Below are 70,592 nucleotides of genomic sequence, written 5' to 3'. Positions count from 1 at the left end.
GGAGATTGGGGAACAGGGTGAATGATATCAGAGGCAAGGCAAGAGGCTGTGGTCCAAACTCCCTCCTGCACACATCAGGAGTATGAATGGAGGCAAATGTCTGAACAGGGCATTAGTCAAACACATAAACCTTCTGAATAGAAACATACAATGTGGGTGTAACTCATGACCTCCACAGGCAATGAATACGTTTAGTGTAGTGGCTAGATTGTCAGACTAGCACCTGGGAGATCAGGGTTCAAATCCCCACTCAGCCTTGAAGCTCATTAGGTCACCTTGGGTCAATCACTGTCTTCTCTCAGCCAAACCTACCTCCCAGGATTGTTGTGGGGATTAAATGAGGAGGAGGAAGAGAACCACGTATGTCATTTTTGAGCTATTTGGAGTAAACTGTGAGATATAAATGCAATAAATAAATAATCATAGATAGCATACTCTATCAAAATAATAATTTCAAAGGAAGACTCCAGCATGGAAACTACTGAATTGTAATCAATTTCAGCAACCCTGACATAGTGGATATTGGTCTCAATAGACACGGGGAATGCCCAGCCCACTAGAGAGTGGAATTGTCTTTCTTCAATTGCTCATCTGTTACATGGTTCATCTTGCCACTACATTTATTCATCATGCTTGGCCACTGGTCAGAAGTGAGTTGTGGACTCTGACCTACAAAAGTTTGTGCCACGATCTATTTATGAGGCTTTAAGGGTCTACAAGACCCAGGTTGTCAAATTCTGATAAGAAAGGGAGTGGAAATTGCCGATGTTCACTTATTCTGCACATGGGACTTGTAGTTCAGCAACATCTGGAGGAGCAAAGTTTCCCACTCCTGACAGGGATCATAGAAAATTAAGGCTTCAATGTCTTTGCATGTTCACCAGGCAATAAACCCCTATGAACTCAGCAGCAAAAAAAAGCCCCAGATCGGGCTGGACAAGTGGATCCCACATTGTAACAGGAGACTGACACTGGGTAGGAAAAGGCCATTGCATGAAACCCCACTGGCTGTTCTGTTTGGGAAGAGGTGAGGAAGCATGAGGGTTGGGGTGGGGAATCTGAACTCAGGCTCTTTGTGGTCCTGGGAGGGAGCAAAGCCCAGCTGCCTTTTGCTCCTGCAGCTTGAACAGCCTTGAGAGTTGTGTCTGGCTTGCGCACTGCGCAAGAGAGAGCTGCGATGGGGATGACGGCAGAGGAGCCTCGCACACAGAGCAGTGTTGGAGTTGCATTCTGGGCATGTCTTAGTGCATCTGTTTCATCCACTGTGGAAATGGATTTCTCTCCCCCAATTCCAGGTGCAGAGTCGGAGAGACGAGAGGTTTCTTCAGACCCCGCAGGGGGCAAAGTGTTTTTCATTGCTGTCACACGGTGGCCAGAGCTGTAAGGCTTGCGGCGGACACACCTGCCCCTGCAGTGCCTCTTCCCAGCTCCTGTTTGGTCACAGTCAGGTTGCATAGGAAGAAGTACACACACACACACAAATTCTAAAGGCAAAAGCAGCCTCTGCCTGTGCGCCTGCTGTAGAGAAAGAGAGGCCTTTCCTTTGCGACTCCACACACCTCGAGTTTCAGCTGGCCCACCACAGCACAGCCACCCACGCAAACGACAATGACACACAGCCCTCCCATGCAAACAAGGTTCACCCACGCAGCACAAACGCCACGTACCACCAGCACACACCCCCTCGGCTGAATGTACCCACTGCACTAATCAGTCACGTCTCCTTCCCTTCACAACTGCCTCTATAGCCCCTCAAGCCACGACTGTGGCGCCTGGAGAGAGGCGGAGGGAGAGAGAGAAAGGGGGAAAGAAAAGAGACCTTTGCTGGGCTTTAAAGAGATTTGGAGAGAGAAGGAGGGGGGGAAGCGGAGGAGGGGGTTGACTTGGCATAACGCGGGGCCTATTACAAGGCGATGCATCTTAATCACTTGCGCAGGCTGCTTGCACACTCGCCATCACTGCGAGCTATCGTCAGGAGGAGGAGGAGGGGAGGCCTGGGCTGCCAGCACTCTCGCTGCAGCTCCGATGTGGTGAAAAACCAGCTGCACGCATGCACAGTACACACCTCTGAAATGAGCAAGGGGCTCCACAGAGCCAGAGCGGGCATGGAGCAGTTCATCTGCTCGGACAAGTGGATAATATGCAAATATTTGCCCATGAAAGCATACTGCTCTGTACTTTCTCAAGCATAGGCTATGCTAGTGCCACACAGCTTGCCTGCCCTCATACAGCACAGCACATTACCCAGAACCAGGGCAGGCAGGCACAGATATGCGTTGTGTAGTTGGTGTGGCACATCGGGCATTGTAGTCCTATCTCTTCCCACTGAATCATTGGCACTGGAAGTTCCTCTTGCCGCAGTTGCCTACCAGTCTCTTTTCTGTGATAATGTTGACTTGGTACATCTACTAGAATTGCCAACATTTTTTCACTGAACAGTTCCTGTGCCTTAAATACCTGGAAATTCACTACAACCGTGTCTCCTCCCTTCCTCTCAGCATGTTCCACCTGAAACAGCTGCCCCACTCTATCTCATGGTAGGGCCAGCCCTGCACATGACCACTCTCAGCCTACGACAAAATGGACCATGTACTACTGTATTATTATTATTATTATTATTATTATTATTATTATTATTATTATTATTAAACTCTGATTGAGTTGGGTTTTCATTGGCATCTGCCAGTAGCAGCTGGTGGAGCAGGTTGGGGTGGTGTTGCTCACCTGGTTTCCCAACACAGAGGCTGCTGTCAGTAACTGAGAGGGGCGAGGAGGCCAGCATGGTGCAAGCACAGCAGCAGAGCCAACCCCAGCTCATTCCTCTCCATCTCCATAACTGGCAGCAACCTCCACGTTGGGAAGCCACTTAAGCAACACCACCCCACCTGCCGCTACTATCAAACTCCTTCAGAAAATACCTATGGGATGGAATGCAAGTGGATCAACTTGGAAAAATAATAGGTTCTGTGTCTTACCATGTATGCCTGCAGTGCATGCCTTGTGTGGGGGATAATTGTTTGTCCAGGTGCCCTGCTTAGCCAAGAACAGGTGTTTGCAGACTGAGGTCCTCCTGCACAGCACGTCCTGTGACTGCTGTTCTCAACCACAGATGCAGCTGTTCCCGGGGATAACAATTCATTTGCTCACGGAGTGCGAACATAGTTTTCCACACCATTATATCCATGATCCTGAAGCCAAACCAAATCAAATAACTTGGGTTATCGCTCTCCATCTCCCCATTAACCTCAGGGAGTTTGCATTGGGCCTCTTATCTAGATATCGAGATTGTTTGCACCATCGGAGATTCAGGTGTTATTTCAAAGATTCTTATCTCGGGGTCCATATCCCAGCAACAGATCTCGCCTACACAGGTAACAGGGTTGCAACATGGTTTTAGGTGTACATATCAGCCAGCTTGGATCGTGTTTCATTTCCACATGTTTGTTTACTTGTCATAGACTTGGCCGCTGTAGTCCATGCTTTGCTTAACTTCCAGATGGGATTGTTGCAACACACTCTGTGTGGGCCTGCCCTTGAAGACAACTCATAGTCTTCAACTATCGGTCTAAAATGCAGCAGCCAGGTTACTGGTTGCCAGTTCGTTTCCAGAGCCAATTCAAGGTGCTCACATTGGAGTTTAAAATCCTGAATGACTCAGGCCCCAAATATCTGAAACACCATCTCCTTCCCTGCAGACCCTCTCAGGGGCTGAGGTCAACAGAAGGGCCCTCCTAGTAGTTCCTCCACCCTCAGAGGCTAGGGGTGTCCTGGAGAGGGCCTTCTCTGTAGCGAGCCCTTAGCTGTGCAACCCCCTCACCACAGAGGTGTGTCAGGCGCCTTCATTATACAGCTTCCAGAGGATGCTGAATACACACACCACTTTACCCGGGCTTTTGACACTTGAGGTGTATATTTTGAAGACCCACGTTATTTTTATGATTGTAAGTTGTTTTTATTGTTTTTAATGTTGTGTATTAATGCTGTAACCTGCCCTTGGATGTAAGAGCGAAGGGTGGGAAATAAATAAGTAAGTAAAAATAATCTTGGCTCAGTCAATTGCAATTGCAATCCTCCATATGTGCGTGTGCATATTATTGTGTGAACACTTAGCAAAGGAGAAAGGGAGGTCCTTGATGTACTCAAATCTTGTTGACTTGCCATCAGTTCATTTCCATTTCTAATCTACACCACCAATGAGGTGGGCTTATTGTTTTGTTTTGTTTTGTTTTGTTCTCATTATGTATTCTGTGTTTTTATCTTGCATTTTTATGTTGTGAACCGACCTGAGCTCTACAGAGGAAGGGTGATATATAACAAATTTAATCAATAATAGTTGTTGTCGTTTAGTCGTGTCCGACTCTTCATGATTCCATGGACCAGAGCACGCCAGGCACTCCTGTCTTCCACTGCCTCCCGCAGTTTGGCCAAACTCATGCTGGTAGCTTCGAGAACACTGTCCAACCATCTCGTCCTCTGTCGTCCCCTTCTCCTTGTGCCCTCCATCTTTCCCAGCATCAGGGTCTTTTCCAGGGAGTCTTCTCTTCTCATGAGGTGGCCAAAGTATTGGAGCCTCAGCTTCACAATCTGTCCTTCCAATGAGCACTCAGGGCTGATTTCCTTAAGAATGGATAGGGTTGATCTTCTTGCAGTCCTTGGGACTCTCAAGAGTCTCCTCCAGCACCATAATTCAGAAGCATCAATTCTTCAGCGATCAGCCTTCTTTATGGTCCATACATCACTACTGGGAAAACCATAGCTTTAACTATATGGACCTTTGTTGGCAAGGTGATGTCTTTGCTGCTGCTGCTGCTGCTGCTGCTGCTGCTGCTTCTTCTTCTTCTTCTTCTTCTTCTTCTTCTTCTTCTTCTTCTTCTTTCTTTATTTTTTTTTTTTTTTTTTGCTTTTTAAGATGCTGTCTAGGTTTGTCAATCAATAATAATACTACAGAATAAAAGGAGGGCATACCCCAATTTACAGAAGCCAAAATGGAAGGCATAAAGATAAAATGAGACCTTTGAGTTCTATATTTTGTTGGGTGGGACAGGGGGAGTTTCAAACATAAGAATGAATGTAAGAAGAGCCCCGCTGGATCAGACTCATGACCAACCTGATCTCTGTGGGAAGCAGGACCTGAGTGGGGAGGTGGATGAGCCGTCACTTGTCCCGAGTAGTGGCAATGGTAGTAGTGGCTGTGCGGGAGCACTCCATTTTCTACCCATGGATGCCATGGCCAGCCTCCTCCCTTGGGCAGCTCAGAGCAGCTGCTGCAGAGGGGGAGAGGTGGGGGAGAGGCTGCCGCCACTGAGGCCCAGCCCTACATGATTCACTGGATCTAGGGGGCAGGCAGAGCACAGGGCCACCCTGGACAGGATGAAAGGGAGAGCGGAGCAGAGCTCAATAAGTCTTTTTTATGTTTTGTGTGTTCATGTCTAATCTTGCCCCTTTCTAAAATTTATTTATTGGAGTGTGCTTTTCTTTTCTGGAGGGCTCTTTTTTTGTAAATCTACCAAAGAATAAAATAGAATAAAATCAGGATTAAGGGGTTTTCTCAGGACGGTGGAGGGTGTGTGTACTGTGTTCCCTCCTTTTGGTAGGAATGCTCCATGGTGGGATGAGAAATGTCCCTATTTCCGTCTGAGGAATGTTGGAGGGTATGCCACTTGTGGGGGCAGATTTCATAGTTTGCCAATGCACTGTGTGATGAAGTGCCTGTCCTGACCCTTCCGACATTCAGCTTCTCTGGACGTCCCAATGAAGTCCCCCAACATGGGTGAATTCCCCACTTCAATATGGCTGCTGTAGTAGATCACACCTGCATCCCGCCAGTGGATCCCAGCATGCCACAGATCTTGATTACTGGGCTGTGTGCATGTTCAAGCCAACAATGCAGAAGTAGAAGTCAAGAGGGTTCCCCTTCCAGGACAAAAGCTGGGACCAAGTGTGGGGATTGCGTTGGTGAACTGCTATGGAGTCCATGTCCTGAGCTAACAGTGTAAGGCTATAGAATGAGGAAATTGATAGTCAATCCGTCCCCTGCACAACTCTCTCTCTCTCTCTCTCTCTCTCTCTCTCTCTCTCTCTCTCTCTCTCTCTCTCTCTGCAATTCCCCAGTTCTCCTGTAGGAGGAGCCATTCACTCACAGAGGTCCATAATCCAAACAACAACAAGCATTCCCCTTCAGCATTTATACAATTCAGACTAAAGCCCTCCCTTCCAAGCCCAGAACCCATATCAAATAATATTTGAGGGGGAAGGCTTAATTATCAGCAAAGATAATTAAGTTTTTAGATAGTAAAGAGCTCCTGGTTCATTCGGTATGTCTACGCTTACAGACTTAAAACCGGTTTAACAGTCATCCCCTCTCTTCAGGGAACTGTAGTTCTGTGAGGAGCTACAGATTATTAGCTGAGAATTCTCAGTGACCTCACCAAACTACAATTCCCACAATCCTTTGGGGAAAGTCAGGATAGTGGCGCTGATATAATTTTTCAAATGGAGATGCACATTTAATATATGGGATGTGCCCCATTCCACCAGACAGGAAGCCATAAAGAATGTGGTGAGAAAGAAGAGTCCTCCACCTGTCTTCTGTTCCACTGTCCAACAACTCTTACTCTTAGGTTTCGCTAGTGGAATACCTCAGACACCCAACCCAGAAAGGTGCATGGTCCCAGGGTCAAAATATGGGAATCCGAAATTTAAAACCTGGTGTACACACTGGGAATAATTGTACTTTGCATCAGACAATCCATCATGAGACTTCCAAACAGCTGAGCAGCAGAGTGGAGGAAAGTAGCCAGGCTCCAGTCTGGCAAGTGAGCAAGTCATCACAGTGAAAGCCTTGAAGGCAGATTCACAATGGCACCGTGTCAGGGTCACCCATTTAAGGAGCTGCTCCACAGAAGAAACGCTTCATCTCGGAGACGAAAATTAAGTCAGCCTGTCGTATAAAATGGTTAAAATAATGTTTCCTGACTGGGGTGGGAGGTGCCTGCCATCAGGAAGAATTATTTCCACCTCAGTCACTTTGAGAAATAAACAACTTGGCTTCATAGGCAAAGCTTGTTGGGGGGGGGGGGAGGACTTCCATATTGTGCCCCAAACATACACTTCAGAACAACACCAGTCAAGGGCCACATCCGCACTATAGATTTAAAGCACTATTATACCACTTTATAAGGTCACAACCTCTCCCAAAGAATCCTGAGACTTATCGTTTGTTAAGTGTGCTGAGAGTCGTTAAGAGGCCCCTATTCCCCTCACAGAACAACAATTCCCAGAGTTCCTTGGGAAAGGGGATTGACTGTTAAACCACTCAGGAAATGATAAAGGCAAGCCCAGCCAGTAATCTGACTGCTGCATTTTGAACCAGTTGTTTCTCGCGTGTCTTCCAGGGCAACCCCACATACAGCGCATCGCAATAATCCAATCTGGAAGCTAGCAGAGCATGGAGCATTGTGCCCAAGTCATCTCTGTCCCAAAGGGTTCATAGCTGGTAAACTAGCTAGGGCTGGGAATAGGCACTGAAACCACCAACACCACCTGGGCCTCAAGTGACAATTTTGGTTCCAGGAATACCTCCAAGCTATGAACCTACTCCTTCCTTGGTCCAGTATATCTGAAGGAGCGTCTCCACCCCCATCGTTCTACCCGGACACTGAGGTCCAGCACCGAGGGCCTTCTGGCGGTTCCCTCACTGCAAGAAGCCAAGTTACAGGGAACCAGGCAGAGGGCCTTCTTGGTAGTGGCACCCGCCCTGTGGAATGCCCTCCCACCAGATGTCAAAGAGAACAACAACTACCAGACTTTTAGAAGACATCTGAAGGCAGCCATGTTTAGGGAAGCTTTTAATGTTTAACAGACCACTGTATTTTAATATTTTGTTGGAAGCCGCCCAGAGTGGCTGGTGAAACCCAGCCAGATGGGCAGGGTATAAATAATATATTATTATTATTATTATTATTATTATTATTATTATTATTATTATTATTAAAGCCATCTGAGATGTTGTCCATAACTATGGAGCAGACAAGCTCACACAAACTGAGCAAAATAATTATTATTATTATTATTCCAGTGGAGTGTAATTCTACCCAGAACAAGCTGTCTTCCCACCTGTCAGGGACTGGCTGGATACTGAGGAGTGTGGCTGGATTCTGATGAGTGGGCACTGGGAGAAGAGGGGTTGGAGACTGACTGCAGGATTGGAAAGAGAGGAACAGTTGCAGGAGATGGGGGGAGATAGGTCAGGTTGGTGGAGAGTCAAGGGCTTCCACACTTCCTGTTCCTGTCTCCATCTTTCCTGCTCCACTGTCTCCCAGGAACAGGAGAGGATTGAAGCGGGAGGTGGAATCTTTGCCTGCTTGCACCCAGCTTGGATAGGGCAGATACATAAGTTGAGGTTGGAGTGGGGCCTCTCTGTTGCTGCAACTGCCTCATCAGGTGCACACCTAGGAGCAGCTGAGTGATGTAGAACTGATAGACCGGCTTTTTCCTAACTTGTATGTGTAGTTTTGAAAATAAAGAGTTAAATCCTCACTCTGGGCATTCCGTGCCTGACAGCGCTGCAACACCACCTCCTGGACTCAATACCTTGGAACATATAACACCTGCAGGGCCGTCTTTAGCATATGTGCCACTGGAATGCAAAGATCCACCCAGCACCCCCAAATTTAGTTTAGCCCCCAAATTAACTTTTTTTATGCTCATGTCACACACCACACTTACACCTTATCTCTTGTTTACGCAAGAAGGTGGGGAGAGAAACAAACTTTTTTATTTGTTCATTTATTTAAAATACACTTATATAAGTATACAACACCACCTCACTTAAACTTATAAGTATTGTTTAGGCACCTACTTAGGAGAAACATCAGTTGTGTCAAAGGTGCCGCTGACCCCGCTGCCGCATAGCAGCTCAATACAGTTCATAACTGAATGTTTTGATGTAAGAGTTATTTTCGCGTGCACGGTGCCGTTGAGAATGACAAGCGCTGTCGCTGAGTCTGACAAATGCCGCCGTTGTGAATGACAAGCGCCACCGCTGGTGCGGTGCGTCTTTGGTAAATGAGCGCACAAAGTCAAAAGTCCTTTAGTGAAACAGTAGGAATACATTCGGTAATACCTAGGTATAGATGTATTTTGTTTTTCTAGCTTGATCAAAATTATTTAATATGTCATATCAGGTAAGAGCTTAGGTGGCTTCAGCGGCGGGTGCTTGGTTCCCCCCAGAATTTGGCACCCGGGTGCCCCGCACCCCTTGCACCCCCGGGTAAAGACGGCCCTGAACACCTGTGTATTTTCAGGATTCAGTTTCAATTTATCCAACCATCACTACCTCAAAACACCCATCCAGCACCCCACTCCATAGCTTTACCAGTGGTGGCTAGAAGCAGCTAGGAGCTAGGTGGAGTCATAGAAGCAGCTAGCGTTGACGTTCCCTGTTAACAACTTTAGACAACAGATCTGCAGGAATCTCGTTTCCTGGCATGTAGGACACCTGAATGAGTCCTTTCTGGATACACTCCCTTGCACTATGTAACTTTATCTGCAAGTACTTGGTTCTTTGCTTGCAACTCTGAAGCTAGCAAAGCCAAATAGGGCCTGTTGTCTTGATAAACCTGTATAGGACATTTCACAGTAACCCTGACGTCCTAGGAGCAGCTAGGTGGAGTCATAGATCTTAAAAAAAGTGTACATTTGCACACGCTGACCAGCTTCCATTTTGACTTGAAATGCTCATTTGGGGCTTCTCAGAAGTACTAGAAGGCAAGAAGCGGCCAAGAGGAGCACTGGCCTGGCCCGCAATGGCTCTCACCTGAGAGGTGCTAGAACTGTTCTCAGGCTGAGAAAAGCACAGCATACACTTATCTTCAATTTTAAGAACCCTGTTTGGTTTAAGAAAAGATTTAAAGTGTTTAAAAATGCACCCATTCAACAAAAAGCATGAAATCTGCAATTGTTAAGTTGCCTTTTTTGTGTTCATGCCCCACAAGAAGTAAACACATTCTAGTCTCACAAAGGGCATTTACTTACAACTCCACCCGCCCCGCTTCCCCCCTTGATCTCTCTGCCCCGGTCTTCTTGCTCTGCAAACAAGGGGCCAGCACTGAAGCCGGGGTCAGTGACATCTCAAACTTTGAGAAGATATGCATGCTTTAAATCGGAATTCTGGCATCCAACCTCTCAAGCTTATCTTGTAAAGAATAATATTTTGCCTGTTTAACAAAAATTTACTGTGGTTATAAATTGTAAACCTTTTACTCTGGAAACCAACCCCTTGTAAAGCTTATCTTAAGCTGCAGAGTGAAATCTTGGGCATGTTTAACCAACTCTAAAGCCAGCAAAGTAATTATTTTGGATTATCATAACAGGTTTTACATACTTTCTCTCTGCTACTAGTGAATTCTAGAAAAACATATTTTCCAACCACTTGCTGGTTGGGTGGGGATGAAATTAAGCCGTTCTGAAAAATGGTGGGCAGGGAGAAAATTTCCTGAAATTTTCAAGAGATTGCTGCTTACCTTACTTAAACTTAGAAAGTGGTCACAGGGTTTTTATATATCTCCCCCCCCCACACACACACACACTTGTTTTTTTTCAAAAAAGGAATTCTTGCCCATGGATTTGTTGCATGCAGCACTACTTCTGTTCTGTTGCAGTTCCTCTTCCACCAAAAATGTTATTCATCTCACTGTCCAATGAAGTAGAATTACACAACTGACCTACTTAATTATGTATCTTATCTGTGAGTTCTGGAAGACCTGCTCCGTGCCCTGCAGGTCTTTTTCCCACCTGATTGGGGGGCAGGTGTAGGGACACAGCCTTGACTGACTCCAGCTACAAAAGCTAAGGCTGCTGAACAGACACTTGCACTTTGGTATTGTTTGGGGAGATTTGTTGCAGTTGTTTTTTGAATCTTTATTTTAGATCTGATTGTGATTTATGCAGAAATTGTCCAGTTGGTTGTGTATTTTTTTAGTGTTTTATTTCTTGTTAATGACTACTTTTTGGCGTGCTCTGGTCCATGGGGTCACGAAGAGTCGGACACGACTAAACGACTAAACAACAACAACAACACTTTTGTTATGTTGTAGTTATGTATTTTATTTCGTGTTTGTAAGCTGCCTTGAGCATGGTTTGAACTGTGGAAAGGCGGCATACAAATAAAATTATGTATATGTCTTTTTCTACCCCTATTCATTTCAATGCAAAGGAAACATAATGTAAATGTGGAAGGGGAAAACAATCAATTAAATATTGTTTTCAGACTGAAATAAACAGCAGCAGCAAATACCAATCGTATTCAAATCGTATTTCATGGAACAAATAAAAAAAACTTTAGCATTTTCTGTTCCCATGGCAGTTTTCCTCAGAATTCTTCAACATCCCTGCCCATGGTCGAGCCTTTTGTGGTAAAGACATGCTGTCAGAAATTAATAAATAATAATAATACTGTGTTGTTGCTTTTTTTTTTTTACTATGCTTTGTATTTTTGTGTTTTTATATTGTAAACCAACCGGTAATCCTTGGATGAAGGGCAGTATAGAAATTTAATAAATAGAACATAGAAGAAGAAGAAGAAGAAGAAGAAGAAGAAGAAGAAGAAGAAGAAGAAGAAGAAGAAGAAGAAGAAGAAGAAGAAGAAGATATCTAGGAACTGGACAGTGGTTTCTGAGATTGGTCTCTTAGCCAGGGGTAAGTTTTCTCTCCATCTATGTTTTGTTTTAGCGGAGTGTTATCCAACTTCTTTTTAAAAAGCATCTTTCTGTGCTTACTTTTATCTTCCTCTCTCTGCTTTGCTTTCTTTGATTACTGTTTGACATGCCTAATACTGAATTATCAAAAACTTCATAATGGATTGAACAGGCCTCCACAGATTATCGGCGGATGACTGTTCCATCCATTATGAAATGTTCTGCAGTGCCTTTCTCATTATGCATAAAGTTCCCTGGGATTTTTGTCTATTCCGAGAGGAAGAATCTTCCCTCGTATTGTATTTTCCTTCTTTAATTTAGAGTACATCCAGATGCTGGGGAAAGGGATACATTGAGCTTCCTGCCCCCCCTTTTTTTTTATTACTGTGAATCAGAACTGGCCTCTGGTTCTCTGGATTTAATGCATAGCCCATACATATGGTAGTTTCATGGCTAGCTTACCACATTTTCCCTACCTTGAGCAATCATAGTTGAGCAATCAACTATGTCCCTGCAAGAACCATGCACGAGTGTTAGACTATGTCAGGGGAATTTACTATTTTCTTTGTTTAGCCTGTGCCATTTCATTTATTTTTGTGCTTTCAGAAATGAGTTGGAAAATTTGATTAGCGATCTGCCATTCAACTCGGTGGTGATAACACCCTGTTAAGATATGGTGCTCCCATTTAAGATCTAGACATGATCTGAGACACGTCTTTACAATTATCACAAAAGCCTTTGAGGATACAAACAGCATCCACTGAGGGGATCTAAGTGGGAAATTTCCTCCAAATGAAAAGAGCACTTTCAGAGGAAGGATTTCCTTCAGAAGTGCAGCAGCAGCAGAAAAGTTAAATTCCTCCTCACCAAACCTGCTTTTGGTCTCAGTAATTGTTGTCATCACCCATAGCAGCTGTTTTTTGTACAATTAAAAAACAACAACCATGCACATTCAATGTAAATATGCATCCAATGTCACAGGTTGTTGTTTGCATCCATCTGTCTCCAGAGACAATAGGGTGCACCTCAAGGGGTGAAGTCAAACCGCTGCATTTGCGCACCAAAGTGACACCCCCTCCCCGGGTGCAAGCACTAGATTCTTGAAATGTAATCTTATCATTCTGCTTGCTTATACCTTTATGTGGCTACTAAAGCCTGCAGCCCTGCTTGCCAACCCCCTGCCATCCCCCCACATTAAACCCCTAGAGCTTCCACTTCCTACGCTCAATTTTCACCTTCCCAACCTCATTTCTGAAGCCGCTCTCTCTTCTGCAGTCCCACTTTGCACCCATTTTCACCCGCATATCCATGCCTCCTCCTTACTCTGTGTGCCTCCCTTCTCACTCCCATACCCTAGCCTCTGCTCTTGTGCAATCTGCCTTCTCTTTGGCTCCCCTCCCCTGCAAATCCAGGATTCTGCTCCTCCAATGGGAACTGCGTGACAACAGCATTCCCTTTTTATGTATATAGCAAGATTCCATTGATTTTTCACACACACACCCAAGTTTAGAGGCTCAGCACATATGAGTAATGTCATAAGCAAACTGGGTGCCCACTTCTGAAACCAAAAGCTAGTGCTCTGCCAAAATCGATCCTCCAGTTTCTCATCGGTCTTCTTCCCTGTGTGAAAGAAGCTTCCATTTTTTCTGCATCCCTCTCAGGGCACTAAATAATTTCTTTAGAACTTCAGCACAGGGTTTTGTGTGTATTTCATTTTCCCAGTAAACATTTCTCAAGCCTCTCTGCAGGCTCCCCAGCTACCTGTGCTTCCTGATCTGAAAAAGCCCTATGGTAGGAGTTACCTAACAATGTCTTCCCCTGGGCTTTGGTTGAAACATGGGCACCTTGGGAGGCTGCAGAGTACAGACCGCTGGGGAAATGCTTTGTAGGGTGAAAGGAAGGACACTCACAAACACCCCTTGGTCACTTTGAAAGTAAGGAAAGGGCAGCAGCAGCAACAACAAACCCCATACCTCCCATGGGGTTATTTCTGAATGCAATTTCTCCCTCATCAATTGACGGAGAATGGTTTGGGGAGGGGATGCAGGAGACATTGTTTTAACAGCACTGCCAAGAGGTGCAGCTCTGCTAGACAAGAATATGATTCAAGGGTCAGTTTTACCCTAACCTTGAAAGCCTAATTGCAGAAGGCGGAATATGGCTGTATGCATTTAGCAGGAATTTTCTTGGAAATGGCATAGTGTGTGAGAGAGGGAGGGAGGTGCAGAGACAGAGAGAGAAAGCCAGGGACAAGCAGAAGAAATGGGGAACACAATAAGAGGAATGATACCGCCAGCCCTCCTCCTCTAGACACATTGAAGAATTCCTTAAGGAGCAATCAAAGCATCACAAGAGATGGAATGACCCAGCGAAGGACACAGGAAGACCAGAAGCAGAGCTGGGATGACTACTTGGGAATAGTTTGTTCACAGCTTCACATTTCAGCCACCATTGGCTGGGGAGGACCACACTTGCTCCAGGGATGCAAATAAAACCCACTCCATTTTCAGAAATGGCTTTTTATGATAAAATTCAAAGGCAACAACATCCCAGTACCTTCCGTTCTCCCCTCCCCTCCCCTCCACATTTCCTTCTCCAGACTTTCCGTTTGCTCCTCTGTGCTCTTTGCTTTCCTGCCAAGCTGTGAGAAGCAACCCAGATTTGGCTACAGCCATCTCCAACTCCCTAATCTAAACAAATGGAAACAATTTGTCCGCTCCAGAGCCTCATGTTAGGCATCCTCCAGCTTTTCCTCAAATAACTCGAGAGATACAGTAAACCTGCTGATGCTGCTGTTCTGCCTTCAGTGGGAAGCAAGCAAGAATTGATTCCCTTATATGCCTCAGCCAGGAACGGACCCACCAAACCCTCTCACTCAGTTTTTGGGAGGAGAAGCCAGGAAAGCCTCCGGTTGGGATTTCCAACTGGCCAGAATGCGATTCTCTTTGCTTGTTGCCAGAACGGGAGGGTGCAAAGCCAGGAAAATCAAGTCCAATTTAGCACTTAAGAGAGCATACATTAAATGTTACCATGCACTTGGGCCCTTTAAAGTATTGCACAGCAGCAGCGGCTGCCTCTACCCGGAAGGCTGTCGGTGGGAATGCTCTGCAGCTCTTAAATAGGTTGTGCAAAGAAGATGACTGGCACCATATTGTAGGGAGCATCCAGGGAGACTTGCATCCGTAGGTGTTGGTCTCAAAGAAGACAAGTTGGTGACAGCCCAAAGCAGAGCCTGTGCCATGAACAACACAGGAAAAGAGATCAGAAGCTGCCTTATATTGAATCAGACCATTGGTCCCTCTAGCTCAATATGGACTGGCAGTGGCTCCCCAGAATTTCTTCCCAGCCTTACATGGAGGTACCAGGGATTGAACATGAGACCTTCTCTATACATAGATGCTGCACCACTGAGCTACAGACCTCCCCCAATGAATGCCTTCTGCTTCTGCCGTTTGTGCAGTTTTCAGTGGGACTGCAGTGTTGATAGAAATTATTTTCATTTTTTCTTGAAAAAGAGAGTATTATCTTTTTGAAAATATCAGCTGAATATATGCATACACATACACACATTTTTATTTAAGTTCATTATCTGTTGGCTATTTCAATACTACTGCTGTTACTAATAGATTGGCTTATTGTCATAGTAACTTAAATCATTTCCAAGACTTCTTTCCCAACATTGTTGTAATTTGTTGTTTGATTTCAGCACTGAATAAATTCTGCCAACAATCCAGAGAGTCTTTTATTGTCACACATGATTCCCACATTTTTTAATATAATACATTATCTTATACAACATCACTCTAGCCTATGCCATATATTTTATTTCCAGTCCTCTACTGGTGGAAATTCTTGTTTCCTTCCATTTTGAGCCATTAATACTTGAGCAATGACAAACATATTGCCTAGCCTTTCCCGATGCTTATTTTGAATTAGCCCAGCCAGTCTACCAAATATGATAGCAAAACTGTGAGAACTATTACCAGCTTGCACCCCAGATTACTTTAACTGTACACATCCAACATTAAAAGGTGCCCAATCTTGATCTCCAACAGGATATGTTATGAAAGAAACAAGTCACACAACCTTTGTTTCCTCCCTCACAACACCAGGACCTGGGTTAATACAATGAAGCTGAATGGTAGAAGATAATGGTCCAGTAGACCTTAGTAGTATGCACATGAAAGTTCATACCAAGAACAAACTTAGTTGGTCTCTAAGGTGCTACTGGATATATATATATGTTGTTGTTGTTTAGTTGTGTCCGACTCTTCGTGACCCCATGGACCAGAGCACGCATATATATATTTCTACTGCATCAGACCAACACGGCTACCTACCTGAAGGTAGAAGATAAGAGCAGTCAAAACATAGTGTGTAGTTGAACTATGGAATTCACTGCTACAAGATGTGGCGTTGGCCACAAATCTAGATGGCTTTTAAAAGACATGAGGGAAATTCCTGGAGGAATCATAAAATTATAGAGTCAGAAGGTCCTCCAAGGGCCATCTAGTCCAATGCCCTGCAATGCAGGAATCTCTACTGAAGCATCCCTGACAGATGGCCACCCAACCTCTGCTTTAAAACCACAAAGGAAGGAGAGTCCAGCAACTCCCAAAAGGAGACCATTCCATTGCTAAACAGCTCGTATTGTCAGAAAGTTCTTCCTGAGGTTTAGTTGGAATCTTCTTTCTGGTAACTTGAATCCATTGGTTTGGGTCCTATCTTCTGAAGCAGAAGAAAACAAACTTGCCCCATCCTCCACATGACAGCCCTTGAGATATTTGAAGATGACTATCATATCTCCTCTCAGTCTCCTCTTTCCCAGGCTAAACATACCCAGCTCCTTCAACGGTTCCTCATAAGGCTTGGTTTCCAGACCCCGTGATAATCTTGGTCACCCTCGTCTGCACAGGTTAGAAGCTGTCTTTTATTGAGTCAGACCACTGGTCCACTTTGCTCAGGATGAAGAGGCATCTAGCCAAGTGAGGTGGGGAAAGGCCCACTCATTTGTCACTATGGTAACAGAGCTTAATCCAGAAGATGCTGATGGGTACTTAGCTGAGTGGCTAAGGCCATGATCTTAACAAAGGAGCTGGTTTGTCTGGTTCAGCAGGCTTCCTCTTATGGATCCTAACCTTACATACATTGGGTCACAGGCCTAGATGGTACCCACAGATATCATCCAGACCAAACCCTAGAACCATAAAACTGTAGTATTAGAAGGGACCCAAAGGGCCATTTAGTCCAACTCCCTGCAATGCCCATATGAGGATTGAACCCGTGACCCTGGTATTATCAACAACACACCAGCTAAGCTAACTGCCAAACCCACAACACTATTGTAGAATCTGGACAGGAATATGAGCTGCCACACTGGCCACCTAGTTCACCTTCCCCACTGTGATGAGCTGTTTCTAAAGCCACATCTATATCTAACAATTAGCAGCAGAAAGTGTTGTGCAAATCTTTTGTGAGGACAGGCTGTGTTGTGAGTGTTGTGAGACATCTCCTTTTGGGCCGGTGATGCTAAGATTTCACAGCCACTGAATTCACCTCGGTTCTGGCACGAAGGTCACCATCCATTTCTGTTGTTCAACAGAGGACAGGCTGCAACCCCTTCACTCCCTTCCCTGGGCAGGGGGCCCAGCCCGCCTGCGCTTACTCCCAAGTAGACATGCCTCCCTCCACCCTTTCTCTGGCTCTCACCGGGCCCAGCAAAGGGGCCGGGATGAGCAGGCACAGAGCCAGAAAGGAGGCAGGAACTGCTCTTTTTTTGCAGAGGAAAGAGTTAACGCGGCAGAAACCTAACACCCGCTGGAGCCGTAGAGCCCAAACGCGGAGGGGAGAAAGGGGACGGGACGGGAGCCTCGCAGGCGGGCTGTGGCGGCGGTTTGAGTTTCCTCTGCCAACAACAAGCTATTAAAGACATGGGACTCCAGGCTGGCTTGGCTAGCAGAGGGGATCCAGTGTGCAGAGGGGACTGACCGGCAAGGCAGAGGAGCGGAAACTTTCAGGGATTTTGAAAGAAGGCGGCGGCAGCGGCGACGCGCCACTCTTCCAGGGTGAGCCTGCTGGTGGTCACGGGCTAGGTGTCCCGGGGGATGGATCCAGGCAGAGAAGAACTCCTTGGCCTTCCGCCCCTTTGCAGCCCCCCGTTCCCTCCTCCGTGTTACCTTTGCGCGCGCGCGCGCGTGTTTATCTGCTTAGCTTGCAAAACTCCAGCCCGGACGCCCCTAATCAAACGCACATGCCTCGGCAGCAGCAGCTTTTGCCTTCCCCTCGCGCTCCAGCCGTGCCAGCCCCTCCGCCTCTTCTGCAAGGCTTGCATATTCCTGCTTCCACAGCCGCGCTGCAAACTTCCAAAGGGGTGGAGGGTCAAAAGAACACCACCTTCTTCTTCTTCTTCTTCTTCTTCTTCTTCTTCTTCTTCTTCTTCTTCTTCTTCTTCTTCTTCTTCTTCTTCTTCTTCTCCTCAGCTTTTTCCGAAACGCACGCGAGGTAGGTCTTCACAGGCACGGTTTGCTAGAGCGGAAACGGAGCTCTCTCCTTCCCCATCCCTAGCAGAAATAGTATTAAAAAAAAGAAGTGCAAATGCCCTGTCAAGCAACAAAACTTCCCTTTGAATGAGGGTGTTTGTTTTTTGTTCTGGGTTTTTGTTTGTTTGTTTGTTTGTTTGTTTGTTTGTTTGTTTTGCTCCAGCTTTCCTTCCCATTTTGCAGATCACAAAACTGAGGCAGGCTATTATCTGGAGTTCTCAATTGCACACATGTGCAGACTGAAATTAAAGCATCCTCTCAGATGTTCGGTTAGGGTGGGCACTGCAGACAAACTGTCCCACCTAAAAACTGATAGGGGGAAGGGTTCATTGGTACAGCATCTCCGGGAGAGAGCACCTTTGTTGCATGCAGAAGGTCCCAGGTTCAATCCTCTCAAGCATTTCCAGGTAGACCTGGGAATGTCCCCTGCCGGAAACCCTGGAGAGCAGCTGCCAGTCCGTGTAGACAGAACTGAGCTAGATTGACAGATGGAACTGACTTAGTATAAGTCAGCTTCCTATGCTACTATGTTCATAAGATTTAAACACACACATACACTCCAGACTTTTAATATTTCTAATACTACTGAGAGTTCATTTTTAGAACAGGAAACTTTCTGGCAAGGAAGAAAGATCAGTTAACAATCTAAACTCTGCCTTCCCGACCGGATGAGCTGTGTTCATCCAAAATGCTCCCTGAATGGGATGGATCTTTCAAGATCACTATAAATAACACTTATCTCAGTTAAGTCATCCTGGAGGGAAATATCCCCTTGTAATTACTGTGGTGTCTGTAATCATGGCAGGGGGCTTAAGAATGGTGGTGTAAAGGGGTAACTTAAGGAAGTTGTTAAATAAGGAAGGTGTACATTAGCACGTATTACTGTTTTCCCGCTTATGGTACCTTTCTAAAGGTAACATGATAAATTATAGGAACAAGACTAAATATAATGTGGAAGATCTGTTGAAAAGATCTCTTTATGTCTTCTTGTTTAGTTAAAAGCAACTGCTGGAGGAGGGGGAATCTGGATTGCAGGGTGGCGAAGAGGGATTACCCTTCACGCCCACAATCCACACCATTTCCCCATCTTAAATAAAGATGCAAACAAGCAAAAAAGCTAAAGGGAGATACAGGAACAACACAGGTCCCTGTGGTTAATAACAATGCCTGATGGCAGCTGTAAATCAGAGAGACTTCACAGGAGGGAAAGTTAATCTCCTCCTCCTCCATTGCTGCAACCCCGATCCAAATCCCACTCCCATGGGTGCTTTTAACTGAAGATAAAGGACTCTGCGAAATCCAATCACAGATCTTCCACATCACATCCTGTTTGGCCCATACGTAGCCTCTTGCCCTTATCAAGGTTTCCGTTGGCCAGTGAAGGAATTACTGGTTTTCAAGTTGCTTCTTTGAAACTCCTGGAGATGTATCACCTCTGCCACATGTTCTGTACAACCAATGGAGCAATCCTGTGCAGGTCTACTCAAAAGAAAGGTCCATTGAGGAAGTATGCAGAAGATTATGGCCCACAGGAGCTATTCATCATGTCTGAGTGCAGAAGGAACAACCATGTCACTTGCTGTAAAGTAATTTACCATCTGTGGAAACAGGAAATACCTAGAAAGAAGAGAGAGAGAATCGTCTTCACAGAGGTGCTATATCAGTGCTTTCAGGTTTCAAAAACATGACTGACAGCCTATAATCATAAGAGAATAACATATTTGGTATTTTAAGAGGGGTTGAGAGGTTGGGTTGTATAAACTCTTACAGTGGTGGGGTGGTACTCAACTAAGTCTTTACTTAGAGTAGACTGAAATTAACAGACTTTTAAATTAGTCTACTCTGAGTAAAAACTTAGTTGAATACCATCCTTACACTGTAAGACATGGGTAGGCAAACTAAGGCCCGTGGGCCAGATCAGGCCCAATTGCCTTCTGGATCTGGCCTGTGGACAGTCTGGGAACCGCTGCGTGGATCGCCAGCATGCACGTTCTTTCCCTCTCCCTCTCCCTCCCTCTCCCTCACAGGGCAGCGGCGGCGGTGGCAGCGGTGGCACCAGTACCTCCTCCCTCCCTCCTCCTAGCTTCTCCCTGCCCTGCCTAGAGAAGGAAGGGAGCTGGGCTTTGTCGGTGCCAGCAGCAGCAGCACTTGAACAGCCGCCATTTTAAGCAGGCCCTCTCCGGAGCCCTTTCTTGCGCCGCTCATTGTCCCACCACCGCTGCCAGCCCCTGCCACTCACAAGACACAGGTAAGCAGCCACGGGGGCTCATGGTGCTCTTGCATCATTTCTTTTTTCAAAATATAGTCCAGCCTCCCACAAGGTCTGAGGGACAGTGGACCAGCCCACTGCTGTAAGAGTTTGTCCAAACCATCTCCTCAAACCTCCCAAAATATCAAGAATTTTCCCTCATGACTAGCGGCAGTCAGCCATGTTTTTGAGACCTGAAAGGACTGATATAGCACCTCTCTGAAGAGGATTCTATCTTTCTTGCTTTCTTTCTGCTTGCCCCACCTTCTCCTTGCTTCTGAGGTGTTTTTAGTCACAGAGAATCAAGGCCCAGAAACGCCCTGCCCTTTCACATCCTCTCGATTTCAGTTGCCTTTGTGTTTCCTTCTCTTCTCTGCCAGGTCACTATGGAAACCATCCAAATGCAAGTACCTTTGGTCTTCCTTGTACTCCCACTATTTGTATTTGGGGCTCCCGCTGATGCATCTGGCCCCCAAGAAGCCACCATCACCTCGAGCAGTTGCAAACGTTGCTGTGATTCCCTGGATGCACGTGGCTCCTCTGAGGCCAGTCCTGGCAGAAACAGTCCCCACTCCTTGCCTTATATTATTCCAGAGGTGCGTCCATATATCAACATTACCATTCTGAAGGGTAAGTGCATATTCAGCTACTCCTCCTCTCCCTTCATTCTTTCCTCCCAGCTTCACCTCAGTGCCTAAAATCATATTTTAAGCTTCCCAATGGGCATGGGGATGTACTTGAATTTTGCTTGTTACTTTGTAAACTTCCATGTGAAGTGTTGTTACTATATATAAGCTTGTGTATACATATATAGAAATATATAACATATATATAACATATATAGAAATGTAATTTGAGTGTTTAATGTGCAAAGCAACTGGCCATTGTGCACATTTACCAGGCCTCATGGAGAGCACATAATCCTTCCATGAAGAGGAAAATGTGCACAATGCGGCTTGTTGGGGATTATGCATGCTGGCCAGAGAATGTACAAAATCCAATCAAGATATGCACATTTCCCAACGTCTATTGGCAATTAGGCATATTGACCATGAAAAGTGCGCAATTTCCTCTTCATGAAAGGATTATGGGCAGAATTCAATGTCACACTAAGGCCATGTTCCATCAGCCCAAGCTTTTCAGATTGCCAGATAAAACAATCTCCTCCACAGTCTTCAGGGTGTGCATCTCCTGACCATCCAAAGCAGAACTGGGGAGGGAGGAAATGTTGGTGGGGGGAGCTAGTGGGATTCACTGCCCTGGCTTTCCTAAGTGCAGCAACTCAAATGAATCTGACCCTATGTGAACATTCTCCATGAGAGCCGATGAATGTGCACAACGGTCAGTCGTTACACATATTAACCACTCAATTCACATTCCCCTGAATATGTACAATGTGACTGTGTGTGTGTGTGTGTGTGTGTGTGTGTGTCTAACCCCAGTACAAGCTTATTTGTAACTAAAGTTGCCCATAAGTAACATTTCTCAATGCTGGGTAAGTTGTTCATCTGTCTGTAGCGGAACCATAAAAGTCCAAGGAATGGCTCCATTTGGTTAGAAAAAGCCTGAAATCAGTTCAGGCCCAAGACCAAAAGTTATCCTCTTCAGGCCAAATGCAAAGCAGACAGAGGTTGCCAGCCTGCAACTAACTGAGGAAAGTCTGCCTAGTGGTAGCATATGTTTTACTTGGCTGCAGCCTCCTATCTCTGAGGGCTTCCAAAGACTCTCCTTCTCCAGCTGTCCTTGCATGTGGGACATAGCTGCTGCTTTTGCCCCGCCTTCCGTCACAGATCTTTCCCCACAGCCCACCTCCTTCGCTGGCAGCTGTGTCGTCCTTTTATCACGACGACTGCCAAGGATGCTGCAAAATGCATGGAAACACATTGTAAGGGATGGTTCCAAGCCCACCCACCAAACCATGGGTGCCCTAAGCCTTTGCTTTCTCTTTCTCTCCCCCCCCCCCCCAGGAGATAAAGGAGATCAAGGAGAACCTGGGATTCCTGGGAAATGGGGCAAAGAGGGGCCGCCGGGTGAACGGGGAGCCCCGGGCCCAAAGGGCAGCAAGGGGCAGATGGGTGCCCCCGGAGATCCTTGCAAGCACCAGTACGCAGCCTTCTCGGTCGGCCGCAAGAAGGCGCTCCACAGCAGCGAAGGCTACCAGGCCTTGATCTTCGACACGGTCTTCGTGAACCTCTACAGCCACTTTGACATGTTCAAGGGCAAGTTCTACTGCTACGTGGCTGGCCTGTACTTCTTCAGCCTGAACGTCCACACCTGGAACTTCAAGGAGACCTACATGCACGTCATGCGGAACGACCAGGAGGAGGTCATCCTCTATGCCCAGCCCAGCGACCGCAGCATCATGCAGAGCCAAAGCCTGATGCTGGAGCTGCGGGAGAACGATGAGGTCTGGGTGCGCCTCTACAAGCGAGAGCGTGACAATGCCATCTACAGTGACAACGTGGACATCTACATCACCTTCAGCGGCTACCTGATCAAGCCCAGCCTTGAGTAGCTGCTTGCCTCTCAAGCACCTCCGCTGCCCTCCTAAGCATTACTGTAACACTGCCTGTAAGCTGCTGCAAATCATACACAGAAGGACTGGAAGCATCCGAAGAATGCGGGGCCATTCAAGAAGACCATTTCACTAGAGAATTAAGATGGAAGAAGGTGAATGTTTTGCTGACCAGTTCATTAGCATGCTTGTTTTCAGACAAGATCGTGAGGTTAGAGCTGGGCTTTCTAGCTTATCTGAAATCTTCAAACCTGCTACCCCAGACATTTCCCTTATGGGAATATTGGTGCATGGACTTGGAAAGTGGTGCTTCCTTACTGGAATGCCCTAAGTGCTCTTGTTGTACATGAAGGACACAGCTGAATTGAGCAGTCTCAAGTGAGTGACATCTTCATATAAATTCCAAGCTAAACACACCCCGGCAGCCACTATTTTTGCACAATGAGTTCCCCTGGTGCAATGGGACCTTCCTCCCTCTTCTCCAAAATCTGGTTGGGAGGGTCAGGAGAACCCCCAATGTAGCTCATGCAGAAAGGGGAGGCAATTCTGCCTGGCAAGCAGAAATGTTTTCTCTGATGGAGCAATTGCCATAGCTTGACTCTGAATCCCCCCCCCCCATTGTGTGCATGCCATGCTCGTCTCTGAACAGGTTTTGTAGCCCTGTAGGCTGAAATTTAGATCTCTTCAGTAGGCTGCGCACACAAAGGTCAGAATCCAGCCCACAAATTGTGTATGAGATCAATGGGGCTTACACGACTGTGAACTGGATCGTAGCCTGTGATTTTAGAGCTTGTCAGCTGAACAGTCATGGTTTAAAATAGGTGTGCAAAAGATACAGGGAAGTGTAAAGAAAGGAATAGTGCAACTACCTTTGTGTAAACTTCTGTTTGCCATTGCCATGCAGGGACATTTGCACACATGGGGAACATGGGTCTAGACTGGTTTAACTTTGATGATGCCTTAAGTGTTGAAGTAATAGGTCAGCTCAGGCTGGGGCAAACATCAAAGGAAAGAAGGCTTCTAGAGGGAACATTTTTTCTGGTTCTCGTAAGTGAGACCTGCACCTATGTACAGGCAATGATCATTTTGCATAGGGGTTGTTTTCATGACACCCCCCCCCACATTGACAGAGCCTACTCCACCCCATTATATCCCCACCCCCTTTTCCGGCCATTTCCAGGTTGCAGTGATGCTCATGTGCACAGTCATGTGTGCTTTAAAGCGCCATTGCCTTTACTACACTGTAGAGTGCTTTTGTTCAAGATTCCAACTAGTCAGCCATACCCACTTTGAAGATACTCCATTCCATGCCCTTATTTCCTGCTTTTCCATTCCCCACCCCCTTCCATCAGTTAGTTAGTATTCTGTGCCCACTGAGCATGCCCAGTCCTTAGGATTTTTTGCTTTAAAAAATGCGTACCTGTGCAAACCTTGGGTCCCCCCCCCCCCCGGCTCTCTGTAGCTATCACTTTTTTGAGTATTGAGGCTGCTCTTTGCTATACACCATGATCCAAACAAAGATAATGAATTCACTATTAATAATATATAGCACATTAATCCTGCGTTGCTTTAAAAAAAATGAAAGTCATATGGCAGGCAGTGGCACAGCACTGACTAGCTCCTATTCCTGCAGGCAATTCATCAGGAAGCAGTCCGGGATAGAGCAGAGAATGAGTAGCTGTCCATCATAGGAAAGAGATCATAGCTCAGTAGTAGAAAGCCCCAGGTTCAGTTCCCCATGTCTACCTAAAAGTATCTTAAGTAGCAGAGCTGGAGACACCTTGTCTGAATACTTGGGAAGCTGCTGTCCTGGACTAGCCAGTCTTGGACTAGATAGACTAACAGTCTGACTCGAGAGAAGGCAGCTTTAATGTTCTTCATCAGAAGGAGTAGCAGATGATTTCTCTATTCACCTTGTACTACTATGTGGGCACGGTAGGTGGTTAGCCCCCCCCCCCACGGTTCCTTGTCTTATGCATATCCAGCAAGCTGCAGCCAGTTTAGAAGGTAGCAAAAGCAACAACCCTTTTCCACCCGCTGGCAAGCTATTTTCACTCATCCAGAACCCTGCTCCTCCTGTTATATAGGGATGATGTTGCTGATCAGCCTTACAGGGATTTTGCCAGGATTGCAGATAGGGCTGGGCAATATCTGGTTTTCAGCATCATGATATATCACCAGTTAACATGATGTCTGAAATAAAGTTGGAGCTATGTAGAGGCATTGGCTGGCTTCACAGTTTTTCCTACATTGTAAATTTCACATAGCACACACAAACACATCATGATTCGTGATACATCATGATTCACAGCCAGGTTAAAAATTATGAAACCGATATCAAAATATTGGTTTCAATCCAGTTTTGGACAATATATTGATATATTGCCCAGCCCTAATTGCAGAGGTACTTTGAGTAAAGCACTCTGAAGTTTCTAGAGGGCTATGTAGTTGGCATATGGCTGTGCACAATGTTTAGCTGCGACTTTTTATGCACAAGCTGTGAATCTGCACATGCCCCACCAAGTGTACTCGCTGCCACTCCCACTGCCATGTGGCCAAGTGTGCAGAGACAGCACATAGGAAAGCAGAGCTCTCCTTCCAAGTTGACGGGTCTCTCAGGGGGCAAAGGGCTATATGGGGGCAGACATTTTTGCTTTGACCCCCATGGAGAGCCCTGCAGAGCAAGGTTATGAGAAAGAGTCGGGAAAGGGGGCTTTCTTCAGATGGGGAAGTCCGGGGCTGATTGGACAAGGAACCAAATTCCTCCTCTCTGCAAGGCATAAATGGAGAAACCAGCTGTTGTATATTTGCAACGCGTGGCGTCCCTGTGTCTCTCTAGGGAACAGCAGGAATTTCTAGCACTGAATCGCTTCCAGACCTGAGCTCTGAATTCCTCGAGCCTCTGCCTCCATTCCAATGTCAGCAGAGCTCTCAAATGTTCCTACTGAGAAGTTCTGCATTTAAAGTCAATAAGGCAAAGTGTGTGGTGTGTCGGTGTTTCCTGCTTGCTTTTTGGTGCAAAAAAAAGGCTTCTGACTTTTAAAGAAGCTCCTTTGGTGCTAAACCAGGATCCTGGAGAATAATTGGTGCTTAATGAGAGATATATTGCAGACATAGTGGACTGTGGAATTTATGGTGCTTTATAGAGAACCCAAATCACCCAACCAGATTTCTTGTGTGTGTATATATTTTCCTAAATATTAAAACTTCTTTATTGCACTTTGAGATGGTTTTTCTCCTTTCGTTCCCACCCTGTTTCTCTGTGAAGCAGCTAGGACACTGTGTTGTGCAAGAGCCACGTTACATCCTTTCTACTTCTGCTCTGCAGGATCTGTCAAGATTTTAGCTGCTTAAGAATTGAACGTTTTGTTTCTTTGCAAAAGAGAGGCATTTCTAAAAAGAGGGGAGACCCGGTATAGAGGTATGGCTGGAGGACTGGAACTGGGGGGAAACTGTAGCTCAGAGGTAGAGTATCTGCTTCCTACACAGGATGTCCCGGGTTCAAGCCTCAACATCTCCAGGTGGGGCAGGGAATGGCCTTTACCTGAAACCCTTGTGAGCTGACAGCCCTGAGTACATGGAGCAATGCTCTGACTCTGCTTCCTGTGTTCTTATGAACATGGGAAACCTCAGGCTCTGTTGCTCAACAGGAACATGAGCTCAACAGTTGACTTTGGGCAAGATACTGCCTTTCAGTCTTACTTGCCTTACAGATGTTGTGCGGCTAGAAAGCTGCTCCTTGGAGGAAGTGCAGGATAACAGTACATAACATGAAAGCTAACTTAGGAGTAGCCCCATTGAGCTCACTGGAATTATCTTCTGGGTAACCATGCATCGGCAGCTGTATGTTTCAGAATGTCTGGGACTGTTTACTTTGGAGAAAGGACAGATAAGAGATGACATGATAGAAGTTTTATCAAATTATTTATGGCATGGAGAATGTGGAACAAGACAAATTTTTCTCCCTCCTAGCCCTAGAACTCTTGAACAACCAATGAAATGGAAGGTTGGAAGATTCAGACAGTACTTCTTAATGCAGCACAATCTTAAATTATGGAACTTGCTCCTGCAGGAGACGTGATGGACCACCAACCATACTTGAAGGCAGCAATGCTTCTGAATGCCAGTCGCTGGAAATGGCAGGAGGAGAGAGTGGTCTTGTGTTCAAATCCTGCTCGCGGGTTTCCCACAGACATCTGGTTGGCCATTTTGAGAGCAGGATGCTGGACTCGATGGACCATGGGCCTGATCCAGCAGGGCTCTTCTTGAATCCCAGAAAGTAATCAGATGTTTGGCATAGCTTCCAACTCCACATGGTCTCAGCTTAGAAAGGATAACATCTCACGTCACACAGCCACAACAAATGCCACACTGCCAAATACTCTATAACTGCCACCTTCACCACAGCACATTTTGATTCTTATCAGTAATAAGGCAGAAGGCAAAACATTTAGCTTCTAGACTTCAGTATCTCTGGTGCTAGTCACCTGATAAATATCTGGTTTTAGTGGTTAACTGCATCCTTCCAGGATCCAGAGCACACCTAACAATCACATCACAACAGCAACAATAACAACAACTGGCTGATAGGTGAGGCCAGGCTGCTTTTCCCCTTGCCCGGACATTGATAAAGATCTGGTTTTAGTGGTTAACTGCATCCTTCCAGGATCCAGAGCACACCTAACAATCACATCACAACAGCAACAATAACAACAACTGGCTGATAGGTGAGGCCAGGCTGGTTTTCCCCTAGCCCGGACGTTGTGCCTCAGAGGCAGAGGGTGCAGCTTCCCAGTGGCCCTTGCTGCCCTGCCTGGTGAAAGAGGGGAGAGGATGCCTTCCTTTGGTTCTACAGCCCTGGGGCAACTGGCTGTTGGACCAGAATGTTCTTCCTTGTGGAAAGAGGGAAAGCAAACTCACTTTAGAGAGATATAATGCATGCATGCCTTGTGTGGTTAAACTCTAGAATTTGGGTTTCCATAACACAGAATTTGAGTCTTTGTTTTAGTGTGAATGGTTTGCCTCTGACCTCAAGACTATTGCCCTGGTCCCTGCTGTGTGACATCAGGTCAGGAGTCACTAATACTGCTCCATATCTCACTCTCCTTCTCTGAATGTAATTTGGAATTAATGACCTTCACAAAACTCAACCTGCAGGGGTCACTAGAGAAGTACTGGGAAAGAGGAGTGCAAAGCCACTTGATTGACACTTTGGTCCTATAACTAGCACTTATGAAGCTGGAAATAAGAGTCTCATGGAAGAACAGGAACCTTTTTCTAATTGGCTAGGAACAGCAGTATTTCCTTCTGGAATTTTTTTGTATGTCCATTTTGTTTTAGGAACTGGAAGTAGAGAAAACACACATGCAAAAAACCTCCAAATCGACTTTTACAAGCTTTGAAAATGATTACATGGGAAGAGCTGTGGGGTTTGATTCAAGGGCATGTGGGAAAGGGAAGGTTTAAGGCATCTCGTTCATGGCTGTGGGTGAAGGGCTTGGACAAGCTGCAGAAATAAAACAAGTCAGATTGAATTGGTTTTACTTGAGGGATCAAGGATAACACACAAAGGTCTTTCTGAATTTCTTTTCAGGGGTGCTGAGTGTTTTTAAATATCTCCAAAATAATGTGACAGAAAGTGGAAGGGCAACCGAAATATCTTATATTCCCTCAGACCCAGCTCATGTAAACAGAGGAGACTGTAAACCTGTTTCCAGACTGAACTACTTTTAGATATAGGGACTCCCTATCAAAAATAATAAAATCCCTTCATGTGGAAAACTCTTGTCAGGCTTAAGACTTCCAGCTTCACCTTCTCTCTGACATGCCATTTTCTCTGTGTATAAATATTTCCCCCTGGGGCTACAAGGAAGCAGTGGGCTGCTGCACTCAGGGCCTGCTTGTGGACTTTCCATGGGCATGTGGCTTGATCACTGCAAGAACAGAATGCTGGACTAAATGGGTCTTTGATTTAACTCAGCAGGGCTTTTCTTATATTCTTACGTAAGCCTCAAGAGGGGGACATGGTAGAGATGTATAAAATTGTACGTGAGGAGAAAGTGGGCAGAAATAATTTTTTTCTCCTTCATAACACTGGAGCTCAGAAACATCAACAAAACTGAACGTTGGAATATTCAGGACGGACAAAATAAAGTTCTTTTTCACACTGTGCCTTGTGAAACTATGGGATTCACTTCCATGAGAGACAGTAGTGGCTGCCAACAGGATGCTGGACTAGATGGGCCTTTGGCCTGATCCAGCAGGGGCACTTACACTTTTATGCTCTGTGTCTACTGCCAGTGTTGAACGAAGTTCTGTCCTACTGCTCGTATTGAAGGAAGCTTCAACAGCCCAGTTTGTTTTTATACATGGAAGGAGAAGAGAGGGCATCATTTTGTCCTTCACCTCAGTTAGCAGACCTAACTTGAACTGAGAAGAAACCTCTTTTGCCGGCCCTAATCTCCCTGTGAACTGTCACCTGCATTGCCTTTTCCCCACCTACCGTAACCCAACTGTGCAATTGACTGGGGGAGAAATGCCTGGGGAAAAGAGGTTAAGATAGGGAAAAGTTGCACTCCCCTAATTTTTGAGCCCCTTTTTGATGTTGAAAACACACATACACTTTGTTTAACAAAACCTGGCTGATGGTATCATGTTTCATTTGGCCTTCCGAATACTGACCCCAATGTGTGGTTTCCTCTTTCTTACAAGCTGTAAATCTGATAAAAATCTATACAAACAGAAATAGACTTTCTAGAAGGAAAGTGCTTTCTTCTTGGTACAGAAGTGTTTGGTGCCTTATATATGTTGGCTAGGTCAGCCAGGGACAGTTCCAGGTTTGAGCAGGTCCTGGGCAAAGTGAATCCTGGGGGTGCTTATCAGGCAACAGTGGCAGCAGTGCTCCTCAGACCAAACAACTGGGTCTAGCCACCACTTGCATTAAGGCATCACTCTGGGGCAGAGGTTTTCAACCTCTTTGTGTCTGCGGCTCCCTTGACCACATTCTTTCTGTGACACCCCTGTGGGTCTCAGGAGCCCAGTTGTGTCACCCCTTGCCTGCAGAGCCGGCAGCCCCTCAGCCCTTTTCGAACAGCCTCCTTTGTGGAGTGTTTCCTCAGCCTCCTCTCTTCTCCCCCTCTCCTTGGGAGTCCTCTGGGCAGCTGCAGCTTCCACCCTGGTCTCTGAGCTGCCCCCTGCCTCCCCACACTGCCCCACAGGGACCTGGGAAGCACTCCCTGGCCAGCCCCAGAGGCACCATTCTCCTGGGGAGCTTGTAGCCAGAGCTGCTGCAACGAACAGCTGTGCAAGCCTTTGGGAGGCAGAGATGCAAGAGGGCATCAGAGGAACAGAGGGTAGAAAGGAGGGACAGAGGTCAGTGTGCCCACAGCACCCCTGACCATCATTCAAGGCCCCCCAGGGTGCCAGGGCACACTGGTTGAAAACCACTGCTCTGGGGCATTGTGAGAAATTTTAATGACTGCTGAACCCAGCAATCCAGCACTGCTCAAAGAGCTAGAACAGAGCTGATGTTTTCTGAAAGGTGAGCCCAAGACAGGTGTTAGCTGGGCCTCTGGGCTGCATAAGAAAGCAGTGTTTGATGTGGCCAGCAGCATGCTTTTGCAGAGGGCAGTGCTGCTGTGCCTTCCAAAACCTCAAAACCTCTCCCCTTTGCTCTGCCAGCTTTTCATATTCCAACAAGGTCAGACTTAACACTGAAGCACTACCTGGTCACTATAAGCGACAAGGAATTGCATGTTGATGAACGAGTGGGTTGGCAGAGGAGGGTCACAGCACCCTCACTAGGCTAGCATTTATTCATTCATTTATTTGCTTATTGCAGACTAGCAATTTTTGTAGACATATGCAAGTCTGGGCAAGATTTCTGGATCTTTTAACAGTTACAAAAACAATTTAAGTGGTGAAGCTTTCCCCAACACTTCGTGGCAAGAAAGCCCTGCATTTACCTTGCCAGGCAGCTGCTAAAGTCACAGGAACTCTGTTGGAAGAAAAGTTGGCTGCCATCAGTGCACACAGAACCAAATGACAGAAGGCATGTCCTGGGCATGGGGCAAGAGGTGATTGCCAGGACATCTTGAAATGCACTATAGGAGTTAGAAAGCACCCCCATTCCCCATTTGAACTCATATCATTTTCTTCCTCCCACCCCACATTTGCCTATAGGCTGTCATAACAGAAACCTACTTTATTCTATACCCCACCTTTCTCTTCCGAAGGATTTCAAGGGGTACATGATTCTCCTCCTCCCCATTTCATCATCACAACAACCCTGTGAGGCAGATTAGGCTTTGAGAGGCAGTGGCTGGCCCAAGGTCACCTAGTGAGCTTCATGGCTGAGTGGGGATTCAAACCCCAATCTCCCAGGTCCTAGTCCGACACTCTAACCATTTCACCACACTGGCTTTCACGTACAAAATCATGCCATTCAAATTATAGAAAAACCACAAGGGAATACAAAGAAAGTATGCTAATTTAAACATGCCTAGCCTGTGCATTCCTGGTTTGCATATATTTTGTGGGCTCCATATTTCTTGCATTGAGATTTCCCTCTGTTTCCAATATTGCTTTCTAGCAGGGCTTTCTGGTAGTGCTCCTGGAGAATGGAATCCCTTCTTCTGGCTTCAGCAAATCACACGTAAATCACTTCCTTATTAATTCTAAGGCTGGGACTTACGCCTCACCGAAGTAATCCACATTCTGTGCTAAGAATAAATTGCACAGATTAAGGACATTTGCATCTATTTGCTTTGCATAATTTGTTCTGCTTCCATGGTTTAGTTCTTAAAAGAGGTCGACATTGTTTGACCGTGAAAAGAGTGGCAGAGGTCGGAAGTTGTGGGGGGGGAGGAGGCCACAGAGACAAGAGTGAGGGACCGGAAGAGACAGCAGGCAATGCCCACCTGGCTGCAGGATTGCCAGTTCACAAGCTGGACACCACGACACATTCTCTTAAATCCCCCCACCCCAATTCCCCAGGAGGCAGTCCTACCATTAGACAGAATGAAGCAGCCCAACAGAGGGGAGGGGTGAGGGTAGGATCTGCCACCTGAAACAAATAGCTTCACCTCACCTAATGCTGTAGGTCCTTACTGGACCTCCTGGAGCGGCTGAGGGGGTCACTGCAGGTGAAGCCAACTTGTTTCGGTTCTTCCTCATTTGTTGACGTGTCAAATCAATGCTGTAGTACACTTACCGTATTTTTCCATTTATAAGACACCCCCATGTGTAAGACGCCCCCTATTTTGGGGGACTCAGATTTAAGAAAATGGGAGGGGGGAGATGTATCTGTGTATAAGACGCCCCCTAATTTTTGACATTTTTTAAAGGAAAAAACCTAGTCTTATATACGGAAAAATACGGTACTTAGCATCTAACCAAATGGAATAGTGTCTGTCAGGCTCCAGGGACTTGGCTTCCTCCCCCCCTCCCCCCTCCCCCCTTTGGCCGTAGATAAGCAGGACAAAGCGAAACGAGTCCCTTACCATTTACAGAGTCTTTAATAATCAAAGATCCATTCTCGGAATAAAGGTGTTCCCAATTAAGGATTCTACCCACTTCCCTCCTAGTCACTTCCGTCTTGCAACCTGATCTCGCAACCACCCTGCTTTTTGTGTAGCCACCTTATCTGCTCTACGTGACCTCGGACTGATAGGCAGGACACTCTCCAGCAAGAAAGAGTCTGTTAGCTCTCTCTCTCTTCCAGCTCTTCTTCACTTTGCTGCTTATCCCTCAGTTCTTCCCAACTTTTGTCTTCAGAATTATGCCCCTCTGCAAACCAGTGTTCCAAATCGCCACTGCTCCTGGGCAGCTTCAGGATCCTGGTCAGGAGCGGGAGGGGGGAGGCTCCCACCATTCCTCATCAGAGCAGTACTCTTCAGCCTGGTCTCTGACAGTGTTCCTCCTTTTTCAGTCTTTAGCAGATGTATAAAAGAGGGAACTTAAGGAGCTGCAGGTGCCCTTGAGTTACCCTAGTTGCAGAATAGGGAGAAATTCAGCAGGTGGATATTTTTCATGCATGAGGACGATAGGGAAGCTGGGCTTGAAAGATTTCTGCTTGCCATGCAGCTGTTTCCATTTATTTGCTGCATTTTATCCCATCCTTCCTCCAAGGACCTCATTGACTATAGCATTTGTAAGTGGGTCAATCTTCATAACTCTATGATTTCTCCCTTCCGCGTATACCAGGAGGCACCCTTAGGAAACCGGCTTGGCACTGCAGGGATGGCAGCAGGTGAGTGACAAGTGCAGGTAGGAGACATCAGGGCTACCTTCCCTCCCAGTGAATCAGGGGTTTCTACTGTCTGGGTTGCAAGATGGCAGCCCTATCCCACTCTCAGTTCCAGTTAAACAGGTTTTTCTTGTTTTCATTGAACTCTGCAAAATGTATCTAGCTAGAGAGGATGTGGAGCAAAAAAAAAAAAAGGACTATGTACATCAACCTTCCCAAACTTGATACTCTCAGGAGTTGTGGTCCAAAAAATCTTATCATCCCTGATCAGACATTATCAGGATACAGATGAGGAGATTATTAGGGGAGTGAATCTAAGATGTTGCATCACCACATTTTGAGAACTATGCTGTCACTCCAGGAATTTTGACAGCTATGTTTCACTTCTCATGCCCTTTTATGGTGTATCGTTCTGCATTCCACTTGTAGAAACCTTTCCTTGTTTGAAACCTTTGAGAAACACTTGATCACACCTTCTTTGCATAAAGCTATAACTGTGGTCTCTTGACCATTTGGATCTTATCATCATGTGCAGCCTCCTGAGGCTTCACCAGCACTTCCTCACCATATTTCCACCTGCACATCTCATGCAAATATTCCTTGGTCTTTTTAGACATTGGACCCATATTTTACTTTTTTACCTGCTGTTTCCCCCATAGTTGGCAATTGTGGCAAGTAGGATCCTAGACCTGCCTCCTTTTGAAGTGATCAGTGCTATTTTTCTAGAAAAAGAGGAGCTGGTAAAGGACCCCTGGATGGTTAAGTCCAGTCAACGACATCTATGGGGTTGTGGCGCTCATCTCACTTTGAGGCCGAGGGAGCTGGCGTTTGTTGGGAGACAGCTTTCCAGGTCATGTGGCCAGTGTGACTAAACTGTGACTGAAACCAGAGTGCACGGAAATGCCATTTCCCTTCCCACCGCAGCGGTACCTATTTATCTACTTGAACTGGCATGCTTTCAAACTGCTAGGTTGGCAAGAGATGGGGCAAAGAAATGGGCGCTCACTCTATCACGGGGATTTGAACTGCCAACCTTCCAATCAGCAAGCCCAAGAGGCTCGGTGGTTTAGAGGAGCTGGAACTCACGATTGACACCTCCCTTGTTTAATAATAATAATAATAATAATAATAATAATAATAATAATAATAATAATAATAATAATAAAATTTTATTATGTATACCCCGCCCATCTGGCTGCATTTTTCCAGCCACTCTGGGCGGCTTGCAGAATATATAAAACATAATAAAGCATCAAACATTAAAGCAATGGCACCCACCTGAGAGGAGAGGCACCAGAACTTAATTCCGGTGAGTTCCCGCTGAAAAAAAGCCCTGGAAGTGATAAGATATATTTTTAAATTGTATCTTTCATTCTCTGTTATCTGTTCCCAGCTTGTGCAGCTGGTGTAAACAGAGGATACACCTCAGAAGGGACTGCCTGACCCAGCCTAACCTTTTTAGAGCAACTCTGGCGCCGTTTAAAACTTGAAAGGGTTCTGTTCCAGGAGCTGCCCTTTCAGCTGGATTCCTGTTGTCGCTTTTATGGTTATTTGCGGTTTGCACACAGGTTTAAAGTGGCAAATGGGGAAAACACCAGGCAAGCCAGTTGTCTTTGCAGCTGGAAGAATGGTGACAGGATGCCACACTCAGCCCCAGAGCAGAACAGCTGGAGAGAAACTGTGGATCTCTCTCTCTCTCTCCACTGCCACGTGTTAAAAGGAAAGAAAGAAAGAGAAGTGGAGATGTAAAGAAAACCCTGAGAGGAACTCGGAAGGGAGGGGCAGGAACTCCAAAGCCAAAAAAACAAACCAAAACAAAGAGTCACTGAAAACAGAACTTCAAAATCCCAGCTGCAAGGGGGTGGGTTCAAAGGCAGTGACTGAGGCCAGAGAGAAGGCGGCTCAGGTCTGTATCTTGAAAGGAGAGCAGGCACAGCACAATGAGAACTGGGGGATCAGAACTGGGAGGCAGGAGAAAATCCCCTTGTCTGTTCAGCAACTTCTTAACAGGCACAGTTAGGAATTCCTTCCTCCTCTGTTCTCCTGATTCTCAAAGACACACACACACACACACACTTTACATGTGGTGTTGTGTTTCCAGGCCAGCTGTGTGATGTGGCTGATTTAGGATTGCCAGCTGGCTGCTATTCCATTTGTTCGTTTGTTTTGCCTTCTGGGTACTGCCCTCCCCCCTCCCTGTTTCCAAACCTTAGTGCTAGTTAGGGGAAACTTTGCAAACTCTTTAATGAATTATCAGTCCTATGGAAAAGAGCAATGGGAGGCCTGTCTCACCCCTCCCCCACCCAATCTGGAACGGCCAGCAACCCCGGGCTCAGCTAACATAATTCAATAGTACATCTGTGAGCCGGGAGGAAAAAATAGCCTAGCAGAATGGAAAGAGGATATGAAATCTTTGCAGTCCAGACCAACTTATTTCTTGTTGGCCCTTGAAGCATGTGAGAAAAGCTCGTGTGTGTGAAAATGACAGAAAACCCTAGAACCTTTCAGAAATGTCACACATCTTAGTGAAACCTCTAGCATCCCTCAAAATTTCTCAGATATTCTGCTCAAGCAACTTGTTGCCTGCATTGTGCCTTGAAAATCTCTCAAGGGAATGGAGGTGTATGACATTTCTTGGACATTTTGCTCAAGCGGGAGCCTCCTAGCTTGCCTCGATTTTCACTTTAGGCGAAATCTGGTAGCAGCTCTAAACGCCAGAGCAGCCATGCCTACCCCTTATATAGGCATACAGTGGTACCTCGGGTTACGTACTTAATTCGTTCTGGAGGTCCGTTCTTAACCTGAAACTGTTCTTAACCTGAAGCACCACTTTAGCTAATGGGGCCTCCCACTGCCGCTGCACTGCCGCTGCATGATTTCTGTTCTCGTCCTGAAGCAAGGTTCTTAATCTGAGGTACTATTTCTGGGTTAGCGGAGTCTGTAACCTGAAGTGTCTGTAACCCGAGGTACCACTGTAATGTGTTCTCCTGCCTGGGGAGGCTCAGTGCCTGCAACTCTTTTCTGCCAACGCTGTCTGCTTGTTAGGGTGGTCTGTGCCCACTTCCTGTTTCCCTTTCTGCCTGAGGTTACTACTATTATTTATCATCGTAACAAGACCAATGAGACATGTAAAAGATACATCAGACACTATAAGTGATTGTTCCAGAAGATTAGCAGGCACCATCAATTTAGGCTGCATACACACCGTACCTCACCCACCTGTAAAGATTTTGTAGCAGGTAAGGCTATTCATTGTATGTTAGCTACAGTATGAGAGGCAGTACTGCGCTTTCCACTCAAGTTCTCATAGAAATTTTGTTGGCCATTGTGGGAACAAAGTGCCCGTCTAAATGGCTTCTTAAGGTATTACCCAGTTGTGTCGCAAATCCACTATCTTCTTTAGCACGGGTCCCCATTTTCCAGATCTGGATCATTATTTATTTAGGTTTTCAGTTTTACAATAGTGTGTCTATAAATAAAGGTTTCTGGTGCTGGCATGTTCACATCACACAACGTGAGTCTTCTCTCTCTCTCTCTCTCTCTCTCTCTCTCTCTCTCTCTCTCTCTCTCTCCCTGTCACTCTGTCTCTCTCTTACCTACCCAGACTCAAACTCTGGCTGCAATGGATAAACAAATATAGAGATTCCAGGGCTTTGCTTCTGCTCAGTTTAGATAGCACATTGTCCAACTCTATTAAGACCTCAAGTATGGTTATCAATGGGAGAAGGGGCAGGCAAGAGTGGCTAGCAGGTGAAGTGGCAGTTATTGACTTCAAAAGCCAGTGAAACCTCGGTCTTTATTGCAAAATCATAACAGGAAAAGACGGCTCAGTACAGTAGGTATTCAACCATTCAGAAATGTGAAATCATAACAGTTTCTTACTCTTGAAAAAGCTTTCTCCCCACTCATCTAGAGAGACATTTCACATGAACAGTTGCCAGTAAGTCAAAGTGTTAAGCATCACATTCGCAAGGCTTGCAGGCCTCAGCCACCCTTCCCTCCTGTGTAGCTGCGAGGAGGTTGCCATGGCCCCAGCCTCAGACTCTGAGGCAGAGGTGGATGAGCTGCCTGAGTCCAAGAGTTCCCAACACGGAGTCTGAGGTCAGCCTCCAGGAGACCTTTTCCCTGAGCCTGAATCACTGAAGGAGTCAAGTACCTTGTGCTCCACTTTACCTACCCACCAGGGCAGGAAATACGCAAGGCAGGAAGACATAGAAAGGAGAAGTACTTGGCTTCACAGTAGACTGGATAGAGGGAATCATAAAGTAGGGGTGGGAGATCTTTCTCAGCCCACTTTGGCTCCCAGGCATCCTCCCAAGGGCCACGTGCTAGTGGTGGGTAGGGACACAGCAGGGCCAGCCCTCCCATTAGGCAAGCTGAAGCAGCTACCTGGGCGGTAGAATCCCACAAGGTGGTGCCCGCATGGGACACACACACACACACACACACACACACACACACACACACTGGTGTCACATGGCTGCGATCTCTTCCAGTGAGATCTTGCAGTGGTGAATCTTCATGAGGCCTTAAAAACAAGAACCACAGGCTGATGTGTAAATGTGGAGAGCTGGATTTACGATTGGGAAAATGAGACATGGAGAGAAACTGAAATTGACAGATTTGCCCATCCTACTCACACCAAAGCAATAATGCTACAGAAGCTGCTTGAGACAAACATGCCTTGAGATTCTGAGGGAGAAAAGCCAGAATATGTCAGGTATAGAAAGGGAGAAGTAGTGGAAGAGTTGTAAGCATGTACATAAGGGGCAATGCTCCCCCCACTCGTCACCGCATAAGCATATTTATTTATGTACCTGGTTTCAGTTATTTTTGAGTTTTAGAAGTGACTATAGCGGAGGAGATATGGTAGGGGAGGAAACTGAGATGGCCAGATGAGAAGGTAAAAGGGAAAGCGGAAACGGTCATTGACGCAAGCCAGTGGCCCCATATGCACACCACACTGCTGTTACTTTCCGCTTTATCTGTTTTAGCTACAATGCCTTGGCCGTCTTTACTTCACACACATGGGGACCACAGCCCCCTCCACCACCCACGCTCTTCCTCCCAGGGTCTGCAGCAAAGAGAGGTGTGTGTGTGTGTGTGTGTGTGTGTGTGTGTGTGTGTGTGTGAGAGAGAGAGAGAGAGAGAGAGAGAGAGAGAGAGAGAGAGGAATTCAACAAATTCAAAAGGTCACTATTAAGAGACCAGTGACCTCCTTAATGATGTTACACACTGGTGTTCTGTTTGGCTGCTTTTCTAAAGGGTAACTGTGAAAAGAAAAAGTGTCCTTAAAATAGCAGCTCATAAAACCTTTGGTCTTGGGCTGCCAAATTGCAGCATGAGCTTCAGAAAAAGCAAACTTCTAGCCAGTTACCTGCACATAACAAACAACCCAGTCGTTGTTCTAAATCCAGAGAAGTTAACATCCTGTTTATGTATTTGGAACAGCAAACCACAAGGTGTTGAAACCTCAAATTAAAAAGATTTGGACTCCATTAACACAGCAACCCTGTGATGGGGTATTCCTGCGTACTGGGAACTTTCCCCAGAGGTCAGAGGTCATTGCTTTGTGTAGCAGGAGGCATGCAGAGGTGGTGTCACTCTTTCCCCCAAAGAGCTATTCACTCCATATAGCATTGGATTCTCTTATTATATTGGTTGAGTGGAAATTTTGTCATGAAAAGAACTGGGAAGAGTATGTACATCTCATGGTTTGATTATTTATGTGCGTTTTAAAGTATTTTCATAAGATTTATATCCCAGCCTCTAAAAATACTTTCCAAAGCATCGAAAGAACACAAGAAGAGCCCTTTTGAATCAGGCCTCAGACCCATCTACTCCAACATCCTGCTCCCACAGTGGCCATCCCGATGCCCATGGGAGACCCACAAGCAGGCATTGAGCAAAAAAGCACTCTCCCCACTTGTGATTCCCCACACACAGCCTCTGACAGATAGCTCTATCCTCCCTGAATTTGTCTAATCCTCTTCAAAGTGTTGGTGCTGACCTTTAAAGCCCTAAACAGCCTCGGTCCAGTATACCTGAAGGAGCGTCTCCACCCCCATCGTTCTGCCCAGACACTGAGGTCCAGTGCTGAGGGCCTTCTGGCAGTTCCCTCACTGTGAGAAGCCAAGTTACAGGGAGCCAGGCAGAGGGCCATCTGGTGTGGAACGCCCTCCCACCAGATGTCAAGGAGAACAACAACTACCAGACTTTTAGAAGACATCTGAAGGCAGCCCTGTTTAGGGAAGCTTTTAATGTTTAACAGACCACTGTATTTTACTATTTTGTTGGAAGCCACCCAGAGTTGCTGGGGAAACCCAGCCAGATGGGTAGGGTATAAATAATATATTATTATTATTATTATTATTATTATTATTATTATTATTATTAAAGCCATCCAAGATGGTTGCCATAACTATGGAGCAGACAATCTCACACAAACTGAGCACTTATTGTGCTCATCCAGCTTTGCCAGGCTGTGAAGTTGATCTTTAGGTTTCTAGCATATTTTTTATCAAATAATGTTCAGCTCTTTGATGTACTGATTGCTGGTAATTAAAGGCCAATGATAAGGGGGGGGGGGAGCTCCCAGGTTTCTGTTCCTTGATATGGTGGGTTCAGAATCTGAGTCACATCACTTCTTAAAGGAGTTTCATGCAGCACAGGTCCGGGAGGTTTCTAAGACTGTGAACAACTGCAAGGTCCAAAGAGCCTAAGGAGGCTGTCCAGTGAGGTGGTTATGAATAGATGCCACCATCAGAGTCTAAACAGGTCCTTATTTGGGGGTTTTCGCTGCAGCTTCAGTGGTGCGTATTGTTGCTGAGTTGCGCTCAATTTGAAACAATTGTTCTATGGAAAAGAGCTTCCTGGAAATGCTAAGTAACAATGCATAAACATACCCACAGAGTTGCAAGGGTTGCTTTTAACCCAACTTTGCTCCTGTGCCTTGCACAGCTTGCAGAGTTTTGCCTGCTATGTCCTGCACATCGAGCTGGTGTTAAAGGCACAAGAGCAAGTGTGTTCCCTGGTCAGTTGGCTACTCTGCATAGCAATCCAAAATACTGAAGGAGAGCAGCACAATTATTACCTGCTCTTAGTTTCACTCCAAGAAACCCTTTCAGTGCTTGGGATAGTCTCCTCTGAAACACATACGGAGCTCTCCTAATCCCCATTGGTATACAAAGCCATCCAAAAGATGTTATAAATGTAACAAGCAGCCAGAAGTCTTCGTCTAGTCTTGCATGTCAAAATCCTTTCTGCGTCTCAGACTGTAAAGATTCTAGCTTTTGAAAGTTATGGCAATATGCCATCTATTGTGAGTAGAGGGTAGTAGCATCTCTTCAGTGTTTGGTTCAATGGCTTTGGGTCAATGCAAATACAACATTTGCCTGATGCTGTGCCCATCCAAGAAGTACCATTTTTTACTGGTGCTAAAAAGCCTCCACTTTGTAGTTTTTTCAGTTGCTCTTGCACTGGGTAGCTGAGGGCAGCAAGACAGTTTTCTTCATAGAAAAGGGGTTGATTATTAAAACACTCTGGGAATTGTAGCTATGTGCAAGGAATGGGGTCTTCTAACAATTCTTGGCAGCCTTAATAAACTACAGGATTATTTGGAGGAAGCCATGACAGTATTCTGTGGTCACTGAGCATGCTCAGTACTCTTTGGGCAGTTGGGGGGGGAGTTTGCCCCTTAACCCTCTCCCCAAATCTTTCCTACTTCTGCAAAGCTTAGGGTTCCTATACGCATGCAAATACCTCCCTCGCATTTCACAGCAGCTCTGTTTTGACTGCAGTCCTACTGGCACTCACCAACCGAGATCGCTGTTGGAGGGAGTGGTACTGAAAAATAAATGTACAAGCATTGCTATGGGTGAACTTACCTCTGTGAGGACCATTCTGTCTCACATTTGGAAGGTGAGGGGGGAAACATTTTCTGTATCTCAGAGTGCTTATGTTATTGGCTCTTCCAAAATCCTTGCAAAAGTGGGATGAGCCAGTACAAACAGAATTGTAGAGAAATTGGGGGTTTCTTTTTTTTCAGGGAAGGGGTAAGAAGCAGATTTAGGGATGGGCATGTATTGTTTGCAATATATGTCTAATATATGTCTATATAATGGGTTACCAATGTGGTGCTTTCAGGTACACATGTGTCCCCAAAGGCCCACCATGGTGTCCCCAGGGATCCTCTCCCCTCAGTGGAATTAGCTTTGAAAGAAACATTCTGTTTCAGCCTATATAATAAGTTGCAGCATGTGTGTAATGCCTGCAACAATTTATCCGGTTTGCAGTGTGCAGAGGGGCAACTTCTGGTCTCTATCTTTATGGGCATGTTAGTGCAATAAATTTAAAGCTCTACTGAGAATACATCTCTTCAGTCTGGCTTTTCCTGAATAATCATGCAAGGAATACATGCTTGCTTAGAAGTCCCACCAATTTCAATGGGACTGACTCTGAGCATAGAATTGCAGCCTGACTCTCCTTTCACTTTTATTTCCCCAATTATGAGCCTATAGTCAGTGCTTTTTTTCTTACCTTTTAAAAATCATTGTATAGCACAGTTTGATAGAAGCTGCTGTCCAAAACATCTGACCTTGTAATTTGAAATCATCTTCATTATAGTGCTACAGGTTTGCGGGTTGCTTTCAGTGGTCTCTTTGGGTCTGCTCCAGGCCTGTGGTTTTATATCTGTAAGATGGGAGTCTATAGTAGAAGGAACAGCTGCAGCAGTCAAACCAGTCTCTTTGTTCATTTAATGACCCCAGCCAAGCCTGCTAAGCGCCTTTTTTACATTTCTAAAGAGTTGGCCAAGTACATATGTGTTGCCATAAAGAACGATAAGCCAAGGGCTAGTCTGGGCTAGTCTCATCTGGAGCTGGTGACTGAGAAGACACAGAAGTTTGACTTGCTCCCTGTACTGAAACCAAAGCTATGGCTTTGGGGGCCTCGCTGGAACCCTAATGGGGGAGCAAGAGGTGCTGGAACATTAATGCCACAAGTCAGCTTATATATATTCATAAATAAAACCATATATCTAAAAGACACCACCAACTCCAGTGACCTTAATTTCAAGGAAACTGAAGCTGAGGTAAGCACTAGCACCCATAATGTCTTTCACCACTCACAGACTAGTGTGCACATAGCACTGACATTAGAAGTGGAATATTGCTTCCTGGGAGAAGACCTGGGAGTTAAGTGTTAAAATGGAGGTTGGAACAGCAGTGCTCTTGGAGCAGATTAAGTTGATGCTTCAGTAGCAAGAAAAGCAGCAAACCCAGTCTTAAAGGAGCAATGGAGACTTTTCACATGCAGCTGAAGGGGAGTTCCCACTTGAGGTGGTGAGGGTCTGTCTGATCAGATGCTCTGAGGCACCCAGAAGCCCAGTGCTTTAGATGTGTGGTGCAGATGTGCCTGAGTTGGAGATGATATGGACATTATGGCTACAAGGGATGTGTTTTTATTCTCTTTTTGCCTTGCCTCTTTGCTGATAGCCCCTGTGGCCATTTGAACTGTGATGGTTCTTTCACACATGCAAAACCCCTCAGTTGACAATGCACTTCTCAAGCAATGAACAATGTGCATGCGTAAACTCCTAGGATCTTCTGGTCCTAGTACTGCAGCTGACTGGCTAAGTGGTAAACAGAACCAGTCATTGCAAAACCTCTTTGTGCAGATCTTTTAAATGGGGATAGCCCCGGCTTCAGAACTGACTCAGTCAATCGCACCTGCATATGTGTCTTTTGAAGTGCTGACACTTCTTGATGTATGTCCTTGAATCACACAAAAACAAGAGCCCCACACCCTTTAAAACCTTATGTAACAAACATTGGCCTCTTCTTGGAAACGTTCAACCTCAACCTTCCCAGGCAGCTTAGTCAAGAGCTCAACTGCTCAGATGGTTAGGAACATTGTCTGATTATTAGATCCTAGGACAAACAGAAAGGAATGGCCAGGAGCACTGTGCTTTACGGGCATGCTTCCCAGAGGCATGTAGTTGGCCACAACCACTAGATGGACATTTGACCTGATCAAGGATGGACAAAGGCTTGAGGCAGAAGACCTCCAGAGCCCCCGGACAGTATTGTCTTGGCAGTGAGCCCAGCTAAAGGGCTTCCAGGCCTTTGACTCATGTTTAGGGTATGACTGAGGCTCCTTCTCCCTTGCCAGGGCCATGCAAGGCTGACAGGGGGCTATGGGGGGAGAGGCCTGTCTCTTATCTATCAATCATTTCAGTCTACTCTATGCTCGACACTTTTTGACACTCGATTCCCCACCCGTACACATCACCTTTACGAATCAGGAAGTGGGATGTGGTGTGGTCTGGGGCTTTCTCACTGTTGGCCTTGTGAGCCCTATTGATACTTCGGGGCCTCATCTCGCTCTGAGATGGCAAAGGAGCTGCAGTTTCCTGTGTCAGAGAGTAAGTACCAGAAATGAGTGAGTATGAGAGGGAGCTAGTTCGCTGTCTGCTGACAACTCGCGCCTTTCCGATGCCATCAACGGTCTACTCTGTAGGCTAGGGGTCTCACTGCAGCAGGCTGAATTCCAGACCAGCTGTCCTCATATACTGGGCAACCAGCCTTTGGAATGGCAACTCCATCCTGACTCATGAGACTGCGAGACGAAGAGCACCATTTTGCAGTCAGGTAAAGTACATAGGTATTAAACAGTTCTCTGCACAGGGATGACTTAAAGAGAGAAAAGCTTTTCAAGTGAGCTTTTGATCTGACAGGTTCGGCATGACTGAGAGTGCTTGTTTAATTATTGTGGCAACGCACAAAAGGAGACCTGCCACGCAGTCTGTCCCATCTCCAAAGGCTCTTAACTTCATGGGAACCCTGCAAAGACCTAGGTCCCCCACTCGCTAGTGGGTAAACCTCATTGAGTAAATAATGTGTACGATTGCGCTGCACATCCCATTGGAAATACTGAGACTTAAGCTAACCAAAATTCATTTTATCCATTTATTTCAAGGGTCTTAGTCAGAACTTTGACTGAATACCAGTTGGGTAGATGAATGCTCAAGCTTCCTGACATACTGTGGTTGAATTCTTGGGGATAATTTTCACCCCCTTTCTTGCTAATGTAGGGTGACCACTTACACGTCACCCCCCCAAAAAAAAAGAGGATACAGATTTGCATAAAGTGTGCATGTATAGTTTATATGCAGTGCTATTTTTCTAGAAAAGAGGTGCTGGAGCTCACCATGAACTCCTCCCTTGTTTTCTTATAACGGCAATGGCGCCTAGCTGAGAGGTGCCGTAACTGAGTTCTGGTGAGTTCTGGCTGAAAAAAAGCCTTGTTTATATGTATAAATGGAGATTCAGAAATATGATAATCTAATACATCTCACCATAGCTTGGAGGACTATGTCCAGGTGACCTGTATGCTTGCTCAGTCTGCTGCCCATGTGCCAACTGCGTTGCTATCTTAGTTGGCTAGAGCATGGTGCTGTTAATGCCAAGGTTGCAGGTTCGATTCTCATATGAGAAAACTACATATTCCTGCATTGCAGGAGATTGGGTTAGATGATCCTCAGGGTCCCTTCCAACTCTACAATTCTATGATTCTATGATCAAGGCTATTGTTCTCTCTTCTTATGCTTCTTTATCTTTAAGCTTGACTCGGACCAGACAGCCCTACAAACAGGGGGTTGTCTCCTGAAGTTCTTCCAATGCAGGACTCTCCTTTGTAAAGTAAGAACACATTGTCACCCTATCAGAATGACCTGAGGTCTCAAAAACAGATGACAGCACAAGCCTGGGAATGCTTGTTTGGAAGGAAACCCAACTAAAAGGCCTTTGCTCCCATATACATGTGCATAGACTTTGATAAACTCATAGAGGATAAATCTGTTCATGTCTGTTACCCATCTTGGCAAACAATGGCTTTTTTGGGTTCAGAAGCAGTATGGTCACCAGGCGCTGGGAACAGACGGTGGAATATCGCCAACTCCAGCATGCCCTGTTTATCTGGCTGGCCACATCTAAAGGAAGGAGGCTAGGCTAGGCTAGACCTGTGTGTGAGCTAGGAAGCCAGTTCTTACATTCTGATTCTTATCTCTTTGAAATCGGTACTCATTTTACAAATGAGCCATGGGCTCAGTTCTTTGAGGAACAGAAGTTTTGTTCACACCTCTCCTCTCTTCATAAAACAAGTTCCACTAATGCTTGTGGGTATCATGCTTTCATGTAAAGAAAATGGTAGGACATGTGTATAAATAAATTATACTGTATTATAATTGTATTGGATATTATAATGGGTTGGGGGCTTCTGAATGATCTCTCAATAATTCTATTCCCACCACCCGACCTATGAAATTCGTTGTAAAAAGAGATGGTTAAGGAGGTCAAACCACTTCAACAAGGTTAGCCTTGTAGATTCAATTTTGTTGGAATGCTGGGCTTTTGAGTAACTAAGGAGATGGCCAAGTGTTTGTTGCCCTGGAAACAAATGGTAAGAGATCCTTTTAGAAAGGATCGCCTGGCTGGATATTATGTCAACAGATCAGTGTTTGTGAATGAAATAAATACGCTGGAGTCCTGGACCTAAGTCCAAAAGGGACACAGACATGACTTGCTCCCTGTGAGAATACAGCTCTTAGCCGTGTTGAACCAGGCATTCTGAGTCAGCCTTTGATTGTGAAATCTTCCACTGCAAGTTTAAATGTCATCACTGCTGATTAGTCTGTAATTACTGAGAAATGCAACCAGGAAAGGAGATATATGAACATCAGCCTAATAGATGGAGTAATGTCATCTTCTGATGAACTGGGGTCAAGGGAAAACCCAAGGAAAGTATGGGCCATAGTATTTTGCTGTTTAACATGTGTGTGTATGTGTGTGTGTGTGTGTGTGTGTGTGTGTGTGTGTGTGTGAAGCCCCTTCCAAAGAGCAGACTCACACTGTCACCTCATTCAATTTAGAGAAGGGAACTGGACTGGCAGATAAATCTTACTTCTACACCAACAGTGGAACAGCCAGCAGAGCTGAAAAGGCTGAGTAGAGTCCCAGCTCTGATCTTCAACAGAGGGGAATGGACAGGGGATTAAAGAGGAATAGCCAGGAGGGCTGTGGCCCCCTTGCACCTGCCACCTGAGGCAATTGCCTCATGCTGCCTAATGGTAGGACTGGTCCCTAGCAAATAACATGCAGGGCTTTTTCTCAGTCAGAACTCAGTTTTGGCACCTCTCAGGTGGGTGCCATTGCCACTCTAAGAGAATGAGGGAAGTGTTCATGGTGAGTTCTAGAAAAATAGCACTGGGAATATGTATGCTTGCTGTTGAGACTCCATCTTGATTGCCACTTTTTCTCCATCAGTGTTTCACTCTGCAGTCATGAAGACCAGCCCTCTAGCACTGCTCTACATTCTGTCAATCTTGATGGGATTCACCAATATGTCTGCACCATGTTGGCAGTCTCCCCCATCTGGGCCTTCTCCAGGTAAGCAGCAGTGACACTGATGTTGGAAGAATGGCTCTGCCTCATTACAACAGCTTCTACTGTGTTCCCCCATAAATCCATTTCACATTAAGCTACTGTTATGTACTGAAGTTCTCACCCTGGACCAGCAGGGGGATACTGTAGATAATTTTCACTCAGGTCCACATATGCAAATAAGGGATTGAAAATGATGTTCAGTGATTGGATAGTTACAGAAAATGGTTACTGTTGCATTCTAGTGGAGCTCTATATAAGCAGGCTGGCTGAACCCTTCAGTTCAGTTCTGTTCTGGCCTGTGAATAAACAAGAGCTGTTTGAAGAATCGCTGTGTCGGCTGATATGTTCACCCACAACTTAACAGCTACAAATGTTTAAAAACAAAACACAACATTTTTTTTAAATTTAACTAGCTATAGAACATGTATTTTCTCTCGAAATATACATTTCAAAACCTATTTTGATATCCCTTTTTGAACTGAAAACTGAGTTGCAGCCTTCAGAAAAGTGAGCTGGATAGCTTTATTCCAATCCACACGCTGGCCAGGGAAGTGAGGATCAGACTGATTTGTATCAGAATATGCAAATAGTGGTTTCTTTAGGTTTCCCCAAATGTGCCAGAAAGCAGGCCCCGAAATTCTCTGCCATGCACTGAAGTTCCACAGCAGGAGTCCTTCAGCAGTCCAGTTAATGTGGGAAGGGTTTCCTTGAAGGTGGAAAAGCCCCAAACACCCCACCATAGTAATAAAATTCATTGCATATAGCCAAAGGCCTTTGCAAACATCACCTAATTCATTCTGCAGAATTAACAACTGACAATATATGATGTACATCACTAGCATCTATGTATTATATGATGTATTATAGTATTTTAATATTCTTTTGGAAGCCGCCCAGAGTGGCCGGGGAAGCCCAGCCAGATGGGCGGGGTATAAATAAATTATTATTATTATTATTATTATTATTATTATTATTATTATTAGCATTCAAAAATACGTCATTGATAAAATCCATATCTACTATATTCACTGCTCATGTAACTAAGCTCCATAAAAGCCATTAATAAAATGCATTTTTTTAAATGTGCATGTGATTTCTTGGCACCTGTGACAAATGACAGCACCATATAATAAGTTCTATAAAACTGGTTTATCTAATAATCACTCTGTCACAATCTTGTTAGATGTTTGATCCACCCACTGTAGAAAGATGAATGCTCACCATTTTTCTCATGGGTCAGCATATAATGGGCAGAATAATAAACTGTGAGTTGTATCACCATATAATATAATTGGAGCCAAAGTAACACTTGGGCTTCTGTTGTGGCATGCATATATTATCTCCCTTGCAAGATACATGAATGGAATTATTTTGAAGGCAAGTCCTGTGAACACCCTAAGTAATTGGAGGAAGGTTACTGTCTGAGTATAATGTGCCCTCATATACAGCCCCTCCAGGCTTGTGTGGGGTTTTGCAGATGTATGTTGCAAAATGTCATTGACACAATAATATTGCATTAGTGGTGGCATTATGCAGAACCATCTACACATCATTCCAATGTTTATTTTTATTTTATAAGATATTTATTAAGATTTTCAAAGTATTACAAAATAAAAAGGGGAAAAACAAAAAAAACAAAAAAAAATGGTTAAAATCAACTCCATCTTTCCATTACTTATTTTTCATTAGCTTGTTTCCCGGACCTCCTCACGCCTCCCTTTTTTGTATTCCAATTCGGTTTGTTGGTTCAGCAAATCCCTACCCTCTTTGTTTCTCCTGGTCTTTAATTTTAAAATATTATGACATTAAATTTTTACCTAAATAATCCATTTTTCATATTCCCTTATAATATTACAGCTGAAAACCGCTTAATTTCTATCCAACATCATTCTAACATTCATCAATTTTACAATATTTCTGTAGATAGTCTTTAAATTTCTTCCAATCTTCTTCCACCGACCCTTCTCCCTGGTCTCGGATTCTGCCAGTCATTTCCGCCAGTCCCATGTAGTCTATCACCTTCATCTGCCATTCTTCCAGAGTGGGTAGATCTTGTGTCTTCCAATACTTTGCAATGAGTATTCTTGCTGCTGTTGTAGCATACATAAAAAAAGTTCTGTCCTTCTTTGGCACCAATTGGCTGACTATGCCCAGGAGAAAGGCCTCTGGTTTCTTCAAGCACATCATTCCAATTTATTCATTTTTGTTCAACACTTCCCTAGGGTTACCACATCTGGAAGGTCCCTCTTGTGCTATAGTGTGACTCTCTTGGCTGTGTGTATATGAATAAAAGCCAGTCTCCTCTTGCAGCTGGAGTTGGGAATACATAGAAGCCTGATATGCTCTCTGTGAAAATCCAAAGCAGTAGCTTTGGTGACCACCAGAACCCTAATGGGGGACCGAGAGCTGCTGAAGTGTTAATACTCTGAACCTTATGCTCAGTTTGTATGTATGTGTAAATACATATATATACATATACCATGAAGAAGCCACAGGCTCCCAAGGAAACCATACCCAAGATTTGCACAGAGACCCCGACTTCCATTACTGCTTAGAGATTGGGGTGCATGTAGCACCATATCATAAATAGATGAAATTGTTGTACATGTCTCTAACAAGCCCTTTTGAGAAGCATATTGTTGCACACCACCCCAATCTCTGAGCAGTGTGCTCACCCAGAGTTTGTGTTTCTTCTTGGATTGAGGCGTAGTGGAGACTGTGGGGTCTTTATGATATACAGTTTATTTGCACAAATATACAACCTGAGCCTATGATGGAAGGGTCTCACAGCATTAGCACCCCCAGTGGCAGAGGAAGGGGGTGCAGGGGGTGTGGACCGCCCCAGGTGTCATCACTGAGGGGGGGTGACAAAATGAGTTTTAAAAGGGGGGGCTCACAAACATTTTTAGGAGTGATGTGGTGGGCTTAGACACCTGCAGGTTCCACACTGCCTGAAACGGCAGCATGGGACTTACGTCTGCCTACTGCCTCTCCCTCAGTCGCCCTACAGCTGAGGGGGAGCTGGCAGAGAGGCTCCAAGCATTGGAGAGGCTCACCCCACCCCCATGGGCAGATCTCCCGGCCCCCAGCTGCAGGACATGCCCCTGAACCAGGCACCCGAGTGCCTATCTACGCTGCTCAGCACCACCAGAGAGTCTTGTTTCTCCCATAGCTGCAGCCTTGGATTCAAACAGAAATCAAATGTTGCTCAGGCTTGCTGCTCTGCTTCTGGCTCACATCACTGCCACTCAATTCCAGACTCTGGCTTCATCTTTCTAACTATCTCTGAGTTGAAGGAGGGACCCCACCCATTTGCCATCTCATACAGAACTCCTTTCCTTTGTTTCCCTGAATGGCCCATAACCCGGGCTATCACCCCAACAGGAAGCTGGCCTGGCTATATTTTAACACCAGGGGTTAGGAGGGCCTCTACATACAGCCGGGGGGCGGGAAAAACACCTCATAACAATGTTAAAAACAGTTTTCAGTGGGCAAAGACAAGGGAATTCTGGTTGGGAAAGATGGTGCCCTTGCCTGTATTCAAGGTCCAGGTGGGCCACAAAGGTCAGCCAAAGGCAAATGGGATGCCCCAAAATGAAAGTAATTCTCTGAGCTTGTGTGAAACCATTCTTATACTCCCCAAACAGAATAACCTGTCTTAGTATTTTTCACAGAGCATCAAATGAAACTCCATGCTATTTAGCCTCACCTTTTCATTAACAGATTCCTCGAGTCTCAGCTGCTTTTATGACTCAGTGGAGATTCTCTCTTGCACTTGGATCCCGATGAAAAATATCACTGAAGCACAATGTCAGCTCGAGGTTCGACTTGAGTCAACGTGAGTAATGAGTGAAATATATTTATGAATGATAAAGAACAGCCTTGCTGGTCTATCAGGACTATTGTCCTCTCTTCGGTCTTTGTTTTTAAGGATCATATGCTGCCTTTTAGCTCATGCCCCTTCTGCACTATGCATTTAAAACAGTATCGTAGCACTCTAAACTTCAATTACTTCCCCCAAGGAATTTTGGGTTCTGTGATTTGTAAAGGGTGTTGAGAGTTGTTAGGAGTCTCATTTTCCTATTCCTCTTACAGGGACATGGGTGGCGCTGTAGTCTAAACCACTAAGCCTCTTGGGCTTGCCGATCAGAAGGTTGGCGATTCAAATCCCTGTGACAGGGTGAGCTCCTGTTGCTCTGTCCCAGCTCCTGCCTACTTAACAGTTCAAAAGCATGCCCAAAAGTGCAAGTAGATAAATAGGTACTGCTCCAGCAGGAAGCTAAAGGGCATTTCCGTGTGCTGCTCTGGTTCGGAAGAAGCGGCTTAGTCATGCTGGCCACATGACCTAGAAAAACTGTCTGTGGACAAACACCGGCTCCCTCAGCCTGTAAAGCAAGATGAGTGCCTCAACCCCATAGTCATCTGCAATTGGACTTAACTGTCAGGGGCAGTGGCAGAGGAACCCTCTCCAGCACCCGGGGCAGCGCAGCCCGTACAGACTGAGCATGTGCGGCATCCCGTGCGGACTGCGCATGTGTGGCGACTGTACAGGATGCCACACATGCACAGTCCGTATGGGCTGCCACTCGCTTGCAGCAGCCCGTACAGTCACCATGTGAAAGCAGCAGCCCGTAAGGATGCCTGTACGGTGAGCGAGAGTGGTGATGCGAGCGAGAGCGATGGTGAGCGAGAGCAGCAGCCCATACGGACTGTGGGTGCCCTCGGCCGCTCTACAGCTGGGGGGAGGCAGGGGCCATCTTGTCTCCCACAGTGGCACCCAGGGTGGCCCACCCACTCTGCCCCCCCTTCCTACGCCACCAGTCAGGGGTCCTTTACCTTTTTTTATTCCTCTTACAGAGCTACAGTGGCTTAACAATCGATCCCTCTTCCCAGGGAACTCTGGGGATTTTAGTTCTGTGAGGGGAATCTTACCAATTCTCAGCACCCTTAACAAACTACAGTTCCCAGGATTCTTTGGGGAAAGCTATGACTGTTCAAACTAATATGCTTTAAATGTGTGGTGCAGATAGAGCCAAAGAAGACTGTTATTGCAAAGAATATTTACAGTATGTTTGCCTCTGAAAGTTATTACAGTATTCTGTGCTACTCCACCTGTTTGAGGAAATGTTCCAGCTTGTTTTGAATATCCCTTATCATTCGCTCTGTGCTTTTAGTACTTTTAAGGACAGCTGGAATCTGGAAAAGCATATTGGGAGATAGCAGCTCCTCCCTAACCTCTAAGAATTCATTTAGCAATTGACTTGGTTCATCACACATAATGGTTTATTGCCTGACAACAAGAGCATGTCAAGGCTTGCATACGTGAGCAAGCCATAGCAGGAATGGCTTGGTTGCTATGATTCACGTCTTGGTTAACCTCGCAATTGGGCTACTGTAATGCACAATGCCCTGCCTTACAATAATAATAATAATAATAATAATAATAATAATAATAATAATAATAATAATAATAAATTATTTATACCCTGCCCATCTGCCTGAGTTTCCCCACTCAGCTCCCAATCAAGTGTTAAAAACAATACAGCATTAAATATTTATAACTTCCCTGAACAGGGCTGCCTTCAGATGTCTTTTAAAGATAGGATAGCTGCTTATTTCCTTCACATCTGAAGGGAGGGCGTTCCACAGGGCGGGCACCACTACCAAGAAGGCCCTCTGTCTGGTTCCCTGTAACCTCACTTCTCACAATGAGGGAACTGCCAGAAGGCGCTCGGCGCTGGATCTCAGTGTCCGGGCTGAACAATGGGGGTGGAGACACTCCTTCAGGTATATAGGACTGAGGACTTTTAGGGCTTTAAAGGTCAGCAGCAACACTTTGAATTGTGCTTGGAAATGTACTGGAAGCAAATGCAGATCTCTCAGGACCAGTGTTATATGGTCTTGGCGGCCACTCCCAGTCACCAGTCTAGCTGCCACATTCTGGATTAATTGCAGTTTCTGGGTCACTTTCAAAGGTAGCCCCACGTAGAGCGCATTGCAGTAGTCCAAGCGGGATATAACTAGAATGTATGAAACAGCCACCAAACATGAAGCTTGAGGAGCAGAGCACCTCACAGGAATTGTTTCTTACAGGTCTGACAGGTACAAGGGACCGGAGACATGTCAACTGCAAGGTATAGCCAACAGGAGCTGTGAGCTGAACGTTTTGGTGGGTAATCTAATAAGAAAATGCTAGCTAACGAGGAGAAGCTGTTTGTTGCTCTCATTATAATTGTTTGAAAATACATTTGCTGCAATAATATAGAATTTCAGGTGCCCCTAGATCAGGGGTCAGCAAACTTTTTCAGCAGGGGGCCAGTCCACTGTCCCTCAGACCTTGTGGGGGGGCCGGACTATATTTTGAAGAGAGAGAAAAATGAACAAATTCCTATGCCCCACAAATAACCCAGAGATGCATTTTAAATAAAAGGACACATTCTACTCATGTAAAAACACGTTGCTTCCCAGACTGTCTGTGGGCCGAATTTAGAAAGCGATTGGGCCAGATCCGGCCCCCCGGGCCTTAGTTTGCCTACCCATGCCCTAGACAAACTTGGCCCTCCAGATGTTTTGAGACTACAACTCCCATCATCCCTAGCTAACAGGCTCAGTGGTCAGGGATGATGGGAGTTGTAGTCCCAAAACATCTGGAGGGCCGGGTTTGCCTATGCCTGCCCTAGATTCTGCTACAATTTTAGTCTGTTTTCCCTTTGTGAGCAGCTGTGCCATAAAGTTGAAATTTCTGCCCCAGCAGCAGAGAAGAGCTCAAAATTATTTACTGTTAGGATGTAGGGAACCAGAGGTTATACCACCATTACTCCTCTCTCCATGTTGTTTTGGTTATCTCCTTCTTCCTTGGAAGGGGGAGGAAAAAGGGGCAGCATTCCTCTGATATTCCTCCTACATCAGGTGCAAGGAACCTCTGGCTCTCCAAATGTTTCCAAACTGCAAAACCCATCATCCCTGGCCATTGGCCATGCTTGGTGAGGCTGATGGGAGTTGTAGTTTAGCAACATCAGGAGTGCCAAAGATTCCCCACAGCTGCCTCACACCATTCTTCTACGGATATATCTCTACAGCCTGAAAACTAATCTAATAGCCCTAGGATATGTGTTTTATTTTTTATTTATCTGTTACATGCATATGCTGCCTTTCTGCAATGAGAGTGGTCCTTAAGGGGCCTTACAATCACAATCCATAAAATTACTAAAGAGTACAAAGTGTTTAATGTCATAATAAAGCAACTCACCATTGAATGATGATAATGCACAAACTGAAATGGGACAGCTCACCTGGTTAGAGCATGGTGCTGGTAATGCCAAGGTTGCAGGCTCAATCCCAATATGGGACAGATGCATATTTCTGCATTGCAGGGGGTTGGACTAGATGATCCTGAGGGTCCCTTCCAGCTCTAAAATTCTTTGATTCTATACATGTATTCATGAAAATTACATTATATTATATTATATTATATTATATTATATTATATTATATTATATTATAGGAAACTCCTTTGTAAAAATGTGCATGTTAGGCAAAATTACGTATTAAAATGTGTGTCTTAGGATAAATTCACACTAAAGTGCTGATTAATTTTCATGAAGGCTTTTTTGGGGGTGGGGAGGAAAGCGATATGGAAATGTGGAGAACTGAACTGGGAAAGTGAGAAACAGAGAGAGAGAGAAACCAAAACTGACACGTTCACCCATTGCTACTTCCAGTTACAATTTGTGAAGCTGGGTGGTGGGGTGAGCAGGTGTGGCACAGCTGTCAGGTATTTTTGACTCACCAGCTGATGGGTTCAAATTATAGATACTAGCCTTTCCAACTATTATTTCCAACAGCCCTAATGATAGTATAACTGATCATGATCACAATAATGCTTTTATTTGTCTTCAGAAATTTGACATGACTATTACACACGCTATTCTTGTGGAAGTGTATTGCCATACTGGGAAGAACTGGACATGGATGCAGAATCAAAGGATGTGTCCTTTTAAGAACCGTGAGTTTAAAGTGCCTACATTTCTTGATGCGATGCACTGTGCTATCTTTTTGGACCATATAACAAGGTACCTTCAAGATGTTGCTGGACTACAGCTCCCCTCATCCCATGCTAGCTCAGACGGATGGGAGTTTGAGTCCATCAACATCTAGAGGGTACCATGTTGACTACTCTGATATCATGCCTTTACCTATTCACTGCACCTGAGCTCCCATTTGACAGCTTCTACACAGCCAGTTTGTTGTTCAGCTGTGGATAATAGGACATGAGTTCATCTCAGGGCAAATAATCTTGCCTGGATGGAAGCCATTGTGATGCTTCACAATCCATTGTAATGCACAGGCACCCACTGGGCAGCTATAACCCCAAACTGTCCTTGAAATCCAATCCCAAATATATATTCACACACACAACCAAGGCTGTGCCCTGCCTTGGTTCACATGATCAAATCTGGGGATTGAGCTCTATGCATCTACCCTCAGCCCCTTTGCTCCAGCTTTGATCCTCCTTTGCACAGACCAGAAACCATGGTTACATGAAAACTGGGAACTATGGTTAATGGCTTCCAAGCAATCCAGATCTAGAAACCAGCTTTGTACCAGGGTATAAAAGTTGGTTTCCAAATTCTGGCTTGTTTAGAAGCCAATAGCTGTACTTCTTCAATTAGCACATAACAAGAAGCCATTGTTTTACTGCAGGTTCTGGGTTTGTTTCATTACTTGGGTGGTGGAAGGAGTAAAGTGGCAGCAACTGGACTATGTGTGGGTGCAAGTTAGTTGTGCAGATCCCTGTAGAAGAGCTGTAACCCATTGGTATAGCATAGAGCTTGGATGCAGAAGGTCACATCTCCAAATAGAACTGGGAGAGACACTTGCCTGAAAGCCAAACCACTGCCAATCAGTGTGGAAAATACTGAGCTAAGTGGACCAATGGTCTGTCTCAGACTAAGGCTGCTCTCTGTGTTCCTGTATTATTAAACCAGGATTTGATTGTGTGAATGCAGTTGCTGTTTGTGTACCATCATAAGGAGAGAGACACGTGGCAAGCAACAGCCCCATGCACCTAAACCCTACTGATCGATGAATCATTAGCATCATAGAATTTTAGAGTTGGAAAGGGCCCAGAAGACCATCTCATCCAACCTCCTGCAATGCAGGAATCACAACTAAAGAACCCATGGCAGATGGCCACCCCTCCTCTGTTTAAAAGCCTCCAATGAACAAGAGTCCACCACCTTCCAAGTAGCACCAAAATAAGGTTGCAAAGAAGGGATGCTTTATTTGTAACTAACTTGACATTAGCAGTCATCAAGGTCAGAAAAGGACAATGTGTGTGTACCAAGTCCATATAACTTAGAATGGGCCAAAGATAAGAGTAGGGCTGAGCCCAACCACATCTTCCTTCTTGTCATTTCATGTAGTATCTTATCCTGCCATCAGATCTCCTGTTCTTGGGCGTCAAACTGACAGTAAATGAGACAGACCAGATACTATGGCCAGGGTGGAGGAACTTCTGGTTATCAGCCACAACAAACCCAATAAACTTACTCCTGTTATGGCTGTGACTCCTTTAAGATGGACTCCACTGGCCCCTAGACACGCAACATGGTGTTTTTCTTTATCTCATTGTAATTCTATTTGCTGTCCACCACCCTGCTGTGTTTTTAAAAAAATAAAAATGTGGTCTATAAATTATTTTCATAAATAAACATTAAGTCAAAAGGGAGAGCAATGTAAATGGTAAACGTCTCTCTCTACCACCCCCTTCCCCTATAGCTGTTACAGCTGTGACTCCTGCAAAGGGACCCACCCCCAACAGAAACAGAGGGAGTGTGGCATTGGTTCCTGACTGTACAGCAACAAACACTTGGTTATTTCAGTTCCCCTACCTGCAAAGAGGGGATGCGGGTGGCGCTGTGGGTAAAACCTCAACGCCTAGGACTTGCTAATCATCAGGTCGGCGGTTCGAATTCCCGCGGCGGGGTGCGCTCCCGTTGCTCGGTCCCAGCGCCTGCCAACCTAGCAGTTCGAAAGCACCCCTAAGTGCAAGTAGATAAATAGGGACCGCTTACTAGTGGGAAGGTAAACGGCGTTTCCGTGTGCTGCGCTGGCTCGCCAGATGCAGCTTGTCACGCTAGCCACGTGACCCGGAAGTGTCTGCGGACAGCGCTGGCCCCCGGCCTCTTAAGTGAGATGGGCGCACAACCCTAGAGTCAGACACGACTGGCCCGTACGGGCAGGGGTACCTTTACCTTTACCTTTACCTACAAAGATGTTCCATTTATTGTTCCTCCAGTAGTGAGTGACAGGTGTAAGTTAGATGGGAGGACAATGTGGTTTGTCTCACTGCAGGCATTGTAGCTGTGATCAGGGGTGGGGGAAGGGGGTGCAGTAGGGGCAGTTCTCTCTGGGTGTCACCACTGAGGGGCATGGCAAAATGCCGCGTGGCACTCACCGTGGGACCTGTAGCGCGCCTTAGCCACACATCTCTCCTGGGAGAGACGTGGTGGCTTGGGCGAGTGCAGGCTCCCCGCTGCCCAAATGGTCCGCCCGCCAACTCCCCTCAGCTGTAGGGTGGCTGAGTGGGAGGAGGCCCCTTGGGGGTCCTGTGGAGTGCCCTGCCCTGGTTCGCTCCTCCCCGCAGGCAGCTGGCCCCACCTGGGCTTGCTCCGCCACTAGCTGTGATTTTCTATCTGTGAGACAGTCATGCAGAGAAGAGTGGAGCAAGGCCCGTTTTCACTGAGAGATTGAGGCTTACTGCTACAACAGACTGTGCTACAAGGATTGGGAAACTGTGGATTCCAACCTCCATCATCCCAAGCCAAGATAGCCAATGACTGAGTATAATGAATATTGTAACTTAACAACATATGGAGTGTCGTAGGTTCATTCAGTTCAGCTTGCATTTTAATGCAAGCCTACCCAAAACAAGGGAAGTAATAGTACCGTTCTATCCTGCCTTAGACCACACCTGGAGTACTGTGTCTAGTTTTGGGCGCCACCATTTATGAGGGATATTGACATGCTTGAACATCTACAGAGGAGGGCAACCAAGATTATAAAGGGTCTAGAAACCAAGACTTGTGAGGGAGGTTGAGGGAGCTGAGTATGTTTAGCCTGGGAAAGAGGAGACTGAGAGGGGAGCCATTTTAAAATATCTACAGGGTGTCACATGGAGGATGGAGCAAGCTTGTTTTCTCATTTCTTCAGGAGCTAGGACTTGAATCAGTGGCTTCAAGTTACAAGAAAGGTGATTCCAAATAAACATAGGGAGAACTTTCTGATGGTATGAGCTGTTGGACAGTAGAATGGACTCCCATGGGAGGAGGTGGACTCTCCTTCCTTGGAGGTCTTTAAGCAAAGGTTGAATGGTCATCTGTCATGTATGATCTAGTTGAGAGTCATGCATTGTAGGAGATTGGACTAGCTGACCCAGAGGTCCCTTCCAACTCTACAATTCTATGTTTCTATGATTCTGTGTAGCAAACCTTAGAAATTTGTACTTCTCCAGATTTTGAGATGCAGTTCTCAACCCCCTAGAAATGCATTAAACTGTGTATATTAGTAGGAAAGGTGCATAAAAACACATTAAAAAGAGTATATTTTATAGTCTTAGCAAACTGCTTTAAGGTTTCATTTACAGTTAAGTGATATACAATTTTTTCTTAAATTGCATGCGTGTTTGAAAATAACACAAAATGCATTGTATTGGGGAAACTGCAAAAATGTATGTATTAGGGAAAATTGTATGTGGCAAAGCGTACTGTATCGTAGGAGAAATGCACACTTAATTGCTAGCAGATTTTCGTGAGGAGGATTTTTTTCTAATGCAAATTGACGTGGAACTGTTTAGAGCTGAGTTGAAGATTAGAAAAAGGAGAAACTGAGAAGAACTGAAATTGAAAGATTCATCCATCGCTACCTTTGGCTAAGGCACACAGTAGAGGCTTAAAATGCTGCATTTCATGTTGTGATTTGCATGCTGTTCTATACACTAGAGAGTCTTCACCTGGTGCACATTACCTGTTGGATTTCCCTGCCCCTGCACCCCCCCCCCCGAACTGTCAGTCATGAAGGTGTCATCTGCACGTGTGCAATGCCTGTCTCAAATGCACACACGTCAGCTTAACTGCCAAGCGGGTGTGGCTCAAGTTTTCCTTTCAGATTGAAGCTGGTTTCAGAGAAAAGGCACCAAACAACACCATTTCTCGAGAAGCAACAGGATAGCTCTGTGTTGCGGGTAACTTCATGTGTAGACAGATTCAAAAGTCAGCAGTGGAAGAGCACTGGAACCACAGCAAATGTTAATGTGTACCCAGCTCAGCAGTTTTGTTGTTAATGTTACCTGCTGGTCCTCTCTTGTTGTCTTTAGTTCGACTGCGGTCTCCTTGCAACGTCCAAATGGAAAATGACGAGACGCTTTCCTACAATTTAACTTGGAAGCTCTGTGCTCTCTCACATTATTTCGAAAATGAGGTGGAGTACCAAATACGATATAAAAAAATAGATCCTAGCAAGGTGAGTGTGAAGAGACATCTATATGGATGGTAAAGATTTGATCTGGTTTATTCTTTTGTAGAAGACAGGAGTGCCTGGGAAGACAGGAGTGCCTGGCGTGCTCTGGTCCATGGGGTCACGAAGAGTCGGACACGACTAAATGACTAAACAACAACAACAATTCTTTTGTAGTCCACTTTCCTTTCCTTGGACCCAGAAAGCCATTTTAATACAAGATCCAAAACAATAAAGTGATACATTTTAGAGGTGCAGCAGAAATGCTACCTTCTCTTGAGAAAGCAGGGGCACCAACTATACCTTCCGCCCCCTCAATATTGGTGGGCAGGGGACTGACACCCCCCCCCAATTTTGAGGGGGCTGACATCTCCTGCCACAGCCAGGCACCCTCTGCATTCCTCAGCCCCTACCTGGGAGCTCAGGAGCTGGGTGGGGGCTGGAACGAGCAAATGCAAAGATCGCCCTCCGTGTGTCCTGCCCCCACCCGGCACATGCTGGGTGACATCATGTGACACGTCACATGGCTGGGCCCCCTCAATGTGGGGGGCAAGTCGGTGCCCCTGTGAGAAAGTGAAGTATTTATTGGTTAGCTGCCCATACCTTTTGTCTTAGAAGTTAAGTAGAAGGTCAAAGAAGTCAGGCTCTTGTGCCTCAATCACTTGATCATCCCTAACGGAACAGATCAGGATAATCACTGAGTGTGTGTCCATATAGAGATTAAGGAATTGTTGGGCAGATCCCAGTACAATACCTCAAGGAACACCTCTCTCCATATGAACCCCTGAGATCATCTGAGGCCCTTCTACAAGGGCCTCCTCTTTGAGAGGTCTGGAGGGTGGCAACACGAGAACGGGAGTTTTCTGCAGTGGCTCCCCATTTGGGGAATGCTCTCCCCAGGGAGATTTGCTTCGCACCTTAATTACAGTGGTGCCCCACAAGACGAATGCCTCACAAGACGAAAAACTCGCTAGACGAAAGGGTTTTGCGGTTTTTGAGCTGCTTCGCAAGACGAATTTCCCTATGGGCTTGCTTCGCAAGACGAAAACGTCTTGCAAGTTTGTTTCCTTTTTCTTCACACCGTTAATACAGTTGTGACTTGACTTCGAGGAGCAACTCATAGAATGCGGTGTGGTAGCCTTTTTTGAGGTTTTTGGTGATTTTTGAAGCTTTTCCAAAACTTTTCCGACACCGTGCTTCACAAGACAAAAAATTCGCTAGACGAAAAAACTCGCGGAATGAATTAATTTCATCTTGCAAGGCACCACTGTATACACTTTGAGGTGCTAGGCAAAAACGTCCCCCTTCAACCAGGCTTTGGGCTGAGTGACATCCAATGCCCTTTGTGTCGTGGAAGGAGGGGATTATTGGTTTGTTGCTGTTTTTATATTTATCATGTATTTTGCAGTTTGTATAGTGTATTTTTATGTTGTGAAGCACCCTGAGATCGACAGATGTTATACAAATTTAATGTAGTAGTAGTAGTAATGGATACAGCATTTGGGACTTCGTCATTTAGAGAAAGGTGAGCTAGAGGAGATACAGTAGAGGTATATAAAAACTCTGCTTGGTGCAAAAAAAAAAGTGGATTGTGAAAAGTTTCTCTGCCCTCTAATAACACTAGAATTTGGGAACATCCAATGAAGCTGATTGTTGGAAGATTCATAATTACTCAAGAAAATACTTATTTGCAGAGTGCATAATTATACTACGGAATTCAGTCCCAAGAAGTAGTAGTGATGGCCACCAACTTAGATTACTTTAAGGGAGGCTTAGATAAGTTCATGGAGGATAAAGCAATCAGTGGCTACTACCGATGAGCTACATCCACTGCCAGATGAGAACAGAATGCTGGACTAGATGGGTTCTTCTTACGTTCTTCTTACGCTCTTCTTACGTTCTTCTTACGCTCTTCTAGAGGGCAGCAATGCACAAACATGTTGTGTATAATCAAGGAGTGCACACAGTCTGAAATCATTCCCCACATTTGACTCCATCTTGCAGGCTTACATAATCGTCTCCAATATTCAGGATCAGAGGTGGATGAAATTTGAGACTCTTTCTCCTGACACAATGTATGAGGCCGCAGTTCGTGTGAAGGTAAAAAAGAGCACGACTCTTTACAATAGCATATGGAGCAAATGGAGCATGCCTGTAACATGGACGACCCATAAAGGTAAGGCTCACAGAACAAAACCTGTAGGATACTTGAAAAATGGGACAGATAAGGACCCCAAGGCCTTTATAAATTTGGGGGTGGGGTGGACTTAGTGTCAAACAGGCTCTGAGCATGTAATCAGGGGTGTATCTATGTACTGGAGCACGGGGTGGAAATCTTCAAAAAAAGAATATACTTTCCACCCTAGCTAGATCTACACAGCTATTTAAAAAATGCTATGAAAACACTTTGGGGGAAAAAACTTTTTAAACTTCTCACAATGGAAAATATTGAGTTGAGATTTCAGTTCTGCAACGCCATCTGTTGCCTCTGTGATATAACACACTTATAATGTTGTAATTTGACTAATGTAGCTGTCAGTGTAAAAACATCTTGCATTATCAGAGGCCTTTGCACATACAGCCTGCCACTCTAGGAATGAGCAAATCGGGCTATTTTTAGCTGATGTTAATTTCACATGAGATCACCCATAAGTCTGTTCAGTCTCATTCAGACATTAATTTGAGATACTGCATTTTTTTAAAAAACTGTATGAAGACTCACGCTTAAAAGTGTAATTTTATACATTTCCCCCCACCCTTCAGAGTATGCATTTCCAAACCTTTTTGAGCCTTGTAGGTTGCAGGCCTGAGCATACTTACTACAGCAAGGTTGTCTACATGGGGCCCCTGAGTCTCCCCTTGCTGAAATTAAGTATTTTTTTTTAAAAAAAACCCTTCTGTGGTTGCCCATAAAATAGGATGCAGCAGTCAGGGGTGATGAGATTTGTAGTCCAGCAACATTGGCAGGCCACAGGTCCCCCATTCCTATTCTAAAGGTACCGTTTTTAGGCCCGTCTCATTTTTTTTCCTTGTACATAGCTGCTTTTAATCTGGAAGCCATCATGGGACACTTTAGAGATTATCAAGGTGTGTGTTCTCAAGGGGAGAGCAACAAAATAAAAGTGCAAATGTTATTTGCTATTAATTATTCAAGGCAGCACTAAAAAAGTGCTTCAGCCACCCATATATAAATATTCCCTTCCACTTTTTTTGTTGAATGGAGACCAACACTTGCAGGGGTGCATTGAGTTGCACACCCTTAAATCCATGCACTCCATCTGAGGATGAAGGCTGAGCCAAAATTTCCCAGAAAACATTTTTTCTTTTCTTTTTTTAAATAATTTTTATTAAATTTCCATTTTAACAACCCAATCAAATCACATTAAGTATTCCGAATTATACAAATACATATCATATAGTCCAAATATTCTGCCAAATTTCAAATTTTAAATTCAGAAAACATTTTTTTCAGAGGAAACTTCTGAGATTGTGCTCTCTCTTTTCTAACCCCTTAGAGAAAATAATGCCACTTTGCAGAACTTTTTCTGAATATTCTCCACTGTAGGGGTGTGTGTGTGTGTGTGTGTGTGTGTGTGTGTGTGTGTGTGTGTGTGAATGCCAACCATTCCACCTCCCTTCTTCCTTCACAATTCCCTGGAATGACAATAGTCTGGGACACTGTGGAGGTTGTAGGAAAGGGGCTAGCCTGACAACACAGTTGCAGCACCACATTCAAAAAGAATCTTAGGAAACAAGCACTGCTAAGAACCAACCCTGGGTTGGTGAATTTCTCCCACACCTGGAGAAATTCTGTATCTCTGCACACCAATAGGGTGGATAATTTTAAGAGGCAATTTGTATACACCTGTTCCTTTGGTTCAGATGGGAATCAACTGTCTTCAATGAATGGCTAATTCCTCCTCTTTGTAGGGGATGCATCGTCTCCAAGTCTGCTCCTGACAGTTCTTCTCACCCTTTTGGGGAGTCTCGTCTTCATCTTCTCCTTCTTCATCGCCATTTTCCTGAGGGGCAAATCACCGGCATCAAAACGGTAACAGGGAACAGAGATCTTGCTTCCATGCTCTGCCGTCCAGGGACACTAACCATGTTTCCTTAGCCAACAGCTAAACTGTGATAATGGTCACTTCTGCATGTGCTGGGAATGAGGTGGTAGAATGGGCTGTAGCTTCTGACTGCAGCTGGAAGAATCCACTTTTAATGATACTTGATGTAAGCACTTCCTAAGCAGAAAATTAGCTGAGCAAGGAAAGGACTCATCTTGAACCTTTCTCCCCTAGGCTTTAGTTTTCTTCGTACAAGGAGTTTTCTTCTGAAGGGGAATCTTCAGACATGATACCCACACACACCTGCAGTCTGAAAGAGTACAGTCTGTCTTCTCCACTGCCTCATGTTTCTACCGCTGCACTCTGCTGAATGGGCAGAACCAGCCTGAAAAATGGCATCAGGGTTTTCTCTGGATTTTTGAGACCTAAGTCAGAAATCTCACATGGTTCCCAGTCATCCAAATCCTCTGTTTCTGTTGTTGTTCCTGAGGAGGAGGAGGAGGAATGATGTGTCCTTAGATTTCATTCATAATAAGGACACAGGTGGCACTGTGGTCTAAACCACTGAGCCTCTTCTTGGGCTTGCTGATTAGAAGGTCGGTGGTTTGAATCCGCACAACGGGGTGAGCTTCCATTGCTCTGTCTGAGCTCCTGCCAACCTAGCAGTTTGAAAGCACACCAGTTCAAGTAGATAAATAGGTACCACTGTGGCAGGAAAGTAAACTGTGTTTCCATGCACTCTGGTTTCTGTCACGGCGTTCCGTTACACCAGAAGTGGTTTAGCCATGCTGGCCACATGACCTGGAAAGCTGTCTGTGGACAAACACCGGCTCCCTGGGCCTGAGAGCAAGATGAGTATCGCAACCCCATAGTCGCCTTCGACTGGACTCAACTGTCCAGGGGTATTTTACCTTTCTTTTACCTACTAGGCAAAGGCTTTATGTTGCTGTTAATACCCTTTTTGCCTTTTTTCAATTGAACAAATTACATTTTATTATTATTTAATTGTTAAATTTGTATACTGCCCTATCCTTGTAGATCTCAGAGTGGTTCACAACATAGAATTACAATATAAAACACTCACTAATAAAAATAAGAACAAAGACAACCTAATAATCCACAAGACATCCACAAGACATCTTCCACAAGATGTCTAAAAGGGCATCAGATGTCCATCAACCAAAGGCCTGGTTAAAGAGCTGCCAAACATCCACATGACTAGTCCACCACCCTCCTCCATTCCTGGCTATGCTTAGTTGTACTGTTGTACTGTTGTCCAAACCCATATTCCCTTTGCACCCTTCTCACCCTAAACTCTGTTTGCTTTAGCTTAAGGAAGGTGCTGAAGATCCATTTGCCAGACCCTGCTGAGTTCTTCCCGTCTCTCACTTCTGTCCATGGAGGAGATATCCAGGTAAGGTGGACTTGGAGGTTGAGGGGGTAAGGAGATGGAGGACAAGACTGCTGCCTATAATTTGGGATGGATAGTTTTTGCTTATCTTAAGCTTCTCATTCATCCAACATTAAGTGCAGCTTGCAACATTTCACTTTGCATGTTTTTTTGTGTGGCGCAGCAAAGACTCTCAGTCCCTCCTATTGTAGTATTTGTATTCAATCTGATTTTTGTTTGTCTGAAGGTTGCTATTGGTAGATTTAGACAAGTCACAATCCACACAAATATTGCATATCTGTGGTAGGTATTAATCCATCAATTTCATTTTTTTTCCTCCGTTTCATATTTTTCCAGTCTTATGTTGAGTTTTTCCACATTCCCACATTGGCGCTATTGAAAAAAATAGTCATCGCAAAAAATAATAATAGTGTACATTTCTCCTGATATACTGAAGTTTATGTACAATTTCCCTTAACATAATGCATTTTTGTACACATTATTTGCATGGAGAACTGCATCTCAAAATTCAGAGAAGTGTGAATGTTGAAGGAGGGAGCTGCTTTTCAGCCCACATGTTGTTTCAAGGAAGTGCAAATTTGGTAGAGTCATGTGAAAATGCAAACTTAAACACATTTCTTCCCCTCCAGTTTTAGCCCTTATTGTAAGTGGCATGACCAAAATCGTTGCTATTACCGTATTTATTTGCTGACATATTTTTAAACCACCCTGCATCAGTTAGAAATCAGGGTATTATACAAAAAGAGACAGCTCACCTGTCAAAATGGGTCCTGCCAACTGGATCCAGTCCCCCAGCCCTAGATTAAAGATCAGGGGAAGCTATTCTGTATGAGTTCAATTTATTGAACTACGTGAATGGAACACTCACCAACTTCTGCTTGTTTCTTTGATGGTGGCATCGCAGCTGTTTGAACGTTACCCTTTGTTTTCTTTTTGTGCTTCCCCACTAAAACCAACAGAAGTGGCTCTCCTCACCAGCGCCCATGTCTTCCTTCTACCTGGCTGCAGCAGTTCCGGATGTTTCTGTGCTTGAGGTGATGCAGAAAGGCAATCAAGAGCCTTGCCTCCTCCTTCCCAAGGAACATCCTACTAATACGGATGCACCAGAGACTAGTGGGCATTCTTCATCCAGCTGCTTTACCAACCGGGGCTATTTTTTCTTCCACACCGATGATTCCCTCGAGATTGAGCCCTGCAAGGTGTATTTCACCTACGACCCTCTTACTCAAGAGATCAGTGGCAGTGAGGACAGCGACCCTGACTCCTACAAAGTGCTCCATGAAACTTGGGACAACCGGTCGCCACCACCTGCCTACAGCATCATGGCAGACCAGGAGACTGAGTCTTTTCTGCAAGAAGCAAAGGTCCCAAACCAGAAGATTGGAGGTTGTCCAAGGACTCTTCCATCAGCAGAGAGCTTCCCTGTGACATCAGAAGTGAAACAGGATGAGAACAAAGAAGGGAGTGAGGCCATTGCTCACCCCCACAAGTCTCTGGAAAAGGACTTTTCATGTGTCTGGGAGCCGTCTGGCAGCAATACTGATGGAACAAAAGCAACTGGAAGGGTAGACCCTTCTACAGGCTCTGTGGAAGACAATAGGGCTGCATTTCCCCAGCCTATAATTGAGAACTCAGGCCAAGCCAATGATCTCTGCAGAGCTGCATCTTCCAGCCAGGTGCTGAGCTCTTCGGAGGCCTACCTGACCCTGAGGGATCTTCAGGGCCATTATGGCCATCACTCGGTCTGAACTCTGAACCGGCCCTGAAAGCAAGAAAGCATCAACACCATCAGTTAAACATCATCAAAGAAAATGAAAGGGAACATAAGGCTTTTAACAGGCAATGGGACTTACATTTTATCTCTCCTCTCCCCCTCTCATTATGCAATAGTGACCCCCACCCTGTAGTGTTGGGAAGCCAGGAGAGCAACAGAGCCCCACCCTTACAATAAAGATATTCTTATTCTTATTCTTCTTCTCTTACCGCTTCACTGGATGCTACTGCAGTATAAGGAGGTTTTGAGGTGCTGTAAGGGGTGGGTTTAGGGGGGGCTAGCTGTAAGGGGGAGAGGGTTGTGAGTTATAAGGGGGCGGTGAGCAAAGAGGGCAGGGGTATACCCCCTAGTAACTAATGAAAATGGTAATAGGAACCAGATTTATGACATGGGGTGGGAAGCATATGGCTGCATTTTATCTTGAAAGTGGTTACCCAGAAACTTATAAATGGAGCCCATTGCCATCTGTTAATCCATTTTCTTGAATAAATTCTTGAATTTTGGGAGCATGTGATATGCCACTGAGGCATGACTTTCCCACAGAAACCTCTGCCTTCTCCACGTGGTACACCCTACTATGGATAACATGGACAATGGCATTCTTGTGCCCATTAGGAAGCAAAGATCCTACCTCGGTACAGTGGTGCCTTGGTTCTTGAACTCAATCCGTTCTGGAAGTCCGTTCAATTTCCAAAACATTCGCAAACTAAGGCGTGGCTTCTGATTGGCTGATGGGCCCCAGAAACAATGCCGACAACCAAAACGGACATTCAGCTTCCAAAAAATGTTCACAAACCGGAACGCTTACTTCTGGGTTTGCAGCATTCAGGAGCCGATTTGTTTGGAAACCAAGCAGTTTGGGAACCAAGGTACAAGGTAGTGAATTGTTGTCTACAGGTCTAAAAGAATCCTATAAGTCTATGAAGCTCCAGTGGAACAGCACGTGCCCAGTAAATTGTTGCTCAGGGATGTAACTGAAAATTTTCTGGTGCTTTTTTCTGCTGCTTTTTATTATATGGGTTTATACCTTATTGCTACTACGGAAGAATCTGATGCACTGAAGATGTGAGGTGCATTACCTTCTGCTGGTCTATAAAATCTTCTGTAATTCCATATGTTAAAAACAGATGAACATAGTTTACTGAAGTTATTGCAGCATTTTAGCTAAGAGTATTGAGTTGTATTTGAGTAGACCCACTGAAATGAATGAACCTAAGTTCGTCGTGTGTATTAAGTGGGTCTTCTCTGAGTAGGACTAGCATGGGATACAACCCATTATTTGTATCTTGGCTAGTTGTTTTAAATTGCTTTCAATGTTTGATTAATTGGGGTTACCTTTCTTTTTGCAATTTAAGCTTCGTTACAGCAAAGGGAAAGGGCTTACTTCTAGTAATAACTTGTTTAGCTTTTGAATACAACTTTGAAATAATCCCACTTTCACCCCAATTGTTGATTTTAAATTTTCCCTTGCTGGATGTGCATACGCCATTGATGTTCATTATAACAAGATCCCAAAATTTAATGAGCCATTTTCTTAGATGTAGGGCATCTTTTGCAGCAGTCAGCATATCGCGGTTGTGCTACCAGGACCGTGTGAAAGAGTAATGTTCCTTTGTCTCTAGGCACTGCTTCCTTTTTAAAAAAAAAAAAAAAATCCCTTTAGGGTTTAGAGGCAAATGAAGGTCCAGAATCTTCTTGATCATCTACAGAATGTGGATCCGGTAGCTTCTTGCTCAGAATCTAGTTTGGTGTGTGTGTGTGTGTGTGTGTGTACTTTTAGTTGTATAGCTTTATGCTTGGAGGCTGCTACAAGACAGCACTATGGGCTACAAATGTGAGGCAGAAATTCCATAGATTAAAAGTTTTGTTAAGCCTACGCAGATGCTTGTTGAATACTGCAAAGCATACGCAGACTGTCCAGAAGCATTCTGTTGCAAGCTGGCAGGATGAAGCAGGAACAAGACGCTGCTACTAGTAACTTGGTTACTTAGAGGTTTATTACTTACACCAGACTCACAAGTTACTATATACAAGATACAGACACGGATCTTAACTCTCTCTCTGAACAAACGCCAACAAACTCTCAAACAACCACTGACCAACCAACCAACCAACACAAGAAAGCCATAAGTCACCATGCCTATATGGGTGACCTTATGCAATAGCAGAGTTGTATCCAAGGTTCTATATCACTAGGCAGAATAATTCCCCCTGCTCAGTCTTCCAGGCCTTCGGCCTACTCCTTAATTGCTTCTGTGGGAAGCTGCACGTAGGCAAAGTCCCAACACCCTCTCACAGCTTCCCACAGGGTCGCTTAACTGGCCCACTCAGTTGGTTCCCATGCGCCGCACTAAACCGGCACAGAGCAGAGCAGGGACCGCCTTCTGCGATTCTGGCCAGCTTTCCATTGGCTGCAGGAAGCGCCTACAGCCAATGGGAAGCTGGCCTCCTCCACGCTGGAAGGAGCGTCAGAAATAGCATTTGCGCATGTGTGCGTACGCACACACACACACTCCAGCACACCGTGGCGTCTGCGGAACCGTGAACCGGCCCAAGCCACAAAAACTTTGCCAGCCCCGGTGTATGTGATAAAGTGTAACCATACCAGGGTGAAGGCGTCTTCTTCTATTTGTTCCCGTGTCAGTTTCAGTTTGTTGTATTTTTAATCTTTGTTGGAAGCCACCCAGAGTGGCTGGGGAAACCCAGCCAGATGAGTGGGGTACAAATAATAAATTGTTGTTGTTGGTGGTGGTTGGTTGGTTGAAACACCAGAGAGTTACCTGGCTGAGGCTGCATTTCTAAATGTACTTACTAAGGAGTAAGCTCCGTTGGATACAGCAGGATTTACTTTTGAGTAAATATGCACAGAACTGCACTGTGGAGCAGACCTGGCCCTAATCATGGGCAGGCTAATCCTATGCTTGCTTGCTCTGAGGTAAGTCCCATTTGACTTCAAATGGCACTTTCCCCCCACAGAGGAAGCTGCCATATCAGATCAGACCCTTAGTCCATCTAGCTCACTAGGACTGGCAGCGGCTCTCCAGTATTTGCTACAGAGGGTCTTTCCTTTGCTCTGTTTTGCATGCAAGGCTCCACCACTGAGTTTCAGTCTCTTCCTCTTGACCTTTGGGTCCAGACACGAAGCTGAATGAGTCAAACGGCTACAGTTGAAGTGATTCAAAGGTTGATGATTCAAATTGAGAACATGACACTGTATTTGAAACAAAGGCATTTAGTCACTTTTATTTTTACTGCCGATGAAGTGTAGTTTCTTGTAGTTTCTTAACAGCCTGTAAATCTTACTTCTGTTTTTCGCTCTCTTCATTATAGTGCTTTTGATGTACTGTGTTGATTATTTTGATGGTTACGCTCTTAGTTACTTTGAGTCCCTTTTGCAGAAGAAAAGCAGACTGGAGAATATTCTAAATGCACTTACAACGGGACCATGTGTGCATGTTCTTCCATGTTTGAACACAGGAAACATTTTCACAGCAAAAGCCAATCTAATTTCCCATTTCAACTGGAATATTCTAGTGATGTCGCTCTGCCTTGCAGGACAAAATATCCCTCTTTCATTTGATTATGATAAGATTATTACAGAGCAGTACAGCTCATAGCCTGTGCCAGTGAAAAATCATCTTAATTGATATAGCCCATTCCATTGTTTCCCTTGCTTGAGGAAATAATCGCATAATTAACAGAGATGATGGGTGAATCATCTCACATAAATAGATACAGATCTGCACCTGTGCCTGAAACCAAAACCAAATTATTTACTTCAAAGCATTAAGTATTCAATTAACATTTGACATGCTTTCTCCCTGCTTTGAGGAACACATACTACCATCACCATGATGCAGCACAGAGATACTACTTTTACCATGATGCAGTGGAAGGGTAGATGGCAAAAGACTGATTGCGTGGCTGCTGTGATGGCCATTTTCAGTGGTCGCAATGTATTCTTTTTTCTTCTTCATCGTCTCTTTCTTCACTTGTGACAAGAATCAAGAAATATTAGAAAATGAATTCCTTCCACTTAAAATTTTCCAGAAATATCTAAGGATGGAATGAGCATTTAAGGAACCTCTCCAGTATTCTATAATATTTTTTTTCATTTAAAAACAGAAAGAAATGTGCTTAT

At 45.2% G+C, this 70,592-nt stretch overlaps 2 protein-coding genes across 3 annotated transcripts; both read left to right on the top strand.

The window, feature by feature from the left end:
- Nucleotides 1-17,367: 17,367 nt before the first annotated feature.
- On the top strand, nucleotides 17,368-26,223 carry C1QTNF6 (C1q and TNF related 6). Its single transcript, XM_081211073.1, has 3 exons — nucleotides 17,368-17,761; nucleotides 20,864-21,113; nucleotides 22,451-26,223. The coding sequence occupies exons 2-3, from the start codon at nucleotides 20,870-20,872 to the stop codon at nucleotides 22,996-22,998; spliced, it is 792 nt and encodes a 263-aa protein (XP_081067199.1). The 5' UTR covers nucleotides 17,368-17,761; nucleotides 20,864-20,869; the 3' UTR covers nucleotides 22,999-26,223.
- Nucleotides 26,224-43,598: 17,375 nt separating this feature from the next.
- On the top strand, nucleotides 43,599-66,617 carry IL2RB (interleukin 2 receptor subunit beta). Of its 2 annotated transcripts, none has more exons than XM_081211903.1 (10): nucleotides 43,599-43,667; nucleotides 46,567-46,689; nucleotides 50,410-50,524; nucleotides 52,780-52,855; nucleotides 54,586-54,691; nucleotides 59,063-59,208; nucleotides 61,207-61,378; nucleotides 63,133-63,253; nucleotides 64,596-64,680; nucleotides 65,637-66,617. In XM_081211903.1, exons 1-10 carry the CDS (start codon nucleotides 43,634-43,636, stop codon nucleotides 66,423-66,425), a joined length of 1,767 nt encoding a protein of 588 aa, XP_081068029.1. In that variant the 5' UTR covers nucleotides 43,599-43,633; the 3' UTR covers nucleotides 66,426-66,617. The 2 variants fall into 2 exon arrangements, with proteins under 2 accessions (XP_081068029.1, XP_081068030.1); XM_081211904.1 differs by having other exon boundaries at nucleotides 43,649-43,893.
- The last annotated feature ends 3,975 nt before the right edge of the window (nucleotides 66,618-70,592 follow it).

This window comes from Podarcis bocagei (genome assembly GCF_964188305.1).
Source record: "Podarcis bocagei genome assembly, chromosome: 10".
NCBI lineage: Eukaryota > Metazoa > Chordata > Lepidosauria > Squamata > Lacertidae > Podarcis > Podarcis bocagei.
This window is presented reverse-complemented; position numbering and strand designations above follow the sequence as displayed.

Bases quoted from the DNA above. Each gene is read 5' to 3' on its own strand.
- IL2RB (XM_081211903.1), top strand. From the start codon at position 43,634: ATGGCAAAGGAGCTGCAGTTTCCTGTGTCAGAGA. The intron at 61,379-63,132 runs GTAAGGCTCACA...TCCTCTTTGTAG, and splicing joins AACATGGACGACCCATAAAG to GGGATGCATCGTCTCCAAGT. The intron at 63,254-64,595 runs GTAACAGGGAAC...TGTTTGCTTTAG, and splicing joins AAATCACCGGCATCAAAACG to CTTAAGGAAGGTGCTGAAGA.
- C1QTNF6 (XM_081211073.1), top strand. From the start codon at position 20,870: ATGGAAACCATCCAAATGCAAGTACCTTTGGTCTTCCTTGTACTCCCA. The intron at 21,114-22,450 runs GTAAGTGCATAT...CCCCCCCCCCAG, and splicing joins CAACATTACCATTCTGAAGG to GAGATAAAGGAGATCAAGGA.